At 34.3% G+C, this 64,554-nt stretch overlaps 3 protein-coding genes, 2 long non-coding RNA genes and 1 pseudogene across 7 annotated transcripts; 1 reads left to right on the plus strand and 5 right to left on the minus strand.

Annotated features, from left to right (window-relative positions):
• Positions 1–7,543: 7,543 nt before the first annotated feature.
• On the minus strand, positions 7,544–7,674 carry LOC133880790 (small nucleolar RNA Z247; annotated as a pseudogene).
• Positions 7,675–11,251: 3,577 nt separating this feature from the next.
• LOC133880091 (uncharacterized) lies at positions 11,252–12,638 on the plus strand. The gene is made up of 2 exons (XR_009902186.1): positions 11,252–11,284; positions 12,195–12,638. It is a non-coding gene; the product is annotated as an uncharacterized LOC133880091 (long non-coding RNA).
• Positions 12,639–14,837: 2,199 nt separating this feature from the next.
• Positions 14,838–16,204, minus strand: LOC133879167 (UPF0481 protein At3g47200-like). The gene is made up of 4 exons (XM_062317704.1): positions 16,183–16,204; positions 15,779–16,122; positions 15,105–15,674; positions 14,838–15,002 (listed from the first exon to the last, which is right to left on the minus strand). Exons 1-4 carry the CDS (start codon positions 16,202–16,204, stop codon positions 14,838–14,840), a joined length of 1,101 nt encoding a protein of 366 aa, XP_062173688.1.
• A 4,319-nt stretch (positions 16,205–20,523) lies between these two features.
• LOC133879549 (UPF0481 protein At3g47200-like) lies at positions 20,524–23,364 on the minus strand. Of its 2 annotated transcripts, none has more exons than XM_062318155.1 (3): positions 23,220–23,364; positions 21,801–22,667; positions 20,524–21,209 (listed from the first exon to the last, which is right to left on the minus strand). In XM_062318155.1, the coding sequence occupies exons 2-3, from the start codon at positions 22,639–22,641 to the stop codon at positions 20,653–20,655; spliced, it is 1,398 nt and encodes a 465-aa protein (XP_062174139.1). In that variant the 5' UTR covers positions 22,642–22,667; positions 23,220–23,364; the 3' UTR covers positions 20,524–20,652. The 2 variants fall into 2 exon arrangements, with proteins under 2 accessions (XP_062174139.1, XP_062174140.1); XM_062318156.1 differs by having other exon boundaries at positions 21,801–22,713.
• Positions 23,365–32,069: 8,705 nt separating this feature from the next.
• On the minus strand, positions 32,070–50,094 carry LOC133879477 (uncharacterized). 2 transcript variants are annotated; one of them, XM_062318050.1, is made up of 9 exons: positions 49,671–50,094; positions 49,257–49,553; positions 46,426–46,502; positions 45,752–46,160; positions 45,487–45,636; positions 44,547–44,651; positions 34,031–34,078; positions 33,493–33,929; positions 32,070–32,866 (listed from the first exon to the last, which is right to left on the minus strand). In XM_062318050.1, the coding sequence occupies exons 1-9, from the start codon at positions 49,990–49,992 to the stop codon at positions 32,261–32,263; spliced, it is 2,451 nt and encodes an 816-aa protein (XP_062174034.1). In that variant the 5' UTR covers positions 49,993–50,094; the 3' UTR covers positions 32,070–32,260. The 2 variants fall into 2 exon arrangements, with proteins under 2 accessions (XP_062174034.1, XP_062174035.1); XM_062318051.1 differs by lacking the exon at positions 34,031–34,078.
• Positions 50,095–56,195: 6,101 nt separating this feature from the next.
• LOC133879424 (uncharacterized) lies at positions 56,196–56,816 on the minus strand. The gene is made up of 3 exons (XR_009902078.1): positions 56,689–56,816; positions 56,496–56,561; positions 56,196–56,378 (listed from the first exon to the last, which is right to left on the minus strand). It is a non-coding gene; the product is annotated as an uncharacterized LOC133879424 (long non-coding RNA).
• Positions 56,817–64,554: the final 7,738 nt, after the last annotated feature.

Consider the following 64,554-nt stretch of genomic DNA (forward strand, 5'->3'; position numbering starts at 1 on the left):
AAGCTCTCACCTCATAGGGACAAGTCCCACATGATGATAAGTACATATACGAAAGGATATCTTAGAAGCTGTTGGGACAAGTCCTAGAGTGATGAGAAAGAAGGAATTTGAAAGATTGACAAATTGTGAGTTTTGTGATAAGAAAGAAGGAACTCTTACTACAAGGTGTAGTTTTGTAAGTCTTGTTCAACTCATCTAACCTAGTCAAAACCACTATCATTATGTTGTACAACCCCTCGTAACTATTCCTAAAAAATGAATTCTCACTCTTATGCTCACAGGGTTTCAACTTAAAACAATTAGGTTGGAATGACCAACTTTCTCACAATAATGGCAAATAGGAACAAACTTTGGAAACGCTTGTCTTCTATGCGGAGGGACATACTTATGCTCCGTTTGTTTCGACGTAAAATAGTTTCCATCGTAAAATGGTTTCAGGAAAGTCATTTTTCTGGAAAACATTTTTCGCTGAAAGCATTTTTCAGTGTTTGGCGCGTACAGAAAATCACAAATATTTTTTATATTTTCATTCAATCATTTTAACCAATAAAAATTAATTTTTATTCAAAACATATAAATATTAACATAAAATAATATAAAAATCATCAATGACGAGATTCATTCTGACCACTTTTATCGGATTTCGGCTAATATAGCCAAAATTCGAGATAAAGCCGGAATCCAGAAAGTTTCGTCAGAATCCGGGATGGCTGGATTCCAGCGAAAGTGGCCGGATTCTGGAGGTTTCGCCGGAATCCGGCAAAAACAGCCGGATTCCGGCCATCTTGCCGGATCTGGCCAGAGAGGCCGGATTCTGGCCATCTGGCCGGATCTGGCCAAGGAGGCTGGATCCCGGCAGGTTGGCCGGATCTAGCCAAATCCTTCCGTCCAGTTGGCCGGAATCCGACCAGATTGCTCGCCGGAATCTGGGCTGACCGGATTCCGGCAAAGGTGGCCGGATTCCGTCGCCAGATTCCGGCAACATTAACCAGATGTCGTCGGATTCCGATATCGGCAAGATTTCGATGGTGGTCGGCTGCTTGAACGTGAAGGTCGAATACGTCGTTTAAAAGAGATCGATCGCGTCTGGCGTCTTCGGAAAACGATTTACGCTTTTAAAAAACGCAAATCATTTTCCAAAATTTACTAAGCATTTTTGGTCAAACAGAAATCATTTTCCGATTGACTATAATTTTCGCCCCTACCAAACACCGGAAAAATGTCGAAATCATTTTTCAGAAATCATTTTACGCTGAAACAAACGGAGCATTAGACACACAAGACTCTTCAACTCCTTTTTCTTTCTTAGGAGCATCTTTCTTATTCCAAGGTCTTTGGGATTTCAACTGACAACAATTTGGCCTAATGTGACTAACAATCCCACAATGTTGACATGTAGGAACAAACTTTGCTTTAGTTTGTTTCCCTAAATGATCATTGGGTTTAGGTTTCACACAGATATTCATGCAAGAATTTTTGCCCTTATCCAAATAGACTATATTGACCTTGACTTCTTCCACTTTCATAGGCTTATCAAATAAAGACTTTCTTTCAGAATTAAAAGCATGCAAAATAGAGGCACCCAAATTATCAACAATCATACTAGGCTTGTTAGAAACATGATTTTTGAACATAAAACAAGTTTTTTCATATTATCACTAGAGACTCTATGTTAGAGTTCTTTAAAGTCTTTCAATTCATTCTTAAGTGATTTATTATTTTCAACAAGCACAATATTTTTATATTTTAAAGAGTCAACTAAGGCATGTGATTCAGGCAATTTAATAACCAAAGACTTTTTTTTCATCCTTAACATCTTTAAGCTTTTTAAGAGAGATTTTATAGAATTTCATCAATTTCATACATTCCTTATAGAGCTCATCATAGGCCATTTGAAGGTTATACTCATCATTAGAATCATTCTGAGATGACTGAGAAATATTCATAACAAAAGAAGTTAATGATCTCACTCAGGAATTTAATCCAAATAGAGTAAACCCACTCTAATACCAATTGAAATATAAACCAGACTCCAAACAACATCTACAATGAAGGTTGAATAGGTGTATAACAATATAATGTAGAATTAAAAATTTAATCAACCACAAACAAACAATTACTAAAATATGAAAAACAATAAAGAAATTGACATAGATATATGGTGACAAAGTAGAAACCCTTTGAACTCAAAAAGAAAAACAACTCTGGGTTAACCAACCTAGGAAATCAATCCAATAACGAAGAATCCGTGAATTACAAGATGTTAATATTTATAACGCCTCAGATTTTAAGACATAAAAAATAATGTCTTAAAATAGAATTTAAGACCTAATATTAAGATAAAAGAATAAATAGATATAAATATGAATACTTATAAAAATAAATATTCATTAGTTTTACGAATTTCGATTTAATAAAATGGGAATTAATTATACTCTAAAAAGATTTATGAGACAATAAATTGATAGGTTTAATTAATAGTAAATTAATTGGTGTAATATTATTGATGCAATAATATTAATAATTTTATAGTACAAAATATTATTTGGTATAATATTATTTAGTATAATAATATTGACTATGTAATGATGTTATTAAGAAATTAACATTAATTATGAAACGAACTAGACTTAAAAGGAGTTTAAAATTATAACTTTGTTAAGACAAATTAAATAAAAAGAATGTAATGTAAAATATAGGGATAATTGCACCGTTGATCCCTATAGTATGCCATAATTATTTTTCACTCCCTATGATTTAAAAAGTGCATGAGAGATCCCTGTGATATGCAATAATTACGTTTTACTCCTTGGGTCGATTTTTCGTCCACCATTTTGACGGAATCTGTTAGCCCTACACGTCAGCGCCACGTGTCGCCAATAAGATGGCGACACGTGTCCATCTTCATAAAAAATATAAATTTATTAATTAATTAATTAATTTTTTTTTTAAAAAAAAAAAAAAAAAAAAAAAAAAAAAAAAAAAAACTAGCAGGCAAGGGGTGGCCATGTGCCACCCCCAGAGGCCGCCAGGGGTGGCGCGCGGCCACCCTTAGGCACTGGGGGTGGCCAAGTACCACCCCCAGATGCCGTCGGGGGTGGCGCGCGGCTACCCTTGGCCACTGGGGGTGGCCGCGCGCCATCCCCAATGGCCTGGGGGTGGCGCGCGGCCACCCCCATTGGCTGGGGGTGGCCCAGCCACCCCCTTGCCACCTTTTTCCTTTTTTAGTTTTTTTTTTTTTTTTAATTTTAATTTTAATTTTTTTAAAAAAAATAAGTATTTTTATTTATTTTTTAATAAATTTATATTATTTTATTAAGATTGACATGTCAGCGCCACGTGATGCCAATAAGATGGCGACACGTGGCGCTGACGTAACATTTGACGGAATCTGTTGAAATTTTTAACGGAATTTGACTGTAGGGATCGATTTGTAATTATTGCATATCACATGGACCTCCCATTCACTTTTTAAACCATAGGGAGTGAAAAATAATTATGACATACCACAGGGACCAACGGTGCAATTATCCCAAAAATATATCTATAGATAGAATATTTGTAAATTAACTCAAGTTAAATTAATTGAGATAAAACTTAACCTCAATTAAATTAACTAAGATTAAAAGATTTAACTTTAGTTTATTAAAAATTGAAGACAATGGTGATTGGTTGAAATTGTCTTGATGAGCTTTTACATGAGTCCACTATTTATAGTGGTTAAAATACAAAGCAACAGAATAAAATAAATACATGACAACAATTGGGACACGTTAGAAACAAGGCTGCAACACGTCAATGCAGAGGAGCAGGACACGTTAGCTTCAGCAGGGAATGGCATGCAGATTTGTGGAGCAGGACACGTTTAGCTTCAGCAGGGAATGGCATGCAGATTTGTGAAGAGGTGGAGCAGGACACGTTATAGAGAATTGGACTTCCAGTGATGGCTTCAAGAAATGTGCATACTGCATTTTGCAGAAATTCTGCAGACCCGTGGAGTGTAACGGCTACTAGCCGTTACTTGGTAGTTCTAATACTCCCCCGCAATCGAAACGGACTGGCACAGACAGTGAGATTGGAGCATAGAGAAGTGAATCTAGACGAAACAAGGGGCTTGGTCAAGATGTCAGCAAGCTGGTCTTTGCTAGACAGAAATTTAACAGTGAGAGTTTGGAGAGCCACACGTTCCCGAACAAAATGATAGTCAATTTCAATGTGTTTTGTGCGAGCATGAAGAACAGGATTGGAAGACAAATAGGTAGCACCGATGTTGTCACAAAACAGTATGGGTGGAGAAGAAAGGTAAACTCCAAGTTCATGAAGAAGATATTGAATCCATTGGAGTTCGGCAGAGGCATTGGCAAGTGCTTTGTATTCAGCCTCTGTACTGGAGCGGGAAACAGTAGGTTGTTTTTTTGAAGTCCAAGAGAGAAGATTCGGACCAAGAAATGTGCAATAGCCAGAGGTGGATTTGCGGTCATCAGGGCAGCCCGCCCAATCTGCATCTGAGAAGGCAGCAAGGCAAAAGGAGGGGCAGGGCCGAATGAGGAGACCATGTGAAATAGAGAATTTTAAGTAGCGTAGGATACGCTTGACGGCTGTCCAGTGAGTATCACGAGGGGCATGCATGAACTGAGCACACTTGTTGACGGAGAAGGCAATATCAGGACGGGTAAGAGCAAGGTACTGCAATGCTCCAACTGTGCTTCGGTAGAGAGTGGGATCAGTGAGGGAGACCCCATCAAACTTGCTGAGAGAGGAGGAAGCTGACATAGGGGTGGTGACCGGTTTGGCGGTGGCCATGTTAGTGCGTTGAAGAAGGTCGAGAATGTACCGTTGTTGAGAAAGATGTAAACCAGCGGGAGTGCGGGAGACCTCAACACCCAGAAAGTATGTTAAGTCACCAAGATCCTTGATAGGAAAGTCAGCTGAGAGCAGTTTGATTAAGTGGTTGACAGCATGCAGTGAAGAACCTGTTAAGAGGATATCATCCACATACACTAAGACCAGCAAGTGGACTTTGTCTGATTTGAGAAGAAATAGAGAGCTGTCGGCAAGAGAGGCAGTGAAGCCAAGTTCAAGAAGCTTACTTCGCAACCTGGAGAACCAAGCTCGGGGAGCTTGTTTGAGACCGTAAATGGCCTTCTTTAAGAGACAAACAGCATGGGGATGTTGAGGATGAACAAATCCCGGTGGTTGAGCCATGTGTACAGTTTCAGAAAGAAATCCATGTAAGAAGGCATTACTTATATCAATTTGTTTGATGGGCCAACCATATGAAATGGCAAGAGATAGGACAGCACGAATTGTGATTGGTTTGATAACCGGACTGTATGTTTCTTGGAAATCCAAGCCAGGTTGCTGATGAAAACCTTTGGCAACAAGACGTGCCTTATATCTCTCAATGGTGCCATCCGCTTTACGTTTGATACGAAACACCCACTTGCAGCCAATGATATTCATTGAAGGATGAGGAGGAACTAAGGTCCAGGTGCCATTTTGTATGAGAGCATGAAATTCATCTGCCATAGCAGCTCGCCAAGGCTCAGATTTAGCAGCTTCAGAGAAACATGTGGGTTCATGGTCAGGAGAACTCAAGGAGGCAGTGAGGGCACGAGGGAGAGGATATCTGACCGTGCCATCAGTAGGGATTTTTGGTTTGTGAATATTTAGCCTAGAGCGAGTATTCATAGGGTGAGTGCGAAGGGGAGCTGTAGGAGGAAGAATAGGAGCTGGACTAGGATCCGGTGAGGTGAGAGGGCCAACAGGAGCAGGGGAAGATGGAGGAGGTGCAGAAGGTGGCAGGGAAGTAGACACAAGGGGATAGGACAAGGATGGATTGACACGAAGATTGGAAGGTAGCCAGCTAGAGGAAGGGGAAAAGGCAGAAGGGGGTGGTGGCAAGTTGGGTTGGAAGGGAAAGGAAGTCTCGTTGAAGATAACATGTCGTGCAATATAAAGACGACTAGTGGAAATATCAAGACACTTATAACCAGTGTGAGGCTTGCTGTAGCCGAGAAAAACACATGATTTAGAGCGAAAAGAAAATTTATGGGAGTTATAAGGTCGAAGATAAGGCCAACACTCACATCCAAAGGTTTTGAGAAAGCTATAATCAGGAGGCTTAAGGAACAGAAGCTCAAAAGGAGTTGTGGGACGAGTGGCAGTGAGAGGGAGTCTGTTTATAAGATAACACGCAGTGTCAAATGCATGATCCCAGTATTGAAAAGGAACATGGGAGTGAGAGAGGAGAGTAAGCCCGGTATCAACAATATGCCTAAGTCTCCTTTCAACACTCCCATTTTGGTGATGAGTGTGAGGACAAGTGAGACGATGAGTGATGCCAGAGGAAGAAAGTAATGGTTTTAAGGAGGAGAATTCACCACCACCATCCGTTTGCAGAGCTTTGATGGTGCGGGAGAAATAGTTTTCAACAAGAAGTTTAAATTGATGGAAAGTGCGAGAGACATCCGATTTGCAAGTTAAGGGAAACATCCACATATATTTACTATAATCATCAACAATGCAAAGAAAGTATCTTTTATTATTAGATGATAAGGTGGGGGCAGGACCCCATACATCAAGAAACAAAAGATCCAAGGGATGTCTTGAAGTAGAGGGGGTGGAACCAAAATGCAGGCGATGAAGTTTTCCTTGTTGACAAGCTGAACAGATGTGCTGGAACTTGGATGACAAAAGAGGAAGCTTGTGTCTTGACAAAATGTGACGCACCACAGGAGGAGCAGGGTGACCAAGGCGATGATGCCATTGATCAAGAGAGACACGTTCACCCACAAAAGCGAAAGGAGAGCCAGGATGGATGGAAGAAGTGTGGGAGGGCCAAGGGTAGAGACCCTCCTTACTCGGGCCGTGGAGGAGGAGCTGCCTCGTGCGAAGATCCTTAACACAGAAAAAGGAAGGGTGGAATTCAATAAAGACTTGGTTATCACGAGTAAACTTGTTGACAGATATGAGATTTTTTTGAATTTGAGGTACATGAAGAAGATTATGCAAAGAAAAGTGTTGATTAGGAGTAGGTAAAAGACCAGAACCAGAGTGAAGGATATTCAGACCTTGACCGTTGCCCACACGAATTTGATCGGTGCCACGATACTCATCAGCACACAAATTCAAATTGGAGAAGTCATTGGTGAGGTGATGTGTAGAGGCCGAGTCAGTGTACCAAGTTGAATCAGGTGACACTTGTTGAGTGGTAAGATAGGCAGTGGGAGGTGAAGAGTGACCTTGGTAGGCATGATCAAAGCGATGGTAGCATTTGGCTGCAGTGTGACCAATCTTGAAGCAGAGTTGACATACTGGACGAGTGGAAGTGGAGAAAGGAGAGGGCTGGTTGGAGGGAGAGGAGTAGCCACGGCCAGTGTTGGGGAAGCCACGACCACGTCCACGACCTCTAGAACCGCGACCAGCAATGTGAGAGAAAGGGCGCTGTGTTTTGGAGACAGAGCTGTTCCGTTGAGCAACATTAGCACTGGAGAGTGATAAATCACCTGCAGAATGAGAGTGCTCAAGCCTTTGTTCATGAGTTAAAAGATAACCAAATAATTCATCAAGGGTGATGGGATCAATCCGTGTGGTGATGGATGTGATGAGAGGATCATAATCGGATCCTAAGCCTGCTAGGAGGTAAGATATTAATTCTGAATCTTTCAGAGGTTGATCTATGGCAGCAAGAGTATGAGCAAGAGTTTGAACTCTTTGGAAGTAATCAGCAATGGAGGATGCGCCTTTCTTGAGAGTGGCAAGCTGGTACCGACATTGCATAACACGAGCCTTGGATTGAGAGGAGAAAATTTTTTCCAATGCCGACCAGACCTTACGAGAGGTGTTGAGATTAACTACATGTGTGAGTGTAGTTTCTGACATGGTGGAGAGAATAGCGCTAAGAATTAGTTTATCTTGAAGAACCCAAGCTGTGTAGGCTGGGTTTTGAGTGGCAGCAGAGTTAGTACTGCTGGAAGATGAAAGGAACTGAGGAGGGCATGGAATGGTACCAGTAACATAACCAAGGAGTTCCTGGCCTTCTAAGTAGGGAACCATGAGGGTACGCCATAAAAGATAGTTGTCACGGGTAAGTTTGAGAGTGATTTGATGATTACAGGAGAGAAGAGAATGAGAAGGGGAGGGCGAGGTGGGTGATGGAGATTGAAGGGAGGAAGTTTCAGTAGACATGATAAAAAAAGACGTTAGTCTAGTAGCTCTGATACCATATTAAAAATTGAAGACAATGGTGATTGGTTGAAATTGTCTTGATGAGCTTTTACATGAGTCCACTATTTATAGTGGTTAAAATACAAAGCAACAGAATAAAATAAATACATGACAACAATTGGGACACGTTAGAAACAAGGCTGCAACACGTCAATGCAGAGGAGCAGGACACGTTAGCTTCAGCAGGGAATGGCATGCAGATTTGTGGAGCAGGACACGTTTAGCTTCAGCAGGGAATGGCATGCAGATTTGTGAAGAGGTGGAGCAGGACACGTTATAGAGAATTGGACTTCCAGTGATGGCTTCAAGAAATGTGCATACTGCATTTTGCAGAAATTCTGCAGACCCGTGGAGTGTAACGGCTACTAGCCGTTACTTGGTAGTTCTAATATAGTTAACGGAACTTGAAGCTCAAGTTGCTCAAGTCTATTAATTGACCAAAAAAACACACTCTCTCTCTCTCTGAAAAACTCCCGCACAGAGAGCTCTCCGTTGCTGTAGTTTCTCCGGGGAGGGAGGCCACCGGCTGTTTTGTTCCTCTCAGTCTTAGGACTGTAGAGTTTTTGTTCCCCCCGGTTGTACCGGTGGTGGTTGTTATGCCCCTAGCTCTTTTGGCTATGGTGGCTTTGTTAGTTCTTGTTGTTTTTTTCTTGTTTTCTTTCTGTTTCTGGGCAGGATGACCTTTCTTAAGCGGTCGATGGTGGAGTGAGGCTGGTGGTGTCGTCAATGGCGTGTTTTCTGGCCGGACTTTCCTGGTTTTTCTCTTATTTTCGAAGCCAAATCTACGCATGCTCGTTGACTCCTGGTGGACACGCGCTACCCAGCCGAGGTCTCTGCCGTGTTCCGCCCTGGGTGCTGGAAGCCGCGGTCGTGCAGGTCCTCGGAGCTCGGCGCGTGGCCCTCACGCGCTAGGACGTCTCTGCTTATTATCCGCGTGTGCAGGCAACGCTCCGCACTTTCTGGCCGTGCTTGGCGGCGTCTAGGGTCTCCGGCGTCGGATCTTCGGCCGGGTGCGTCCGGATGCGGCGCGTGTCCCACACGCGCCGTCACTCCGGCGACTCAGCCCCCTCTTCCATTGTCGGCGACTTATTTAGGGTTTTCTGCCTTTGTGTTGTATTTTCCCTTGTTTCTATGTACAGTTTGCCTTTGTGTGGCTCAAGTTTTACTAGAATTTTTTTAGTTAGGGGATTTATTGTAATTCTAGTGAAATTTGTGATTCTACTAGGCAGCTGTTTTTAAGCCAAATCCTTCTGGTTTAGAGTGTGAGGGGTCTGTCCCTCATGTCTCACCATGTATGCCCTTTGGGCTTTGATCTATGAGTAGCACATGCTATTCCGTTAAAAAAAAAAAAAAAAAAAAAAAAAAAAAAAAAAAAAAAAGTCTATTAATTGACCAGCAACCTATCTGTAATAATCGCACCTTCCGTTCTTTCTGTGTTCTAATTCCTCGCAACTCTTCTTTCTGTTCCTTTCTTTTGCGTCCGACTGAGACCCAGTGAGAGGCCCGATCCTTCCTCTCTTCTTTCTTCTTCTTCCCTCTTTTTTTTTTTTTTTTTACTTTCTCTTTTTTTTTTTTTTTTACACTCTTTCTCTTCCCTTTTCCATCCGAGTCTCTGAGTAAGAGATGATCGTGGGGAGAAGGGAGAGCTAGAAAGTGAGGGAGATCGGGAGAGGCAGAGATGAAGCCAGAGGGTGAAAGATCAAGACCAGAGAGGAGATCGGAGAGAGGGAAACAGAGAGTGATCGAGAGGGATAGAACCCGGGTGAGACCCGACGAACCCAGACCCACGTCCGTGGGTCAGCACCGATGGCCGACCGGAAGCCCGATTTCCGGTGGGTCGACGGCGGGCTGATGGCGAGTCGTCGTCCAACAGTTGAGGGGCGATTTTCCGGTGAGAGCAGAGGCGATTTTCTGCCGTTTCAGTGAGGTTTTCCGGCCGGTCAAGGCTAGGCTTTCCAATGCGTGATTCCGGAGAGCTGAGGCGCGATTCCGGTGGGGAATTTCTGTTAAAGTATTTTCAAAATTAATATGTATATAAATATTTATTTTGTGTCTTGGGAATGATTTAAAAGGAAGGTATTTAAAAGCATTAAATGAAGATAGTCCCACATGGGAAAAAGAGAAACTGAAGTTGGCATTTAAAAGGCCCAACACACTTTAAGCATTTAAAGTAATGCTTAGGTGTATACTCTTATGTGTATACTATAGTACGGTGCGAAGCACCGGACGCACACGCGCGCGCGCGCGCGTGGCAGTGGGCTGTAGGGCGCTAGTGGCGCTTTGATGGCGCACTTGGCACTTGGCACTTGGCACGAAGCATCGGAGCTCGGAGCGATCTAATCATGACCTTTCAATTTTGGATGGTCATGATCAATTGATCTAGTGGTTTAATCTAAACCATAGGATGCTTCTTAGGTAGATCCAATGGTCGGATTTACTGGACAATCAAATAAATAAACTGTGAGGTCAAATCACATTTGATCTAATGGTTGAGATTAATTAATAACAATCTAATGGTTATTATTAATCAATCATAGACAGTTATTTGATCTGATGGTCAGATTTAAGTGTCTGTTGGAACAGCAGTTTATGACTGTTATGGATGCAGTTATGGACGGTTAGATTAGCAGTTATTTAAATATTATACAGAAGTAACTGCTGTCCAGTTATCAGAAATATACAGAAATAACTGCTGTACAGTGTTTAATAAAAGAAATAATAAAATTTCTTTTATCTTAAAAATGCTTTTTCTGATACCTTCTGTATTTTAAAATTAAATAGAGTCTCTGTCTGTCTCTTGATATAATAGAAAAATCTGAGAGTGTTCGGGTTTAATTTTTCGTTAGTGCAAAACGAGATTAAACAAACAGAGGTTTCTGGGCTCCATTGTATCCTGGAGAAATATTTGCTGTAACCTTTTTGCATACCTTTCTGGTGGGGGCAAATAATTTCTTAAGGAAAGCGACGTTGTAACGCGCCTTAGGAGCATTTCATTTTTCTGCTTTCGATTATATTTTCTAACAATTTCTAGTAGTTTTCTGAGTAAATCTTAAAGGTAATTTCTTGAGATTCTATTGTGAATTATATATTGATTTAAATTGATCAATGGGTACTATGTAGGTTCAACCGATTGGGTTTCTTGTTGAGTTTATTGATGATTTTGAGCTGTATTGGTCACGGCCGTGTGTTTGTGTGCTCTGTTGTGGGATTGTGGTGTTGGCCGTGTTCCTGCTCGTTGGGTATGTGTATTCCGGCCAGTGGGTGTTTTGTGTGTGGTGTCTACCCAAACATCCCCTGTCCCGATTGTAGATTGCTTGTAGTATATTACGGTTGAGCTGAGTTTTTGGGTGTTGATTTTCCGGATATGGTCTCACTGCTAGGTGAGGGTGGTTTGTAATAATTGGGTTGATTATTGACTGTATTTGGAGTAGTAGTCGGTTGAGAGTGGAAAGGTTGAGTTTTTGAATGTTTGGCCATGTTCCTGTTTTGGGTTGCAAATTATAGGGGTAATTCACGGCTAAGTTGGGTATTTTCTGGTTGTTCGCGAGGGATCCGGTTATGGGATATTTGGTGTAAGGATTTGGTTGTTGATTTGGGCCTTTGGTATTGAGTTGTGCTTCGGTTATTGGTGGTAGATTCATTGTGTTTGGCCGTGTCTGGGTTTTGGGAGTTATGTAATAATTTAAAGAGTGTTAAAATGTTGTGCTTAATCAAATCTAAAGGATTTCTGAGGTTGGCGTGATCCCCGGTTTGGCCATGTATTTCCTGTGTTGATTGGCCTACGTTCTAGAATTGAGTATGGGTTTTGAAAGAAATACTACAAAGGGGTTTTTAAATGAGATTATATTAATTACGCAGTATTAATGACTAAACTAAGAACATGTTAAATATGTTAAGTTTACTTTGACACTATGAATAAGGATAATAATAGTATTATTCTATGTACGTGTATCTAATTGTTGCAGATGATGAACTGAGAGACGGTAAAAAAGACTGTTGTGAGTATTTCTTACTCACTGGAGATGATACGTACGTGATGGTGGTCTTTAATAGTGTTATGATTTCTGTTTCATTTAATGGTATACAAGTTGTTTGTAACATGCTTTGTTTGGAGCTTTGAATACCTCACTGTTGTGAGTATTACTTACTCATTGGGGATGATACGTGTTGGTGGTCTTTGATGACGTTATGGGGAAATGCTAAAGATGAGTCTTTCATCCCCCCCTTGTCACCCCCTTTTCCTTAAAAAAATTGATTTTTATTATAAATGAGTGACAAGGGGGGATGAGGGGTGCATATGTAGAAAGACTCGACGTTATGACATCTGTTTTATTTAATTGTATGCGAGTTGTGTGTAACATGTTTTGTTTGGAACTATGCCTATTTTATTAAGAATATTATTGACATGATTAATGATTATACTAATAAACTGTCATTGCATATTTTACTGTGAGAACATATGACCTATTAACAAAAAAAGACCGAAGGATAACGACTCGAGGCAAAGACCAAGGGGTATATTCTTGAGGCGAAGACTGTTGGTGAAAGTCCCAATGCATCAATCAATCGTATAGAGTAAGGGTTAATGTCCCGAGGCAAAGACCAAGGGAAATAGTCCTGAGGTAGTACTGATTCAGACCATAGGTTTTAATAAGACCTAAGATGGTGGTAGTCCACAGGAACTGATCAGTAATTCAGTAATAATAATAAGACCGAGGCTTAGACCCTATGGCATTAATCAGTAATAAGTCCAACGGTTTAAATTCCGAGGTATAAATGAATATTGAAATTGTGCATACATATAACTGTCATCATATGATTGTATAGTGTACTTTTAAATGATTCAGTATTTCATTATGTTGTTAAGGACCGTTGACTCACTTGATCACAGTATGAGATTATGGTTATTACTACAATCATAGGCAAGCTTTTTCAGGATAGATTAAAAGACGGAACTACTGGGAATATTATGATAATATTATTACAATATAGCTTAAGACTTTTATGATGATATGTAATATTTGTTATGTTGGAGAAAACAATAGTTTAGTATTATTAAGTGCCGCTTGTGGCACATACATTATTGCTTTGTATATTTAATATATCGGATCACGTGGTTTATATTTTATATAATAAAATAATTCCGTCAGCTCTGATGTGTTATTGTTAAAGAAAAATAATATTCCACTACCAATTTATAACTTTGATGATGTTGTAATGTCACGTGAAAATCAAAATTTTCACTTACGTTTTTTTGTAGAAGGCGGCGTTACAATACTCACAAAAGTCACACTTTTGAATTAAAACAAGTGACTCACTTATCTGTTTTTCTCCCAGAACTTTTGGAGAGTTATTCTTCTTGATCTCCTTAACTGGAACTTCGGTTGGCTTCAATTGTTTAAGGTTGATGGTTAACAATAACCAAAACTCTTAAGAGAGATTTAACATTAATAGTCTAGGTCTAAAACCCTTCTTAGTACACTAAATTCTAGAGTAGAATTCTTAATAAATTTGTACCTAGAAGTTTCTTTAAATAGACCGCTGAAGAAAACTTAGTTCGAGTTGGAATAGGATTTTAGAAAAATTTGCCCAGATTTTCAGTTCTATATTGCGGAGCGATTTTGACATAGTAAACATTTGAATTAGGGAAAACGTATTTTAGAGATATTTGTTCCTTTTGTGTTAGCTTTCCAGCACTGCTGATTGCAACGCAATTCGTTAGTACTTTAGCCGAAAGTTATGATTAAAATACGGAGACGTACTTAATTTGAAATTGATAAATTTGATTTTAACTCGACTTAATGAAATTTCAATTTGCTCTTTTTCTTGATTGATTAGGCTTAACCACATCTTCTAGGTATTTCAATTTGAGCTGGATTCAGTCTTGGATAAAATTATTCACCAACTTAACCAGTAGACTAAAACTTACAACCAAATATGTTTTGACGCCGAATTAATTGCCAATACTAAAAACCTAACAAGCACTGTAAAGTTGTTTGATAACACAAAATCCTCTTATATTTTCATTGGTAATGCCTATACTACGTATAACCTCAGTTGTACCTATATATGTACATTATATTTCATGTCCCATACCATGAAATGAACACATACATCTAAAGCAATAAAACAATTATAAAGAACATATAAATCTTATGCAATGCAGTTTCTTATTCTTGTTTTTCTCTCTTAAAGGACTTGCTCCCAACGACTTCTTATAGGATTTACTCCCGTCGCTTACGGCTTAGAAGGGATTTGCTCCTCAGAAGCTTGCTCCCTGCGTTTATTTCAAAAATTCGAATAGATAATAATTTATAAATTTAATTATTTAATTAATAGTCCAATATATAACACAAGAATAATAATATTAAGATATGTCCTAGGATACAGTGCTATATAATAACATTGCATAGAATTCTAATTGCTGAAGTACAGTCTCCATGGATGCTAAAACAATGTGATAGACTTGCAAATGATCAAAATAATTGTTAAAAGCTATCAGGTCTAGGGCATATGACAAGCTAAAAGGGATTACAAAGTTCAGATATAATCCATTAACAGAGCTAAAAGCAAAGCACTCCAACAAACAGCACTAAATCTCGGATATTTCAAATCTTCATGAGAAAAGGCTGAAGGAAGTTTCCAAAACTGAAAACCAGGACCAGAATTCCAGCAACAGTTGCAGTGCCTCTCCAAAAATTGCGGAAATACACACTTGCCAAGGATGCCATGAGATGGTTCCATAAGTTATCAACGTGCTCATTGAGCCGTTGCTAGAGATCATTGTAACAAGAGTTAGGTTCAACAATCATATGGCCAAGTGTGTTGATCAGAGTAGTCATTGCAGCGCTGCTACCGCGCCTGTTTATAATCACCTTTTTTTCAACGAGCAAACACACATTTGCTGTAGTGGTGATAAGATAATCCAATAGCAAAACATAATTACAGATGTATGTGTAAGATGGATAATGAAACTGCTCCAGAGCCATAAGGTTTCGGAAAAAAGCTTTTGTTTGGTCGTCTATCACAAGTATTGGGACTTTCAAGATGCATTGCACACTTTTAAAGCAACCAAAGGATTTCAAGCATGGTAAGCAAGAGAACAGCCATGAAAGATTTAAGCACAGATAGTCTTCCAAGCACTTATGCTTAGCGAAATCTTTGTCAAGTAACGATCTCTTAGAGAAATCTAGGTCAACTGCTTTGAATTCCAATCCTGCCTCATACAGCTTTGTGGCTGTATATCTTAGATGTTTGGTAGGTTTGGGATGAGGTTTTATGTCAATAGGATGGTAAAACAATCTTTGCAAATCAGTGAAATGTTTTACTTTCTTATCCATGGGTATTCGGTGCTTATCCGAGAAGAAGAACTGACACGTAAGCTCAAGAAAGGGAGCAACTTCTTCTGATCCATTGAAGGCAGACTTATAGAACTTTTGGAGAAACTTAAACGGAAGTTGATTCTCCAGTAATATCAAGTCCCGCTTTATGTGAAATTCTAGCCACGCGTTACTTAATATATAATCATGTTTTTATATTTTTCGCATACAAAATTCCTCAAGAAGAGCTCAATGATAAAGATAGTATCCAATAGAATCATTTTCACAAAATCTTGATTTAGCTGAAAGGTCTCTGAATAGCTACGGCTGATTTTATCTTTCTTGCGTTCAATTATGCTAGCAAGATCCTTTTTGCTCTTCCCGACTCTAATACAGAACTTGTTCAAATATATTAGTTTCTGCAATTTCACGCCCCTCAATTCTTCGAGGTCATGATGGAATGGGCCGATTGAAACTAACTTAGGAGTGTAGGCTTCTTCATTTACCTTATGAAGTTTCTTGGGGACCCTGTAGATATAGCTCTCCTGCCACTGATGATCAGATTCCAGTACTTCTGGTAGAATGTTAATGACAAACTCCTTTCATTCAACTTCTTTTCCCTTCGGATATTCACCTGTAGATGCGTGGCAGGCCATATTTTCCTCCCCTCAAGTTCTTTTTCCTAGTGACCAAATAACATAATTAATCACAAGTAGCACTATCAATGGATTCCTAATTCAACATGGGAATACATGCATGCAGATCGACACTAGAACCCAAGTATCTTAAATTTTGACATCAGTTTTCATCGTCTTCAATCCATTAGGGATTTCTTATAAATGGAATAATTGGATCTGAATTTCAATTTAAACATAAAGTTGTAAATTTGGGACAATGCTTACAGTTCAAAGGCTTTTTTTTTTTTTTTTTCTTGGTAAATAATTGATTAGAGAAGGAGAATATTGGATTTTATCTCCCATTAGGTGAAGATACCGCGCGTGCATAATGGCAGTGTAATAAATCATTTTCCATGGACCAGTGTATGAATAAACTGAGATATTAATTATTAAAAGAAACTTTAACACATCTTATAAAAAGTACATAACAAATTAAGTGAAATATATAGACGGTAAAGAACCTGCAAATTTTGCTTGCAAGAGATGCTTGAATTGAGGGTTTCTCTCCCCTAATTTCTCTCTGATAATATGTACTTTCTTCCTCTTGCACCCATGCATATGTATATGAAAAATGCTAAAGAGAAGACTCTCATCCCCCCTTGTCACCCCATTTTCCTTAAAAAAATTGGTTTTTATTAAAAAGTTGTCTCTGATGTGACATCAGAGACAACTTTTTAATAAAAATAAATTTTTTTATTATAAAAGGGTGATAAAGAGGGATGAGGGAAGAATGTGTAGAAGCTCTCTTTCTTTTCTTTTCTTTTCTTTTCTGTAAGCTTGTGAAAAGTCTTACTACTTGTGAGCCCCATATTGCACCTTAAAATATCTTACAAATGAATGATAATGGTCAAGAGGGTTATCAAACTTAAAAACAATATCTATAAAATAAAATAAAAAATAAAAAATAAAAACAATTTCTTGATTTTTTTTTTTTATTATTATTATTATTATTTTCTTAAAAAACTTAAAAGTAGTATTCCTAGATGTTATAGTGGCAGAGTGACAAAATCATGAGTTATGAGATAGCACATGCATCTATGTTAAATAATGTTTAAAGTACTTCTCCGTACCACGTTGTAGCATGTGTTGCCTCTGCAACATCAGGCTAGGCGTTCGAAGTTTGGTTGAGGCCCTGAGGGAGAAGAACCAGGTAAAAACAGCTGACATCGAAAAATGTTTTATTTTATCTTTGTCCACTCATTCGGAAAGATTAGTTTTTTAATGAGTTTTTAAAATACTGATATTTATTAATCGTTTTGCCAAACCTTTATGACTAATTAACTAGTTAAATGGATTGAACATAAACACGACAATCTATTATCTATCTATATTGCTATATAATTTTTCATTTTAGCCGGCCCTACAGAAAAATTCTCAGAAAATAGATCTAACTACTCAATAATTTTTCATTTTAGTCAGGTGTAAGGGGTTATTCCTTACGGTCTGAATAGTTCGGTGTGAACAGTTATATATCTTTCACGGCTTGAATAGTTTAGTGTAATAGGTTATCTCCCACGGTTGGTTTAAATAAATGTTTTTAGGATATTTGGCTACACTTGTCTTAGATCTAGTATGCTCAGAGCATATCTGCTATTTAACTATTTTTGTACATGAGTTAGTGAAAGATGAAAGTCATAGATAGTACTTTAATTTATTGTAAGAATTTTGTTTGTATTTATGAGTCTATGACTTTGTAACCTCATAGCATGTGACTATGATTTTACAGAGTTTTATATTTTCTAACGTAAGAGCTTTATACTCGTGACCTTTAATTAATAAAATATTCAGATCTTTAATTCGTTAAAAAGAAAAAAAGAAAAAAAGAAAAAAAAATGGTTAAATGGATTGAAAAGGGTTCGTCGGTGCATTTATAGGTGCAAATAGTAAGAAATAATCACGCCCAATTATTATTATTTATTAAGTAATGTTAAAAGACATTTATTTCAGTTCTAGCTCTGTACTCTTTCAATATTTAATTTGTCATTAATTATTTCCTTTTTTTCTTTTTTGTTGAACAAGAGAACTCAGTATATACGTAGATACTAAACCAGATCAGTGCAATAAGCAAACATGACTGAAGAATTGAATGTAAGAAAAGTAGAATAAAGTCTGGAGGGGGAGTGTAGATGACCATGTCTTGTAAGTGATTGCAGCGCCCCTTTGTTAGAGCACCGGCAACACACTTTCTAAATTTTATTCATTTCTTTGAATGTATGAAACATTTATTAAAATTTCCTTACAATAGACTCTTTTGATGTTCCTAAACTTATTAAGGGAGTTAAAAGTGTTACCCTAATCGATCTAGAGGGATCATTAATATTTAGTACAACTTCTTCGACGGATCCGTATCCGAAGTTGTAGAGTAGCACTTTTGCAATTCCTTTAGAGCACTAGTAATAGTTTATTTTAGATTTTTTTAAAATTTAGGGAATCAAATTACTTTTTATTTTTCTATTTAAACAAACTCCCAAATAGCTTCTTTTACCCTCTACCTTTATCATTTAAATATTTTTTTTAAATAAATGCTTCTTTTACCCTTTACCTTTATCAAATAAATTCTTTCAAATAATATTTTGATGTCGATATTTTGATAAAATTAAATGACCATTATTAGCGACGACATCAAAATATCGCCGCTAATAATGGTCACTTTTGATCAAAATATTGACATCAAAATATTATTAGCGGCGACATTATTCGCCGCTAATAACTTTTAGCGGCGAATAATGTCGCCGCTAATTAATAGCTTCCCGAAATTTCATGCAAATTCCTGCCATGCAAATTCCTGCCAAGTTATTAGCAACTACTTATTAGCATCGACTCGAATATTGATGCTAATATTAATATTTTTGTGTATTAGCATCTATTTTATTGTGGCTGCTAATAGTTTACAAATGACGGCGACTATTAGTGGTGAGTTGTGTCTTGCCGCTAATAGTGTATTATTAGCGGTGACTTTTGAAAGTGGCCACTAATAATTTGATCATTAGTGTTCACTATGCGCTGGCCGCTAATAATGTGACGGCTAATGATCAAATTTCTTTGTAATGACGGTACTGATTGATTGGTGAGACTTCTTCTTGATAACCAAATGGCGAGAAGAATAAGAATAACACCATGAAAGATGGCAAAGAAGTTGCCATTGAATAGAATTGCTCGCTCATGAGTAATATTGCATGAAAGTTCGGGATTATATATCCCCTTTTCTAGCTTTACCTCCTAAAATCTTCTTTGGTTTAAAGAATCCCCCGTGACAGTAGACACTGTATAGGTGGGAGGGTTGTAATTGTGTTGATCTCCAGAACATCTTTTAGAAAGAATTGTAATTATTGGGTGGTATTATTAAAAAAATTATTTCATTCAATATATATATCCCCCTTCATCCTTCCCATGTTGGTTTTGTGTGTTTTACTTTTGCTTAAAAATAAAAAATAAAAAAATTAGTACAAAGCATTGATCGACGATCCGGTTGTATTGGCCCCCCTCCAGCGAGACAGGCCTTCAATGATTCAGGTCCGTACAGGTGTGCGATCCTAATTGCTCCAACTAAAGTTGCTCCTCTTTTTTAGGTTGAATGGAAGCCACCGATTGTATTGCTCAATAATGCATGTTACTATCAAATGATTCAAATCAAGTTACCCCATAAAGTGGGGTCGTGTTTTTGAGCAAGGCCCTTTCTCCTATTCCAATGCCCTTTCTCCCTTTCGCCCTTTCTCGTTAGTGTCGTGTAGTAAAATAAATACGATTAGTACCACATAGGCCAACAAGTAGAGCAGAGTGTAGGTGCTTTTAAAAGCACGCGGGCCTTAATTCCTACACAACAATATTACAACAACTCCACAACACTCTTTCACATGGAGTGGAGCTCAGTGTGTGGAGTCCACTCCCATGTGAGGGAGTGTTGTACGTACAACTGTTATGGTGTTGTTGTAAATTTATCATTTTCCAAAGCACAATGGATCATCAGCCAGTCAACAATTATTTGGACACTGGATAGACTACTTTTGTGGATCATCGTATTCAGCTTTTGTAGCGTCATTTTTCTGACTTTTCCAAATCGTAGGAAAAGAAAAAAAAAACAAAAAAGTTAACCCTAGAGGCACCTTATCTAATTAGCCGCTGACCCAGATGACAAAGTTCCCCAATAATTAGTTGCTTTCACTTTTTGGATTAAATAAGATATATATGCATGTGCAAGGAAAACGACAAACTTAAGGTTGTTTTGGCTTATGAAAGATGAAAATCTTACGTTGTTATTAATTTTTAAACACCATATTAGAACCATACAAGATGTCAGATTACAGACGATAAACCCTTCTTATTTGTGAACAGTGATACAAACTACTTTACTAGCTAGCTGCAAATTAAATACAGCTAGACTGTCCATAGATGCCTGAGGAAGACAACTCAAAGCAAAGCAAAAAACTTCAATTAGGTCCAGGGTGAGGCATTTTCACGAAATGCCTGAGGAAGATATTCCAGAAAGTTAAAAGCAGGAAGATAATCCCAACAACCGTTGCAGTGCCTCTCCAAATGTCGCGAAAATATGTTGTTGTCAAGGTTGCCATGTTTCGATTCCAGAAGTCTTCGTAGTGCCCATTAAGCTTTTGGCTTAGTTTATAGTAGCAGGAACCTTCTGTTAAAATTTGATGGCCAAGCTTGTTAACCAGCCTCGCCACTGCTTCATCGCTGCCAACCTGGTTCACGATAACCTTTTTCTCAACAAGAAGATCCACATCTTTTTCAGTGTTGATAAGAGAATCCAACAGCAGAATGTAATTGCAAATGTATGCCTCTGTTGGATAATGACACTGCTCCAAGGCCATGATGTTTCGGAAAACACAGTTAGTTTCGTGATCTACTATGAAGGCAGGGAGTTCCAAGAAGGGTTGCATATGCTCCAAGAAGAATAAGCATTTGAAGCATGGTAGGCAGTTCAACAGCCATGAGCAATTCAGGTACGGACAGGTGTCCAAGCACCAACCTGTGAAAATATAAATTAAATTACTTTTTATTAATTAGCTTAAACTTTTTAAATAAGTTGTGATTTAACATGGCAACAGAGAATTAAAACATTCTCCGATCGAGCTTTGCCTCCATCGATTCACCTCCCATTTTAAAAAAGTAGGAGAAATTTTACTTAATTCCACTTGAACTTTCACCATATTTGCAATTACCATACTAAACTTTATAAAGTACTCTGAATTTAGTGTATTCATCTTTCAATTCTTTTCAATTTCACAATTCTGTTAGTATTTATCGTTAAATCCTGATGGAGAGGGTGTTAAAACTCCTAAAATACCTATATATTTTTTTTAAAGGAAAAACAAGAAAAAAAAATATCAAGCATTTAGGCTATATATATATATTGAAAATTTTGACAAAATTTAACAAAAAATCCTAAACGATGGTGAAATTAAAAATAATTGAAAGATATATATACTAAATTGAGAGTTTTTTAAGTTTAAAGGGGTAATTGCAAAAATGGCAACAATTCCAAATGATGGAGTAAAGTTTTCCCAAAAAAAAAATATTTCACTTGTACAACTTCACTAAGGAAGAGTAACAATAGTACCCTTTTGGAATTGAATGTCAAGTAGGTGTCTTTCTGTAACTTGTTTGAATTTCACTCCTGCCTCGTCAAGCTTTGTGGCACTGCAAAGTCGATCAATGGCCTTCTTTTCTGTTTCCTCCAGGTATGATGGATAGAAAAAATACCTCAGCAAATCTGTCAAATGTTTAATTTTTTTCCCCCTAGAAATGTCAGAATTTTTTGGCTGCCGATCATATTTAGAAAAGTACTTGCGGCAAAGATTAAGAAAGGGAGGATCCTGCTTGCGATTGTTGTTGCAACTGGAAGAGCCATGGCAGGCGAACTTATATAAATCCTTAAGAACGAAATAAGGAAGCTGATTCTCGAGTAGAAGCAAGTCATGCTGTATACCTTCCCTCAGCCACGGTTTCCTTAATATATAATCCTGTTCACGTTCTTCCTTTTCAGAATTCCTCAAGAAGAGCTCAATTATAAAGATGCCATCCCATAGAATCATTTTTAGAAACTCTATACTTTTGAGTTTTGAGGTCTCCGCATAGGAATGACGGATTTTTTCTTCTTTCTCTGCAACGATGCTGGCAAGAACGTCCTGGCTCTTCCCAGTCCTTTTACAGAAGTCCCTCAAATATCTCATTTTCTGCATTTCCATGCCCTGGTATTCTTGCCTCCCGTGATGAAAGGGGCCTATTGAGATAAACTTAGGAGTATAGGCTTCTTTGTTTACCTTGCGAAGTTTCTTAGGAATCCTGTAGATGCAGCACTCGTCCCACTCGGCCGGCTCAAGATCTGCTGGGATGTCAACCACCAATTCTTTGCATTTAAGACCATTTTCCTGAACATGACTTGCAGCTTCGTAGGGCATCTTCTTTCTCCGTCAAGAGAGTCAAGCTGAGAGAAAAATGATAAAACGTTAGGGCTTCGATCATCTTGTATACTGAAATATATAAACAAAGTATGAGTGATTTACAAATAAAATAAAATTAAATAAAGAAGACAATAAACCCTAATATAAAAAATATTTTCTAAATATATATTCTAAAACAGACTAGAATCAAAATCTTTTCTTTTCTTTTCTTTTCTTTTTTTTTTCATGCACAAAGCAATTTCAATAGGATGCACAATTCTCCATAAATCTCTTTGTGGAGAGCTCACTGCTGATGCTCTGATAGTAACATACCTGAGTAATCTATTATTATTAAAAAAAAAAAAAACATAGAAATTATGTAATTAGTCTTCTAGTGCTTATTAAAGGTAATCTTTTTCACCTTTATTTGGGTATAAACCCACCACCACAACACAAGATTTCCAACAACTAGCTAGCTAGCAATTATAAACAGATCGAAGATTATATATACACAGTTTATATAGCAATCCAAGTATATGATTTCAAAATATGTGTAGGATTGAGGAGAGAAGATATGAAATGAGAGAATAAAGAACCTGCAAAAGCTGCCGGCCTGTAAGAAGAAAGTTCTAGCTTGACTGTTTAGTGCTTGAGAACAGTACCAGAGCTGTTCCTCCTTTTAAATCCCACACTCTTCTGCTGTCTTTCACTCTTTTTATCACTGATAATAATATCTGCTGTCCACCTCCCTCACTCATTTATTGAGCTGGTAAGGTCTCTGTCTCTGTCTCTCTCTCCCGCTATATTATAAAAAAAAATTAAACACATCAATGTAACATCATGCTTTTCCAAAAGTAAAGAAGGCCACCCCCTTTAAATATCCCTTCAAAAGTAATGATTTTTTGTTTTTTAGCAAAACGAGGTAGGGGAGGAGATCAATGGTAGGGTAAAAATTAAAGGCGTTATTATAAGTTAGACCCAAAATGATTAATATCGATAAGGTTAATGATTTTTATATCGAGAGTTGATCTCTCACTCTAATATATGTTTGAAGATTTTTTTAAAACACTCAACCACCGTCATTATTGAACACTTTTTCCGATAAATTGGACAATAGTACCGTGAAAATTATATAGAGTGTGTTTGGTAAGTGATTGTGAATTGGAATATTTATTTGAATAGTAGTAAGAAATGATTGATGTGATATAAAATTTGAGAATGTTTTATAAGAAAGTAAAAAAGTTTTGTTTTGTAGTGAATTTTTTTGGTTGAATAATAATAAAAAATTATTGATGTGATGTAAAAAGTATAAAAAAGTAAGAATGTTTTTGATTTGATATTTTTGGGAGAAGTAAAATAAAAATGAAAATTGTTTGGATGAGTTATCAAACATGTTCATATATTCTCTCAAATTCGACTAAGCCGTAAAAATAAGACAAACTGTTAGTCTAATAGATGACCAAATACTTTGAATTTCTGTTGAACAGTGTTTCTGATAAATTGACATGAGAAGTAGACGTTTTTGCCTTTTGTGTAAAAGATTGCTGCAGAATTTAACAATTGCGGAAAAATTAACAAGATAATCACCACACTAAGCACGAAAGTCAAATTTCTCTGTTTTACATACGCTAAATTCCTTCAAGTTTTATGGATGTTTTAATCAGAATCGGATATTTTTGTCTCTTACGCTTATCTTTCAGCGCCTGTTTAATTCGTCACAAAATTCTTTAAAATAACTCATGATTACATGAGAAGTGACAAATATAATCACTCAAAAAAGAAAGAGAACTTACACCTAATTAGATAGTACTCTACCTTCTCTCTATCTCTCTCTTTTATATTTTTTACTTTTTTTTTAAATGAAAAATATATTTTATCCCCTAACTATCACCTTAATCTTCCACACTTCTACGAAATAAAATTCACTTGCAACTTGATCTTATAAATTTTCAAAATATTTTGAGTTATCTTTTTTTTTTTTTTTAAATTGAACACACTCAATTTTAAAAATTCAAATATGAAAACAAATAGAAAAGGTATACATAATTCCCTCAAACTACTATTTTATTGTCAATGTTCTCCCCAAACTATCAATTGTGTCAATGCCCCATAAATTACCAAAAAATGTCAATGTCCCTCAAATGACAAAAATACTCTTTATAAAATTATTAAAATAAAATAAAAACTCAAAAAAATATTAAAAAATATATAAAATAACAAAAATTTATACCAAAAAAATAATAAAAAACTTAAAAACTGTTTTTTCTTTTTTCGTTTGTTTATTTTTTATTTTTAAATAATTTTCAGTTTTTCTTTTCGTTTTTTTTATAAAAAAAAAAAAAAAACAATTGTTCCTTTTCCTTTTTTTTGTTAATTTTTTTTTTAAAAAAAAAAAACTGGTTTTTCTTTTTTCTTTTTGGTTTGTTTTTTTAAATATATATATATTAATAATTTTCAATTATTTTTTCGTTTCCTTTTTTTAAAAAAAAAAAAAATCGTTCTTTTTCGCTTTTTATTTAATTTTTTTTTTTTTTGAAAAAAAATAAATTTTTTAGTTTTTTATTTTCCTTTTCCTTTTTTTTGTTTTAGTTTTTTTTTTTTCAATTTATAAGGACATTTTTGTCTTATTTAAAAAAAAATTAGGGTCATTTTTGTCTTTTTGTAGGTATTAGGGGGGACATTGACATTTTTTGGTAATTTGAGGGGGTACATTGACATAATTAGTTGTTTAGAGGTACATTGACAATTGAGTGGTAGTTTAAGGGGGATATATGTACTTTTTCCAAAACAAATTGACAAAAGGAAAAAGTTAGCCGGTCAAAAAGGATAAGGGGAGTGATTCCTTTGTAACTCCTCCCACACAACTTTCACACAGCTCACACACATTGAGTAGGGGACTCATGCATGTAAGTCTCACATATGGGTCTCATCCAATGTTCCTAGAAATTGTATAAAAGTTGTGTGAGAATTGTAAAAAAATCATTATTCAAAAGTTATTATCCAATGCCCTTTGAACGGAGATGGACCAAGCGGAGGTGTGCGCTTGGCGGCCTGTGTGGGGGATAGTGGAGGAAGCTCCAACCTTTCTCCTAGTAGGGTGGGGGTTTTTTTGGTACAAATTAAATGAATTTTAATTAATTTATTTATTTTTATAATGTTTGAAGCTAAATCAAATATTATATTTCACCTGCCTGATAGGTCTTTGAAAACGAACACATCACTGCCCATGACCAATCTTAATTAAATCATAAATGACGTGTCTTTGTTTATAACCATTAACGTGTACTCACCGTACGTCTCTTGGTTGTTGAGCATCAATCATGACGGCAACTGTCAAGTGGCAAGGTACGGCACCGTTTGATAAACAATTTAATTTTTCTTTCCTATTTTTACTTATTTAAAAAAAAAAAAAATCTAACCTTTATTTTACTTTTTATATCACATTAACTATTTTTTATTAATATTTTAAAAAAAAAAACAATAAACAAAACTTTTTAACTTTTCCATACAAAAAGTTACAAATTAATTTCTATTTTAAATCATATTAATAACATTTTATTACTATTAAAAAAAAAAAAAAAAAAAACACAGATTCCTAAAAAATGTTTACCAACCCGTTATTGTTTGATTGCAGAAAAATAAATGGAGCCACCCTTCATTTAAAGTGATTGAATGAGGAAACACGTGGTGTATTGAATGTAATTATGTAAAACGGGCAGATGACCTTTTTTTTTTTTTTTTCTTAAGGAAAGTTGAAACTTTCATTGGGCAGATGACTTTTGGGTTTAAATGAATGTAGTTTAGACAAGTCATGAATATAGTTTGGATTAAAGAGACTAAAAGATTTTTTTTGTAAAATGTTTTTTCTTATTTTTTGGGTAATTGGTACGTCCGAAAATTATAGTCAAATGAAAAATATTTTCGGTTGACCAAAAAATCTTCTTTAATTTTTGTAAAATAGTTTTTGTTTTTTATATAACCATAGTTAAACCATTTTTCATCGGAGTTCGTCGGAAGCTGCTAGACAATCGTCGAAGTTTGCCAGACCACTAGTGGAACCTGTCGGACCTCCACCAGATCACTGCCATAGTTTTCCAAACCTCTGTCGAAAGTTTTCGAAAATTGTCAGCCGTTTTTTGCTTCACTTATTTTTCGTACTAGCCAAGAGTCGAAAAATATTTTCCAGTAAAAATTATTTTTTTAAAAATTATTTTTTCAACAAAAAATATTTTATGTCAAAACAAACATAGGCTTAATTGTATCCTTAACATTGTATTGTTAAGAGTAATAAGCACTAGTTTCATGAAGTTTAAAATTTTCCCAAAAAAAAAAACCAAATGATTGAATGACAAAGGACAACGGGGAAGAGAAGAGGGAGAGGAAATTACTATACGATGAGATAATTGTGTAATACCCTAAATATTCGACAAGATTTCAAGGAAATAGAAATTTCCTATAAATCGATTTGTAGGAAATTTTTTACAACCCAAATATAAAAATGACACGTGTCTTTAAATATGTAAGAAACACATATTTTTAATAACATGTACTTCTCACATATTTTTTTAATAGTTTTAATAATAATAAAAAATATATATTTCTCACATATTTGAAGGACATGTGTTATTTTTATTTGTGAGTTGTAAAAATCTGTTTACAAATCGATTTATAAAAAATTTCTATCCATTTCAAGATAGGTTATTATTTCTTAAATTAAAACATCAACTAATTATAACCATTCCCTTCTCTAGCTCTAAGATTCACATAAAAGTTCATACACCATTTATTGATTGGATAACGAAGTCAATTTGGAGGCAATATGTAGACAACACATGCATGTTGCTTTTGAAAAGCAAGAAAGAGAGAAAGATTCCATGCGTTCTCAATTCATTGACACATGAATGAAACAAAGGTGAATTCATTATTGGAAAACTTTAATACATTCAAAAGGTACACACTTACCAAAAAGATTAGCACAGTGCAGTCAAGCGCCGCCACTGAGTCTTCTCCGGTAGGTCCATTGTTAGTCTTCACCATTGTTCTCCGTTCCTTCGCCACCATTTCTGGCCAGTTTCCTCCGTTGTCGCCAAAAAAAAAAAAAAATGTATCAGGATGTTCCAGGATTTTTTAAATTGAGTTTGATTGGAGATGTTATAATATATGATAAATATAATATATAATATATATTTTTTTTTATATATTTCATATAAGGTCAAAATCAAAATATTTTCTATTTAAGTGCTCATCGTAATCAAATCCTTGTAGAAATTAATTTGATTAGCTTATATACTTGTATTTATTTACTACTCCATAAAATATAGATCTTTGTATTATAAAAAATTAAGTAAATGAGAGTAGAATGTAGCTTTAAAAACCATTTAGAATGGCAATATACTCATTGATTTTGTATTGGTCGAAGTGGACACGAACACAATAATACACTCATTAATATTTGTTGGAGTCTATTGGAGTACTCTTTTGTCTCGATCAGACAATACATATCTACACATACGTTTAAAACTTCTCCATTTTCTTAACAGTGAAGATGGCCATTATATCTTCTTATCCTTGTTGGAATGGTGTTTTACTAAATCTAAGAAAATTGATCATAGACCCCAACTTACCTAACCATTTAAATAATAATAATAAAAAAACAATTGACCAACGACCCTTATGTCGTGAATGACGTATCCGGGATGATCTCATTGCGATGACGTCATCTATGATAATTGACAATAATTAAACCTGGTACTTCAGGCTTGATGGAAATTGCTAGCTGGATGATTCAATTTCGTGATGGAAATTGCTAGCTGGCAAATTTTTAAAATGTTAATTAAAGAAAGAAATGGATAAGATTTGTTCAGAGATTTGAATGTCTGTCTAAATTATTAACAGATATGATATATCGTGACTTAAAGACACAATTTATCATAGCTTTTGTTTGTGACGTTGTAATTTTTTTTTAATTTTTTTTTTTTAAAAAAAACCTTAATGCTAAATAATTAGGAGATCATCTTGATACATAAATAATGTGATTAAGTGTTGTGTCTTATAGTGACAAAAGATCATATCTCAATTATAAATGGCCGCTTCAAAAATTATTAGCCAACTGGCGGCATCTCCAAACCACTCCGTCATAATAAATTTACTTTTAATTTTTATAAGATTTATGGTACCGTTTGCCCAATATTTCCAACTTTCAAAAAGAAAAAAAAAATCAATATCTTCTAAAAATTATATTATCAAACAATTTTATTTTTTTTTTCATTATCCTTTAAAAAAATAATCAAATCTCATTTCATATCTATATCACATCATTCACATATTATTTTTATTCAAATAAAAAACTCACAATAAAACTGTTTTACCAAACACACATTGTATTTCATGAAATTCTAGCATTCGTTTTTCAAAAGATTTAAGCCATTCATTCAAAATAAATGCATCAATCTAATTATCTTGCCATATAATTCTTAAACAAAAAAGTAAAAAAAAAAAAAAAAAGGGTAAAAAGAGAGAGAAGTAAATCAATTAAATTGGTAGTAGGATCACACATGAGTTGAAAGTGATCAGCCATGCTAAGAGCACTCTCAGCTGGTTTTCTATGATCTTTTTTATAATTTTTTTCTAAATTTTGCAAAATTGTTTCCCATCCAATTATGACATAATTAAATTTTCTACAAATCAATTTGTAGGAAATTTCATATAACTCACATATAAAATTAACATATGTCCATTAGCATATATATGTTGCATCCTTTAGCAAATTGATCTATTTGATTAAGGTTATGCTATCACATTAGTTTGCCAAGTTCAGGTCAATACATTATAACTCAGTACACACCAATTTATCAAAATTGATAAGAGCAAATTAGGTACATCTTAAAAAAAGCGACATTATAACGCAATTTAAGCACATTAAATACAACCCATCTTGGTATGTGTTATATCTCGAGGTCTAATAAATAAATAACTACTGGCTGCCAGATCTTTAAGTACAATTTATATCTCAGCGATTGATCAGTGCTGCATAATCTCATCCGTTGGATCTGTTGGTTTGGTGTTTATATAAGCTCTAAGTCCTAATTCGAATGTGCTCTTTCCCAACTACTTGGAGGTCCACTTAGTTATGTAGATTTATGATCTACACAATTTTCATTGTCCAGTTCTGCATTACGATTTTTTTTTTTTTTTTTTTTAAAAAAAAAAAACAGAAAAAGAAAAAGAAAAATTAGTTTGTGATGACGTCATCAATGATAACTAACTAATAATTAAACCTGGTACTACAGGCTTGATGGAAATTCCTAGCTGGATGATTGAATTTCGTGATGAAAATTGCTAGCTGGCAAATTTTTTAAATGTTAATTAAATGTGTTCTTTTGAATGAAAGACCTTGATTAAAGAAATGGATAAGATTTGTTGAGAGATTTGAATGTCTGTCTAAATTATTGACAGGTATGATATGTTGTCACTTCAAAATATAATTTATAATAATTTTTGTTCGTCACGTTGTAATTTTTATTTTTATTCTTTTTTTTTTTTAAAAAAAAAAATTCTATAGTTAGGAAATAGACAATGTTGTCAATAATTGTGTTTTTGAAATGGCAAAAAATTATATCTCAATCATTAATGGCTACTTCAGAAATTGCTAGCCAACTGGCAGCATCTCCAAACCACTCTGTCATCTCAAAGGGCTAGTTTGTAAATGTCATAATAAATTTACTTTTATTTTTTGTAAGATTTATGGTACCGTCGCTCCATATTTTCACCTCTCAAAAAAAAAAAAAATTCAATTTCTTTTAAAAATTATTATCAAATATTTTTTTTTTTCACTTTCCTTTAAAAAAAAAAATCAAATCTCATTTCATATCTATATTATATCAATCATTTCTTATTTTTATTCAAATAAAAAACTCACAACAGAACTCTTTTACCAAACACACATTGTATTTTTTGAAATTCCAGCATCCCCTTTTCTAAAGATTTAAGCGGTTCATTCAAAATGAATGCATCAATCTAATATCTTGCCATATAATTCTTTAAACAAAAAAGTACAAAAAAAATGTGAATTAATTAAATTAGTAGTAGGATCACACATGAGTTCAAAGTGTTTAGCCATGCTAAGAGCACTCTTCTGGTTTTCTATGATCTTTTTTATAATTTTTTTTTCTAAATTTTATAGAATTGTTCCCTATCCAATTATGACAGAAATTTTCTACAAATCGATTTGGAAAAAATTTCATATAACCCACATATAAGATTTACATGTGTCTCTTGACATGTGAGAAACACATGTTGTTTTAATGCATGTTAGAAGTACATGCTTTTTTAATAGCATTAATAAAATAAACATGTGCTTCTCACATGTTTAATGGACATATGTCAATCTTATATGTGGGTTGTATGAAATTTCCTACAAATTGGTTTGTAAGAAATTTATGTCCATCCAAATATACTTCACAATAACTTCCTATTAGAAATAAAATTGTCATGCACAACGGAATAAAACAATACCTTATCTGCAGTGCGATCAAATATTGTTCCAAGTGACTCTCTAATAAACCTCTTCTTCTCGGCAGTGGAATACACTACCAAAAAGTAATGGAAAAATCCACAGTCTAGAAGCACAGGAAAAACTGAGAGTTATCTTTTTCTCAATTTCTTATCTCAACCCATTTAATAGGATACTCTCACCCTATTGATGAGTAGAGAGCAGTTTGGAGCAATTACTCCCTAGAAAAAATAACTGAAAAGAATAACACCTGTTAGATATAACTGACAAACATCTGGCTTGAATACTGATTAGGGGTGTGCCCATGTGGATGCCCATTTATATATATTCAACATCTCCCACTCACACACAATGGGCACGACCCAGTTATATATCTCTCAAAGTATTTTTCATTATTCATAGTTGCAAATAGACCGTGCGACCACCGAGAATACTTGCATAAAAGGGTTGGAACACTATACCAAATATTTACGAAAAAATACCATCATAGCAACATCCCGAAACGAAAAAAATGTCTCATTATGCCCTAGACTCATCCGAATACATTCGATCAAACACCTCTAACCCTCTCAAGTTCAAAAAACTCAGAACAATGTTTGACCTACCCATAATTACTGTAATGCACTCACAATTATGTTGCAATCACTACATTGCACCTTAACTTGTCGACAGTGAATACACTTAGTGATGTATTACCCAATAGTCTTTCCTTCGCCCTCATGTCACTCAACTTTGATCCAATCGCTTTCTCAACTATGTCCCTTTAGACTGCATCAATCATAGTCATAGACAACATACTAGAGTAGCAGACATCAAGACCTCCGTCTAATGACATAGTCAAAAGGTCAACAAAGGCATAATGAAACATCTTTTTCTTTTGAAGGTAATGTCTCAGGAATAGGCCGGTCGACACATTTTTCAGGAAATATATATATTGAATTAAGAAGTATTATCCTTTGTCAAAGTATCCAAAGAAAGCTAGCAAATTAAAAAATATAAAAGCATAAAAACATGAAATGCATTAGCAACATGAGCCAACTGAAAATTCTTCAGTCATCCGTCCAAAAAAATAAGAAAAGAAAAAATTCTCCAAAAGTGATTGGTATATCACAATATATGTAGGGGTTAGAACCAACGTTTCTTTTTCCTATCGAAGACACCTGGTCCGTAAGTTGAAATGGACATGTCCACAAGAAGTGGGAACTGCATCCATACGAACAGGGTGACAGGAACACTAGCCAAACAAATGGCAGGAATGACAAGCCATGTATCCCCACGCAAAATAATTAAAAGAGCAGCAGAAAAGGCTATCATCATGGTTGCAATGGAGAAGAAGAGTGTGGAAAGGCCTATTATCATCTTTGTTGGCAAGGATTTAAGGAAATCGTCTTCCGCGTAACGTGACGTGAGGACTCCCAAAAACATCAACACTGAAGTTGACGAAGAAAAGAGTGATAGGGAATCAGATATTATGAAGAGCATAAACACCTTTTTCTTTAAGAACATTGGGAGGCCTGTTTGGTCGTTACCGCCTGGAACGGTAATGGCTGCAGCAAACATAATGGTAAGAATGAGAGCGCCTACCACTGTACAAGAAGTTGCGGTGTCCTTCATCCATTGCTCTCCCTCTTTCATCAGGTCCTTGTGGTTCTTCGTAAACAATTCTGGTGGGCATATACCATCATCGTTAAAAGCTTCTTTAGTATTGGGATGGACAATGCTCTCCACCTCCTGCATTTGTTAAAATATATTTATAGAGAAATGCTACCATTAATATATAAATAAAATTACATGATCACATTCAACAACAATATCATAAACAGTGAATATTTATCCTTATATGGAGAAAATTGAATATTAATGTTAGTCTATCCAAATTCGTGAAGAAATTCCACAATAAATTAAAGTGTAGGCCAAATATTTGGTGTAGGTAGTTTATTTATAGTGTTTTAATAAGACAAAGGTTTTATTCCTCTATGGGGAAATAAATAAGCGACTATTTTAATTGACGGTCTTTGACCTAACCTATAAATAAACACTTTTTGTATTCCATCAATATGTGCATTCATCCCACATATTTCAATTGAATATTCTATGTGTTGGGTCTCACCTATTAAAAGAGAAAGTGAAAGTTTGAGTCCACACATAAAGGGAATTGTTAAAGTATTTAAATTATTAAATTTACCGGCCGGACAAGCGATCAAACAACATGTATCTTGGCCTCTTTCCAAAGTAAATTGTTCTCTAGCTCCTAACTTTTTCTCTCAATCTCCGCGAGTCCTAGAATCTCTAGAATTTGTAAAATATAGCCGGTAGTGAAAATGTATGAAAGAAATATAAAGTGAGGAGGGAGGTACCTTATACCATTGTAGTTCACTTTGCATTTGCAAAGCTGCACCGGCAACGCGATTAGCCAGAGTCGAAGGTGCTGGCATCCCGGCCATATGTAATATGTTATTTTTTTGGTTGTCATGCTTATACGTTAGAACATTCTTCACATCAAGCCCATATATAAGGCTAAATATTTTAGGTTGACGATGTAAGACAGCAGCAGAAAATATAGTTGAAACACGTTCGCCGTCATAGCTCCACACAAGATCTGGACTTTCTTTGACTATTTCGAAAACAAATTCAAAAATCCCCCTCTTTATAGCATAGAAGATGGCATCATAAACGTTAACGGAACCTTTCTTCCTTTGTTCAGTATTTGAAATTGCTACCTCCTTGCACATGATACGTAGAAGTTCATCGGCTTGGACATGGATCGACTTCATTTCATATAAATCCTTGATTCCTTTGTCAATAATCAAAGCAATATTGCCAATTTAACTAGATGAAACTATAAATATATAAAAAAAAATAAAAAATAAATCAGAAAATTAATAGATATATTACCAAATAGGTTAAGGAGACTTAGAATTAGTTGGCGCAGAAGAGATAGCACTGCAAAATAAAAATGAAATTTGCTCAGTCATGCACATTAGAAAATCACTATTTACACAAAATGGACAGTATATTTATTATTCAAAATAAAACCGACCTATGTGTAAGTGTTCAAAATTATATTTAAATATGAGTTTATGGATTGGATGTGGTAGATAATATCTAATTAATTAACCACAATTTTTTCATGCAAATGAAGCATAGGAAGATTTTAAATCTATCACATAGTTGACAAAATGGTGGTTAATGAAAATTATTTAGAAGTGTAATATAAACAAAGCATTATGTATATACTACATTTATCTTTATGCAAATCCAATGTATATATGTGGAAAATACATTTACCCCCTTCGAACTGAGACTTCATTAACACTTCCTCCAAACTACCATTTACAATACTCGACCCTACCTATTACCATTTTCTTGTAATTGGCACCAGCCGCTAACGTATGATTAAAATAGTGCTACACATGATTGACATGTGTAAATTCTTATTTTGAAATACCCAAAACATTTATATCTCATATACTTAAGGGATATATGACATTTTTATAGAAATTGAGTCGGAGGAAATTCCTCCAACCCAGTTTCAAAGAAATTTTTATCCAAAATTTAATTGAACAATGATTTCTTTAATGTAATTAATTGCCAACAATATTTGTTTGTATTAATTTTTGTTTTAGTATTTTAACAAATGATAAGTATACGGATAATATCATTACATGAATTGAGATTCCTTACAATTCTAGAGAATTATCGTGCAATTATTTAAATTCAGGTCGTTCATTATTTTGAACAACCTTAATAAATTATAGAATCAAGATATAATTTAAAATGATACAAATTTCAGGTAGAACAATCACACTTAAATACCGGCTTGCAAGGAAATTGTGCCTAGCTAAAAGCTTATATATACATGATTAAGATTGCACTCAAGCCATGCATGACACTTAGGATTATAAGATACTACAATATACGCTTCCATTTCCGATTTGTGCGTCCCCACTCTATGCCATATGTCACCCCTCCATGACTTAAACTCGTGATGTGGTGTCTGGCTTTGGTACCAAATGATACAAACCTCAAGTGTAACTCACCCTTGAAAATAGACTTGCAAAGGGAGAGTGCCCAATAGCTTATATACACATGGTTAACATTACATTTAAGGTATATGGGACACTTATGATCATAATATAAATGATACAAACCTCATTTATAACTCACCCTTAAAAACCGATTGGCAAGGGTGTTGGGAATAATACTACTCCAAGTCAAATTGGGGTAGTAGTCCCAATTCGAATCCAATACAGACTCTTTAAAGAATCTGGTCAACAATCCGACTTCCAGTTGAATTGGGATAGGACTTTCAAACCAAATCAAACTCCAAGCACTCCTATGTTAAATGGAAGTAGAAAACCGAATTCAGGTTTGAATCCCACCTCTTTGCCTATAAATAGACCCATACCCTAGACATAAAATATAGATTGAATATTTTATAAATAGAGCATACTTTTCCACCAGAGATTGATTTAGGTATTAGAGTGAGATCCCCGAAAGGGTCTCTTGATTTTGGTAGCTTTGTAGTGTTTTCGGGAACGTGAAGAACATTGAAGAATGTGCTGTTCACACCATACCATAAATTGTTATAACAGTTTGGCACCGTCTGTGGGAATCTATTATTCTTTTCTCATAAATTTTTTTAAAAAATAAAAAATAAAAAAACATATATCTGTTATGGTAGTGAGCACACGTTCAGGCGGCTAAGTTAACTGGCCGAGAAGAAAGCAGTCGGAGCCAGTCATTCAGCCTGATCCGCCCCCAGAAGATCAGAACAATCCATTGCCTCCACTGTTCCCTCCCCCAGGAGATGGAGATCAAGATCGTGAAATAATGTTGGAAGCCCTAACATGGCAGAATGCAAAGTTACTGCTCAGAATTCCGGGACAATGCCATCTTGAGGTAAACCGGCATGAGCATGAAGAAGAAGAGCACAACAACCATGCCAAGAAGACAAATTTCAGGGAGGATAATCATCAGGAACACAGGAATGGAAGGGTCAATCGTCATGAGAAATGACGAGAAAATGCAGGAGATCTGAGTAGAATTATTGCTGAGTTGGAGAGAAGGTGCACGCATATGGAGATGGAAAGGAAGGAGCAACTCCGTAGTAGTGGACACGCTCTTGTTGGGTACGGGCTCACCCTTAACTAGACGGGTAGCAAACTACCGGCTACCTAAGAAGTTCAAGGTCCCTCTGATCCTAGGTTATGCTGGAGACAGAGTTCCTCATGATCACTTGGAGAATTTCCAAGCTCATCTAGATATTCATGGGACACCCGATGAAGTAGCGTGCCGAGCCTTCCCTCTTACTGTCTTTGGGAATGCTCGAAACTGGTTCAAGAAGCTGCCTCGAATTCTGTTGATAAGTTCAAGGAGTTGTGCAAGATATTCTTTACGGAGTTTCTAGCTTTGCGGACATAGAAGAAGCCCTCGGGATACTTGTTAACATTGCATCACCGCAGTAATGAAACTCTTAAGGTGTTTATGGTCTGGTTCAATCGAGAAAAGATGGGGAAGAGCAGAGGTCGACAAAGAAGTTCAAGGTCTATGACTTTACGCCTGTCAACGCCGGGATATCAGAAGTCCTCATGGTGATCAAAAGAGATCTGGAGTTTCGCCGACTACCGAAGATACTAGGTAATTCTCCTTACAAGAATGAAGGCAAATATTGTGATTTCTTTGAACAAGCAGGTCATTACACCAAGGGGTGCATAGCCCTAAGGTTGCTAATCAAGAAGCTCATCAAGAATCGCAAGCTGGTTTGGTTTTTAGGAGAGTAAAGGAATCAGCTAGCAACGATAGGGATAACAGGCCCCAGAATTGTCGAGACCATCAACCTCAAGATTACTATAATGTCCAAGATATGAATTTAGGGTTTAAAACATAAATTAAATAATTAAGTGAATAATTAGGTAAAATGAGGAAAAAGAACACTTCGAAAACGTTTAAAGTTGGTTTTCTAGGTTTGGTGTCCGAACGAACCATTTCTGTGTCCGGACAGGTAAGTTAGTAGAGTCTTGTTTGTTGTTGTGTCCTGACGGGTTAGACAGAAGGTTCAGATTTCAGCTCGTGTCCGGACGGCCTTGGCAGAAAGTTACTTTTTTTAAAGCGTGTCCGGATAGGCCTATGTAGAAATTGGCTAAGCGAGTTTTTTAGCTCATTTTCTCCTCTCTTCTCTCAATTTTCAGAAAAACCTTTATTCTCTCTCCTAAGGTTTGACTATAAACCCTAGATTTCGATAGATTGAAGCTTTCAAACTCAAATCCGACAACGGAAATGTGATCCTTGTTGCAAGATCTACATTTTCAACAATAGTTTTGAGGTAAATCTGAAAATCCTAACTTCTCTTAAATTTGTGTAGATTTTTGAGAGTTTGAGCTTGATCTCTCAATTTCTATTAGGTATTGTATATTTTGAAATGTTCTAAGCCATCTTCAAGCATTGGGTTTCATTTTGGTGAGAAATCAAGGTAAGACCCCAAACCATAGTTTTTGTCTAAGTGTTTTGAATTGGTAAATTGTGTGTCTAACCCTAAGATAATGTTATTGGTTAGTGTTATTAGTTAATGGGTTGTCAATTGGAGCCTTTGAAATTTTATAGGTTTTCTATGGGTTATGTTCTTGAGCAAATCAAGAATCTAAGTAGGATTTAGAGTTAGAAAATATTGTGGATTAGTTATAATGTGTCATGCAATGTGTAATGCAACGGTGCATTGCAAGGTTTTCATTGAGAATCCTTCTTTAAGCTAATTACCAAGCAGTCAAGTGAGTATTCAACTCACTGAGAAAAAAATATTACGTTTCATGAAGTTTTATGATCTATAAAATGTTATGTTAATCCAAAACCCGAGCCAATGGTAATTTAGGATGATATATGTATGTGGATGTTTTCAATACCTTCAATTATATTGAGACGATGCTTTGACGATTTATGAGCTTTATGTTATGATTATGGAAATGTGATTTGAGTTACGTTTTTAAGAGATTTCAATGAGATAATATTTCATGTTACATTGAGAGTGATGTGAAAAGTATGAAATATTTAGAATTGGATAAGTGTGTGAAAGCATAAACACATATGATGTAAGTCACTAAAGCACAAGCATGTACATGGAACAAAACACTAAACTAAAAACCCTTGGGATGCATACCCCTGGGCACCATGAAACGAAATAACGTTGGTCTGCGTACCCTCGACACCAGAATGAGATGAAAACAGATGATGAGCATACATAACACGATGATGATGTGTGACATATTTTACAATGACTTTCATGGCTAGATGTATCAATATGCCTATGAATTTGAATGGAACGGAACATATGTATACAATTACAGATAGATTGCATAGAATGTTTTTTATGAAATTTTATGCTAGACGTATCAATATGCCTATGAGTTTGAATAGAACAGAACATATATAAGTTACGGCTATAGTGCATATGATGTTTTATAAGGCACTATGCTTAATTGTGCTTAGATATGAGTATTTCCTAAAGCTTTGGAAATGCTCATATCTCTGCATAGCTGGGTTATAATAACACTCACTTTCTACTTAAATGTACTTGTATGCTTGTATTTTCCGAAGGCTTGGAAAACTTGTATACAAGTATGGCTTAACCACTTGATATATGTATAATGTGTGTGTAAAGCAGTAAAGTTTCTCTTGGTACAAAGCGCATGTGTTTTTCATATTAGCTACGAAATATTTTAAAAGAAAGATTCTCACAAATAGTAGCTATTATAGTAGACGTAACGTTGAAAAGAAAAGAGTTGGCTCATTGTGAAAACTTAGTGAGTTTTATACTGCTGAGTTTGTGGACTCATAATTCCACCTATGCAGACATGGCTACCACCATGACTCGTTTACATGTTGAAGCTTTGGCTGCAGGTGTAATGCCAGCATAAAAGAATTGCGAATATAAATAATTAATGAAAACGTAATAATTAAATTTAAGTATTATTTATTATGGTAATATTTGGATTAATTATTTTAATCAAGGAAAGTGTTAGTTAATTAGTTTAAGGTTAGTGGCTAGTAGTTAGAGCTAGTAATAGATAATATTTTGAAGTGATTTAGAAAATAATACTAGAAGTTTAAATTAAAAAAATAATAATAATAAATAAACATTTGATTTTGTCAACAAAAGTGTCTATGAGAAAAAGAAAAGAAAATGGTGTAGGAAACATTTAGGAGACAAGGCTAAGGCTTAGCTTTGTAGACATAAGAGTTTGAAAGAAAAGAAGAAAAAGAGAGGTTTGCATGGGTTTCTATTGAAAATGGAGGTCTTGACTTTGTAGCTCTCTCCATTGAAGAAGAGTGACATATTTTGATAAATAAATAAAAAATAAAAATCATTTATAGGTAGGATACTTTCGTAGCATTCATAACTACATCAAATACGCTCTATTATAAGTCTACTTTCAAAGCTATCTTTTAGCTTTAATGTGTAGCTTTCAAAGCTACATAAACTTTTACTTTATGTACAAAAAAATTTAAAAATGTTAGCAGGAAAGCTTTAACAAAGAAGACGGGCGTGCCTTGTATTTATTACAGATAAACTTTCTGTCAGTAGAAAAAATGAAAGATAAAGCACGCGCCTCTCTTCATTTAATTCATCTCCGCGTTTTGTCTATAAAATGTACCTCCTTCGTCAATGTTCAGATAAAATCAAAATACACATGCTAGCTTCAAACAAGATGTGAAATAAAAGGTAGGCTACATTAAATGCTTGGAAAATGAACCAAAGAAGACCAATCGTGAGTGAAGCAAATCCCAACAAAATCATTTAATAGTTTTTAAGCCTTTGGCTATAAGAGTACACCGATGCATCTTCCTGTATTGGCTATTATTTATTTAGTTTCTGAGTATTCTTTTTGAAGACATAAAACAAAAGTATTTCTTTTCTTTTATTTTTCGTCCAAATAAAGGAAAGTAAGAGAAAGGAATGGGAAGGTGTAGTTATTCTTTCAGCAAAGGAGAGTACGTAGTAAATATACAAGGGATCATTTCAGGAGATTAAGCCAAAGTGGTAAATATAAAACTTACTGACCCTACACTTGATGCATAAATTGTACAATATTTTTAGTGTGATTATGAGCCTGTATGTAACGACCCAGAGAAAAGTGATAGCCACATCTGCGCTATCACCCGAAAAAGACTAGTCAATTTGGAGCTTTCTTATAATCCCTTATAAAGCCAAGTTTCACCTTGTAACTAGGCAATGTGGGACTTAGCACTCATGAGTATCTTTATAAACCACTCACTCTATGTGAGCTATTTATCTATTCCCAATATGGGACCGAGGCATTACACTGTATATTTTAGAATATGATTATGATAAATTATGTTGATATGATATATTTCATATGTTTAAAGGAAATGAATTTTTAAAGGAAAATGAGTTTCAAAGGAAAATGAGATATGATTATATGTGATATGTGAAAAGTTTGTAAAAGATGGGAACCTAGGGATTAAGTGAGGTTATACACTTAGCACCTCGAAACTATAAAAGGGATTAATTGGTAGCAACCCAGCGGTTAAAACCAAGCAGTTAAGTGGTGTTATACACTTAGCACATCGAAGCTATAAGAGAGATAAATTGGTAGTAACCCAGCGGTTAAGTGTGGGGAGGTATACACTTAGCAAACTCCAGAGGCCAAGTGAGAGTGTACACTTAACATATGGGAAGATGAAATGAAAAATGAATATTTAAATGTGTGACATGTGATAAATGAACTTGTTAATGCATTTATTATGTGAATCAAGCATGTGGTATGATATATATTGTTTTACGTTTTTATTTATCGTTTCTCATTAACTTGATATAAATTGTTTTAATATTCCATGGTATGAGATAAGGGTTTGATAGGTATTAAATGCAAAGAAAAACATTTTAGGTGTTTATTAAGTATGTATTAACAAAACTTTAGGCTTGATTTACAAAACAATTACGAAATTTTAGGAAGTAAATACTTTTGTGAAATCCTTACAAAGATTACCATTTAGTAAATTAAAGATAGAGATTTTCAAAGGAAAAAGAGGGATTCACATCACACATGTATGGTCAGAATATTTTATACTTACTGAATGGTGGACTCACACATTTCCCCTGTAAAATTTTGGTAATTTTACAGATACGACTGAGGAGAAGATAAATGATGACCCTTATACTTGTCTAGAATTTTGTTCATGAAGCTTGTAAGAGGCCTCTCACCTTTTGAGGGACTGACTCATGTTGAGTCAATACTTAAAATTATGTGTGTAAATGTTGTTGTGGCATCTTTGATTTTATCTCAAGACAATAGTAGTTTCATGTTGTTGTAATAATATTATGTTCTATTTATAAAATGTTCTTTCAAATAGAAGCTCTGGTATCATATGATGAAGAGTGAGATGTGATCCCTTTTAAAAAGAAAAAAAAAAATTATACATGTTTTCTTCCGCTGCTAGTGTATGTAATGGTAGTAGTGCCATGTGGAATTATGATAATCTGCTTTGTGACTTATATAAAAGTCAGGGCGTTATAGCAAGTATCGCTGATGTCGATGAGGACCTAGTGACTTTGTATTTGGGGTATTACGACTGAAGCATTTCGCGACGGTTGTATTTGTCGGACTTTGGATAGTCCACCTTTAGTATAGACTTGTAACACCTCTTTTGCATAGCCATTCTTTGATGTAAATAATATTTTGATTAAGCCTTAAATAGATAGACAGATGTATGACTCTGATGTTGTAATTAAACTTTTTAGATAATAAATTTAGTTTTTATTGCATTGTGTTTATCTATGATATATTATGCATATGTTATGAGATGTATCAGGTTGATGTTGGCTTAATGACTAATTGTCACGTCACTATGCTGATTCCGTTTTGTATATAAAAAGAAAAAAGAAAAAAGGGATCATCACAATTACAACCCACGAGATCATCCTCAACAAAATGATAGTGATCGGGAGAATGATCCCCAGGAGGAAATAAAGAGAAGAGAGGACCGAAGAAGCAGGAGTCCACGACGTAGAGAACCAAGTTACCAGGAGGTTATAGCCGAGATAAGTTAATAATGGCCATCGGAAGTCACGAGCGAGGCACTTATTTCTTTTCCGCATCTATGTTTTCTATGAACTATGTTATTATTTTTCAGTAATTCAGACTTATTATAATAAATATAGTATGAATATTTTGAATAAAAGAATAAAGCTGACTTAAGCATCGAAGTGTTCTCGGTCTAGAGACAGGAAACCTGTTGATGCCGCTTCTTTTAGAGGAAAGAGGCAAGTAGAAAATCCTAGAAAAAATAAGGTAAATCCATGGAGACAATACTGCAGAGAAAACAAGGATGAGAGAAAACCCTAAGACAAATTCAGGGAGACAACCCTATAGTGAAAACAAAGTAGAAAGACAACCCTAAGGCAAATCCAAGGAGACAACCATGTAGAGAAAACAAGGCATGGAGACAATCCTATCAAAAACAAGGAAGTGAGACAACCTTATTAAAAACAATGAGATATGGAAACAACCATGCAGAGAAAACAAGGCAGGGAGACAAGCCTGTTAAAGACAAGGAACGGAGACAACCCTATCAAAATCAAGGAAGGGAGACAACCCTCAGTTTTCAGGTTACAGATTTACAGGTACAAGAGAGCTACCTCGGAGCTAAAGAGACAGAGATAAAACCCTCGATTTTCAAGTTTAACCTAGGCTATGGGAGGTACATATATTATGTTGTGCGTTAACAAGTTTGATTGCAGAAATCACAAAGGCATCACACAATTCCAGAAGATATTACAGGAAAAAGCTCTTTAATTCATTACCGGGAGAAGATTACAAATTTCACTAAGGAGTACCACCCTCGGCAACTTCAAACTGAGACATTCGAAAGTAGGAAGCTAAAGATTATTCAAGCCTCGGAACAAGCCAAGGCTCAAATTTTCCGAGACATAAAATTCACATTATCCAAGCATGTATCAGATAAGGGAATTGGGGGGTAACTATTAGGAATAATCCTAATCCAAGTCGAATTAGGGTAGTAGTTTCAATCCGGGTCCAATAAGGACTCCTTAAAGAATCTGATCAACAGTCCAACTCCCAGTTAAATAGAGATAGGACTCCCCAAACCAAATCAAACTTCAAGCACTCCTAGGTTAAATGGGAGCAAAAAACCTAATTCAGGTTTGAATCCACATCTTTGCCTATAAATAGACTCATACCCCTGATATGAAATATTGACTGAATATTTTATACATAGAGCATACTTTTCTCTCAGAGACTGACTTAGGTATCAGAGTGAGATCCCCATAAAGGTCTCTTAATTTTGGTTGTTTTGTAGTGTTCTTGAAAATGTGAATAACATCGAAGAACATGCCATTCACACCGTACCGAAAACTGTTCTAACAAAGGAGGGGTGTACTTAAGAGTTTATATACACGGTTAAAATTGCACTTAACATATGTAGGACACTTATATAGGATCGTAATATACCACCACGCTTCTAAATTCGTCGTCCACGACGGCCCACTCTATCTCATAGGTTGCCCCCTTCTTCAAACCCGTGACGTAAAACCTGACTTTAATACCAAATGATACAAACCCTTGGTAATTAAAACTCATCCTTGAAAAGCGGCTTGCAAAGAGAGAGTGTCCAAAATCTTATATATATACATGATTAAGATTGCATGTAACTGATGTGAGACACTTAAGATCGTAACATGGTCTCATATTCTTTTTAAAGTACAAAGATATTTTTTTAGCTCTTTCTATGATCACGACATGTGTTCTAATTGTTTATTATCTGCCTTCAAAAAGTTTCCACATTATTACACAGTATAAATATTTTTAAAAGTCCTTTACTAGAGAAATTTTTGGATCAAAATGGGAATATTACACGAACTTTAAAATTTTTCAAGAAAGATTAGTTTTGGTCTGTTTACTTTACCTATAAATAAAAAAAATATATATATATATATAAATTATAAATAAATAAAAATATATAAAAGTAATCTACTAAACTTATCAATTGTAACTGTCCTACAATTGTAGGAAACTTCCAGATTTTGAAGTACCTATTTCCCTACTTTTGATTTTCCTTCTTGTTAATTTTTATTTTTATTTTTGAAGTACCTTCTTGCATGTTAAATTGCATGTGTCATGTTTGATGTTTAGGTTAAGGAAATATTGTGCAGATAGAGGATCAAAGTACTTTCGGCATTTATATCGTCAACACAGAAAGAAAAATAGTTATTAGATTACTGTTTACTCTGATGAAAGCTGGAATTATCATGGTTTTAATTATCATTTACAGTAACTATGACAGGAGAAAAAAACGTGAAGTTGTGCAAAATATATATGATTCTTATAATTACAAGCCAAAGCGTAATGAATTAAAGAAAGTTTAAGCAACAACATACCTGATCCGATCATTCTCACTATATCTCTTTGGCGTTTAGTTTCCACGTTCTGATTAATGTTCAAACGAATTTCCTTGATGGCACGTGCGTGTTGAATGTGCATACCTTATTTCAACCAAAAAGGCCAATGAATCTCAATTGTAAGAAGTCGGGTATTACAGTTCATATGTGTTCTCACATAAGCAATACTTTAACTTCTTTATAGCAACACAAAAGATCAAATAAATAAATTTGGCTTTGTCCTGAAGTATATAATCATTTCAGCAGTCTACAGGTATCACAATTAGTACCAGATATTCAATTCAATTCAATTCAATTCCTCTTATACAATTTTAATTTTTATCGGGAACAAAATGAAAAATCAGTCATTCGGATCTTTGATGGTTTGGCAATTAAGTAGATCCATGGGTTTCAAAAAGTGACTTTGCACTCCTTATGGTAATCATATTTAAGTGGCAAATATTTCCCTACACTGAAATTCCATTAGAAATTGAATTGGAAACTATCAATATGCTGCATCATCATCATTTGTGGTTCGGTCAACTCCTTTGACCGAACTGACCGACCTCGGGCTGGGTGAACCATTCCATTTGGCAGACCTAAGTAGTCAAACCACTCCAAGGCTATTGCAGTGGTTCAGTCACTCCCTTTAGCCAATGTGCTATTCCCGGTTTTCATTTTTGTTTAATCTTTTTTCCTTTTCTTTTTATATATATATATTTTATCATAAGAGACACATGCCTTTTTTCGACTGGTTACGATGCGGCTCATTGACAGTTTGGTCAAATTTCAAACAAAAATACCATAAAGGAAGTTATTTATTACTTATAATTACTATAGGGTGTGCAGATTACAAAGTCATTTTTAAAAACTTATGCAGCTATTTGTCAAAAAGTGCTTTCATTCAAGAAAAGCGAAGAGAAAAGAGATTGGCACTAACCGGAGTAGATCCATCGTTTCCAAAACACGAGCCGATTTCCACTCGGGAATGCAAAAGGCACAGAAGCCAATGCGTACAAAGGGCTGTGATCGTCTTTGTCCATAGCAAGAGCCAATCGTGGACAACGCTCGATTAAATCCAAAGCAATATCTGTTGCATGTGTTGCACCAGAAGTCCCACCAAAAACAATGATTAACATGCAGGGGAACACAGACATAAAAAAAAAAATCATTTCTTGACGGATAAGTAGACGAAGAGTTCTTACCTAAAGTTCCGGTATATATAGCCTGGCAAGAAAGTGTAGCGCCGTCTATGCCTTTTTCTGGCATGAGATCTTCCTCCGGAGTAAGAGAATAGAGATGGCGAGCCAACTTTATATGGCCATAATAAATAGCCATAACAACTGGAAGATCATCTGCCGAATTTTTAATGCTGGCCAAGTTCACGTTCTTTCTAAGCATGCACACTGCCATTCGGTAGTTTCCCTTATAAATTGTATCAGCAAGAGCTGTGTCGCCATAACCATTTTTTACTGCCAATTCTCCTTCCGACATTTTAACGACTAACTTCTCCACTATATTCTCATGCCCAGCACCAACAGCAACGTGAAGAGCCGTTTGGCCCAAATTTGTGATTTTCACACCCGCTGCACCCGGATGCCGCTTAAGAAATACCTTGTTAGAATATAAAATAAATTATTAAATTCATTTATTCCTATCTGCTAAACTTTTTGAAAAAGGGATATCAGTTTAGCTTGAGTTCAAATCTTGGTTTAGTTATTTACTTTATTTTAATTAAATATTTTGCGCGTTGAGTCTCGTCAATTAAAATTTAGTTTGAACCCAAACATGAAAATGAGTGTTAAAGTATTAATTATATGACTAAATTTAAATATTCGTATAAATTTAAAATTTTGAGACAAATGATGATTTAAGGTACCTCTACAGCGTTCCAATTGCCACTTCGCACAGCCTTGTTTAGGACCTCATGGTCAACATTTTGGTTAACGTTGCTGCCTGCAAAGTAGAATGAAATGATGATCAAATGATGCCATTCTGACAATAACATAGGGCCGACTCAATCATAAGGCAAGTTAGGCGGTCGCTTAAGGTCTTCAAAGACAGGTTTGTTCCGAAAAAATAAAATAAAAAAAGTCTAATCATAATCTGAAATAGTTTTTTTTTTCAGTGGAATAAGGCTGAGAAGATAAATTTGTTTGAAAAAAGAAAAAAGAAAAAAAGCCTAATCATAAGTTGAAACGGTTTTTTTCCAATGAAGTAAGGCCTCAAAGATAAGTTTTTTTTTTTTTTTTTTTTAAAAAAAAAAAAAAAAAAAAAAAAAAAAAAAAGCCCAATCATAAACTGAAATGATTTTGAAAAAATAAAAGAAGCATGATCTCTTTTTTGAAGACTTTTCTTTTTTAAAAAAAAAAAAAATTCTTTGAAGAGTCTTTAACTTCAATAGAAAAATAAATAGCTAGTTAGAGATCCAAGAATACAACAATTAATACCAACAAAAAAAAAAGTATAAATTCTCTCTTATTAAGAGATTCAATTAAAAGGATATGGACTACAAGGAAGCCAATGAAAAAAGTGGAGCCCACGAAAAAAGACTTATTGAAATACAAGTCATACCTCTACAAAAACAATCATCATTAAAAGTGGGGCCCACAAAAAAAGACCTCATTTAAAATTTTTAGCTTAAGCCCCAAAATATATGGAACCGGTTCTACAATAACATGCCAACTATATATATATATATATATGGACGTTCTTTTCTGTCAACTTTAAATTTCAGAATTAGTGCAACAAGAAGCATATATGACACGACGAGGCAAGTGAGATATAAAATATTATGATGATAATGATGAAAGTATACTTTAATCAGAGAATTACTACCATATTTTTATTTACAACTTTAAACTTTAAAAAGAAGTATCATGGTTCTTTAAATAACTACCGCATGTCAAATTAAATATTTTTATATTTTTCTTCTAAAATGCCTTTCAAATTATTAAAAAATAAATAAAAAGTAATCGTTTAAAAATAAATAAATAAATAAATAAAGGGAGTTAATATTAAAAGGGCTAACCCTTTTTGGTGTTGTCAGCTTTTTCCTGTTTTGTTTTTTTAAATAGTAGTTTTTTATTAATTTTAAGGGTATTTTGAAAAAAAAAATTATAAAAGTGTCTAATTTGACATGCAATAGTAGTATAAGGGGCCCTTATGTAACTTTTTAAAATTTTGAGGTGCAGATAAAAAAAAATAGCAATAATTGAGGGGCTAAAATATATATTCCACAAATATAATACCGGACAAAAAGTTTTGCAAAAACTCTTTTACTAATTAATTGAAAGCCAATAACATATATCTATATATATATATGCATGCACACACCATCAGTCCATTATCACTAAAGTGCCCCAGATTTTGTATATATTTATTAAATCTTATTAATTGACTTGAACCGAAAAAATCATGAGCCAACTAATTTTTTGTTAAATAATTATTTATTACCAGACCATAAGAAACAATTGAACTAATGATTTTTCTAAAAAAATTATTAAGGCCTCGTTTGGTTGTGGAATAGACCTCTGAATGAAATGACAATTTCATAGAAATAATCATTCTTTTGTTTAGTAATGATCTATTTCATCTCTTACGAAAATGAATACATATTCCACTCAAAAAAACAATTACCACTACAAAAAAATCGGCATTACCGCCGCTAAAGCTCAAAAAATGCCAGCAAAGATTTCTTGGCCTTTTTTTTCGCTAGAGATCGGGGCATCACAAAAAGTCAATGGCAATGTTACGATTAAACATCACTAATTAGAAAAAGCAACATTTGCTACAAAAATGTTGCTAATTATGCAAAGAATGTAAGCCAATGATAGAATTCAAGATGTAACAACACAGTACCAGGATAGAAACTTTAGTTGTCTACTAAGTAGACTAATGAAAATGAATGATGATTAATTGTTCATGTAACGATTCATTTCAAATGACACAATATTGTTTGTTTTTAACTCTCTCAAACCAGACTTCCTAGGAGGTTACACATCCTAATACTACTATTGCATAAGCACGCTTAACTGCAGAATTCTGATAGGTTCATGGTCATCACGGCTTTAAAACGTGTTGTGTAAAGAAGAGTGCGTTTATACATATAAATACATTCTCATTCCCATACCCAGGAGATGTGGAACGTCACAGTTCCAATAGCAATATATTAATGGTAAAAATTGATAAAGTAAACCAGATTATGAGCTTAACAACAAATTCATTCATGCTATCCAATGTATTAATGTATATATAATGTCACACACCACTAATTGAATGGTTTTCAACAAACCAGATAATGAGCTGAATTACAATTAGTAAATTAATGCTAAAAAGATTTAGCTAGTGATTTTAGCACGTGTAATTATAAGTAATCTTCATGGTGAACCCCATAGCTAGTGTTAATTATGATTAAAGCAATTATCATTAAATTACATGACCATTAACAAGATAAATATTTTTTACACATGCTCGATCACTATATATTTTTCACTTGTAGTTTTAAATAATATTTTGGATTGGGAGCCAGCTACTACATTTTGCCTAAACTTTTGAATTTCTTTTTTTAATATATATGTATTCTCCTGATGATAGCATGCATACTTTAATCTTACATTAAAAATGTTTGAGCATGTGCATTGGAAAGAGAGAGAGAGAGTCTTACATTAAAAATGTTTGAGCATGTGCATTGGAAAGAGAGAGAGAGACCTGAGTTAGAAGTTTGAGGCACGTTATAGTACTTTCCTGCCAAAGTATCCCAAGCATTTTTTGCGGTACTAATCCATTTAATACTAGAAAATGTGTCTGTTCCGCATGAAATCTGGATGACATGTAAGGCCATGAAGTTCTTCTTGCTCCAAGCCCTAAAAGCAGCTTCATCATCTTCTCGCCTGGGAGCTTCAGTCGTTGCTTCAATTATGTCCCAAAGATCATGAGCCATCAAATAGTTTTTCACTTGAACACTCCATTCCACGTAATTATCTTTCTCCAGAACTTGAAGAACAGCTGTACGTATTCAAAGCCTTCTTTGTTTGAGCATATATGCATGCATGTGTATTTTGGAGAGAAAGATACATATATATATATATAGAGAGAGAGAGAGAGAGAGAGAGAGAGAGAGACCTGAGCTAGTCTTTTTAGGGACGTTGTACTTTACTGCCAAAGTATTCCATGCAACATTAGCTGAACTAATCTCCCTGATCTCAAATAATGTGTCCGGCCGGCATGATTTCTGGATCACATTTAAAGCCATGGAATTCTTCTCGCTCCAAGCCATGAAAGTAGCTTCATCATCTTCTTGCTTAGGAGGTTCAGTGGTTGCTTCAACTGTGTCCCAAAGATCTTGAGCCATCAAATAGGTTTGTACTCGAATACTCCATTCCACATAATTATCTTTGTCAAGAACTTCAAGAACAGCTTCACTCAACGCATCCTTTACTTCCATGTTTAATCTGTCAATATATATATCCAAATAGTGGTAGGATTAACATAAAAACAAAAAGAAACTAAAAGGAAGATTGGTAGAAGAATTTGAAGAAAGGATTGGAGAGCGTAACCACAGTACTCATTCCTAAGAGCTACATTTCCTTTATAAAGTGCAACTTTCCCATTAGTGTTAATAGATTAACAGCAACTTGCTTGTTACTACTATATCAAAATATACATTAATTAAGCGCAACTTGGTTATTACTATTTGCAATATATTAAGGGATAATTGCACCGGAGGTCCCTGTGGTATACCATAATTATTTTTCACTCCCTATGGTTTAAAAAGTTCACTGGAGGTCCTCGTGATATGCAATAATTACAAATCGATCCCTGGCGTCAAATTCTGTTAAAATTTTTAACAGATTCCGTCAAATGCCACGTCAGCGCCACGTGTCGCCAATAAGATGGCGACACGTGTCTATCGTAATAAAAAATATAAATTTATTAAAAAATAAAAAAAAATACTTATTTTTTTATAAAAAAAATTCAAAAAAAAAAACAAAAAAAAAAAGAAGCTGAAGGGGTGGCCCAGCCACCCCTTTGGGGGTGGCCTGGCCGCCCCCAGCCACTGGGGGTGGCCGCGCGCCACCCCCAGTGGCTGCAGGGGGTGGCGCGCGGCCACCCCCAGTGGCCGGGGGTGGCCATCGGGCCACCCTTAGTAGATCTAGGGGTGGCCCGAAGGCCACCCCCTGGGCCTTGGGGGTGGCCGCGTGCCACCCCCGGCCACTGGGGGTGGCCGCGCGCCACCCCCTGCAGCCACTGGGGGTGGCGCGCGGCCACCCCCAGTGGCTGGGGGCGGCCAGGCCACCCCCAAAGGGGTGGCTGGGCCACCCCTTCAGCTTCTTTTTTTTTTTGTTTTTTTTTTTGAATTTTTTTTATAAAAAAATAAGTATTTTTTTTTATTTTTTAATAAATTTATATTTTTTATTACGATAGACACGTGTCGCCATCTTATTGGCGACACGTGGCGCTGACGTGGCATTTGACGGAATCTGTTAAAAATTTTAACAGAATTTGACGCCAGGGATCGATTTGTAATTATTGCATATCACGAGGACCTCCAGTGAACTTTTTAAACCATAGGGAGTGAAAAATAATTATGGTATACCACAGGGACCTCCGGTGCAATTATCCCATATATTAATACAACTCTTGCGAATTAGTGTTTAGTAGATTAAGAGCAACTTGCTTAATTAATTGTACTATTTCAGAGATATTTTTTTTCGCATTATTTTAAAACTATCAAAATTTTGATATTGACTAGTAAAGTACTAGTAGTAGAAGTACTGGATGAATTTGAAGAGTATTTATTTTTCTTTTTTCTTTTTTGACGTCGATCAGTATGCTCGTGCTAGATTTAATTTTTATTTATTTGTTTAATTGTTTACTGAAATTTTCAAGATTGTAAATCTAGTATTGACCCTTAAAAGAAGGGTCTTCTTCACAACATGTCATGGATTTGCCCAATGTCTCTTTAATCGAGTGGCTATAATAAGTGATTAGAGCGCTTTCAATGAACTCGAAGTTCATATTTGGTGTTTTTCTATATTTTTAACAAAAACTATAAAAATGGCCATATAAGAGCCAAAAAAACTGAATGTTATAATTTTTTAATATTATCTTTTGCATTGAATGCTTCAAAAGGGTTGGCTTACCTTGAATTTAATGCATTGAATGCTTTAGATAATTAACTTTATCAATAAAATATAGTATTTATTTAAAGTAGAGAAACAGTTAGAGCACTAGTAGCAGTTACCCTATAATAATTCACTTTCTTATATATAGGGAAAATTTCAGAAAAAACCACAAAATAGCTCCTATAGCAAATGCCCTAAATATACATTAGGGCCTTGGGAAGCTACAGTGATTCCCTATGTATTGGGTAGCACTGTAGCTACCCAATGGATTATTATAATCCTAAAAATTCATTATCTCTCCTCTCACGTCTCTCAATACACGCAGATCGCAATCCCTATATCCTCCTCCTCTTCTTCTTCGTTCAAGCACCGTCGCCTCACCTCCTCACACTAATTCTCTTTTTTCACACAGAAATTTCATTCTCTCTTTGTCTCCATCGATCTCTCTCTGGGTTACCTCATTCTCGCCTCGATCTCTCTCCACGTCATCTCCCGCGAACCCAGAGGAGCCGATTGTCGGTGGGTTGCCACCGGTGAACCCAGGTGAGGCGATTTTCGGCGAAGTAGAGGGTGATTTCCGGTGGATCTTCAGTTGATCGACCGGTGGATGGTACTGGATTTAATAATTGTGAGGACTGGGCTGGTTTTTGTTTTGCTTCTGCTTTGTTTGTGGGTTTTGGGAATTTGTTGGCATTCTTCTGCAAGTGGAACCAGATTTGTTGGTTTTCTTCCAGGATTAGCCGGAGAAGACGAGAGCAAGAGAGTCTAGAGAGAGAAGATGAGTGGGAGAAGAAAAGAAATTGATAAAAAAAAAATAAAAGTAAGAAAGAGAAAAAATAATAAAATAAGAGTAAAAAATAATATTTAATTGGTATATGGAAAATTAAGGGAATCTATTGTGAGGTGTTTTTTATTTGGAAAACAAAAAATGGTTTTGTTCCCTAAATATAGGAAAAATGGTTGGGAAGCTGCTGTTAGTGCTCTTAGAGAGCCTGTTATTTAATAGCTTTAAAAAATAACTAACTAAATCAATAATAAAAAAAAATAGAGTTAAATTTAAAAAAATTTAAAAAAGCTCTTTGTAAATGCCCTGTGAAAGCTTGCAAGAGATCTAGCACTCGGCTTGAAAATAAATATTGGTTTTCATTGCAATAACTAAGTGAAAAAGGTTTTTAAACATGAAAGGTCAAGTCTTCGTTGAAAAATAATGATTTTTCTTTTGGGGTTGAATTAATAATATTATAATATTTAATTTTTTTATTAAATTACTATATATATAATCAACATAATATACTTAGTAAGAAAAAAGGAAACAAAAAAAGGTAAATATCATGAATAGGACTGGACATATTTAATTATGTCCTCTACCGTAGTAGCTCTTCCAGAACATCTAGAAAATTCTTACTCTCAATCTCGTTTACCAGAACTCTGATAGATTTTGTAATTTTGTATCAAATATGATGCTAATAACATTTTTAGAATAGTTTTCTAAATAGACAGAAATATTTAACAAATTATTTTTGTATGAAATTCTTACAAACTAGCATTTAAAAGTAACATGTATCCTTTAAGCATGTCTTTTAGAAAAAGTATCTTTATAACCATAGTGTAAAGATACTTCCCATATTGTAAATCACAGTTATCAAATACCATCCAAGACTATCAAACATCAAAGCATAATCAGATTTCAAGGATAGTACTCCCTGCAACGTAAACCACAGTTAGCAAACATAAATTGTATTATCTTTTCCTTAGCATTTTCTTATTATCATCTCACCTAGCTATACACATATATAAGCATTTCGCATTCGGTTCTGCGAAACACCTACATCTCATGTACATCTGAGTAAGAAAACAGATCATAACCATTTGATGTAACGTATGAATCTTATGCAACGCAATGCATTCATTTATTCATTTCTTCCTCATGCATGTCTCACTTAAGGGCCCCGTGCTCCTCTACATTTACGGCTGATGGGGTCCATGGTCCTCGTGATTAACTTTCTCACTTTAATTTCAACACTAGGGCCCGTACTCCACCAGTATGGAGTCCATAGTCTCGATATTATTAAGTTAACAACATTATGGCCTGTAGTACATAATGATGGGACTTTCATTAGCTTAGGACTTTCATTGAACCCCATTATACCCATTGTTATTACTTGTTTGTTAATTACTTTTACTTATTCGTTTTCTTATTCGGTATTATCATATTATGATTAAGACTTATTTAATTAATTCTATTAATTCCACACTTTGCCCCCCAAGACTAAGATCTATTTAGTTAATTCTATAACACTTTAAAACCTTTCGACCATAATTAAAATCTAAGGAACTCCCTTAATTTCAGCTAACTTAAACGTAAGATTATCATGGCAAATTAACATAAACATTAATTAATATTATCCTCCAACTTCCACAAAATTAAGTCACCTAAACCAAGCCATAATCAATCACAAAACAGAGCTCAACCAAAACCCCAAACAACAAATCACAACTTACCTCGTATTTTTTCTCAAATCAAGTCCATTAGCCTTTGATACGAAAGCCACATAACACAAGGATCGGATCACAATTACAAATTACAATCTTCCCAAATAAACCCAATAAACATTCGGCCATTATAATAATTCCAACCTCTTAACACAAATATCACTTCTCCATACAAAAATCAATGAACCTAAACTCAAAACCTTCACAAAACTAAATTCAAGGAACTCATAATTAAATCGCAAGCTTAAGATAGCAAAAACATAAACATCCCTAATCATTTATTCACTCAAAAACACAAATTATTACAAAACACGTCCAAAACAAAAACCCCAATTTCGAGTGACACAAGAGAGACTTTTAGAATTACTATCATTGAACATGTGAAAAGCGAGTAATTCTAGAAGTTACTTTTTTATCGCTTTTGTGTCGACCATTCAAGAATGATGTGGCTTTTAAAATCACTATTTAATCAGAATTTAATAGTGATCAATTACAAGCTCAATAGTAATTTTAAAAGCCACATCATTTTTTGAGGGACATATGAATGACAAAAGAGTGATTCCTAGCATTACTTGTTCCAGGGCCATATGTCATTTTTATAGACTGAGTTGAAGGAACTTCCACTAATCCAAATTGAAAGAAAATTTTATATCCAAATATACTCGACAATATCTTATCTTATATTTCCTTATAATATTAATATGTTATTTTTTTACAAAGTCCAAGTTCCCTGCTTACCCTTACTTCTTTTAGAAAACTCTAACACATCTGCAATGAAAAACAAATAGAGGAAAGATGAGAGAGGAGAAAAAATATTTGTGTTAAAATAATAGACATGGAAGCTAAAGTGCTACCAAATGCATTGGGTAACAATATTGTAGCTTACCCTTATTTAGGGAGGGTATAAAATATCTGCTGCATGTGCCTTTTTTGAATTTTTTTTCTATATTTGAAAATGAGACATACGGATTATGGTCATCTTAAATTATTGACAAAATTTGAGAGAATATAGACATGTGCTTATGAGAAACTACTTGTTAAACCCACCTGACCAAATAGAAATTGCGTTGGCCGACCAATTATCTATCTGGTTGAGTGGATGAAACTATAAATAAAATAAAAAAATTCTGAAAATTGATAGAGATATTAATTGAGTGGATGCAGTGTACCAAATACAATTAGTTTTTTTTTTTTTTTTTTTGAAAATAGATTTAGAATTAGTTGGCACAGAAGAGATAGCACTGCAAAATAAAAATGAAATTTGCTCAGTCATACACATTAGAAAATCACTATTTACACAAAATGAACAATATATTTATTATTCAAAATAAAACCAACCTATATATGTGAAAGAGTGTTCAAAATTATATTTATTTTTTGTAACAAATTAAAAATATGAGTTTATCACTACAAAAAATTTGATCATTAGCGGCCAACAAATTTGGCCACTAATGATGTTATTTTGGCCGCTATTAATAAATAGCAGCCAAATTTGGCCGCTAATAGTCCGACGCAAAAGACTATTAGCGGCCACTTTTTTTGGTCGCCGCTAATAATTGTTTTATAGCGGCCACCAAGTTCGCCGCTAAAAGTAATTTTATCCGCCGCTAATAATTGTTAAATGAGTCTAAAATCGCCGCTAATACTAGACTATTAGCGGCGACACGTATGTGGCCGCTAATAGTTAAAATAGTCGGGTATTATTAGCGGCCACATGAGTGGCCGCTAATAGTCTAGTATTAGCGGCCACACATGTGGCCGCTAATAATACCCGACTGATTTAACTATTAGCGGCCACATTTGTGGCCGCTAATACTATTAAAAAATTGAAAAATAAATAAATATATATATATATATATACAAAAAAAAAAAAAAAAAAAATAGATCCATTTAACTTCACTGCATTAATTAAATCTCTATATACAATTAATACTACTAAAAATGAAAAAAAAATATATATATATATATATATAAATACAAATAAAACTAAATACAAATACATCATTAAAAAAAAAAATGTTTAACCCCCAACGCACCCCCTCTCCTCATCTCTCCTACTAGCTCAAATCCGACAATTTTTTCAGATCCGGCCATTTTTTCAGTGCCCCTCACCAAGCAAAATATATTTCAAAAAAAAAAAACGGAGGAGATGAAGTATAAGAAATTAAAAATGACCCATCGGGATCTCACAACTGATAAAACTCCTGGACATCTGCAAATTCAACCCCAAAGATATGAATTAACAAAATTTGCAAAAAAACAAAAAGAACATAAAAGAAATGGAAACCCACAAAGACAAAGAAGAAGAAAGGGGAGAAGAGTAAGGTACCTTTTCCTTCTTGTTTCTCTTTAAAATTGAAGTAGATTTCAATAATTGCAATAAATAAACCAAAATCTGAAACAAAGACAAGAGAGACAGAGCTGAGATATGTCACAAAATTTGCAAAAAAAAAAAAAACAGAAAAGAAAAGAAATAGAAACCACAAAGACGAAGAAGAAGAAAATGGAGAAGAGTAAGGTACCTTTTTCTTCTTGTTTCTCTTTAAAATTGTAGCAGATTTTAATAAATCAAATATCTGAAACAAAGACCAGAGAGAGAGAGAGAGGAGAGACGAGAGTTCTGAGAAATGAATCAAATGAAGTTGAGAGAGAGAGAGAGTAAAGAGAGTACAGGATATTTAGAAAGAAACAAAAAAAACATTGAAAAAATAAAAAAATAAAAAATAAATAAAAAATTTAACTTTTGGGGGTGAGGCGCGCGCGGGACACGAAAATTTTCGTGTCCCGCGTGCACCCCTGCACCCCCTCCCCCCCTTCACCCAAAAGGCTCAATCATGAGCTTTTTGATTTTTTAATTCTTTTTTTTTTTTTTTGAAATCAACACTTCATAATTTTTTTAAAGAAAAATTATTTTTCGTTTTTTTAATTTAATAAAAAACAGGTTTTTCTTTTTTATTTTTCGTTTGTTTTCTTTTTTCTAAAAAAAATTGTGTTCATAATTATAATGTATTTTTTCGGTTTTTTTTTTAAATAAATTATTTTTTGTTTTCTATTTTTTTTTCATTTTTCTTTAATTTTTTTAATTCCTTTTTTTTAAATAACTTTTTTTTTTTGAAAAATTGGTTTTTTATTTTTAATTTTAAGTAAATTTTGAGTTTAAAAAAAATCGTTCTTTTTCTTCTTTTTTTTTTTAATTTTAATTTTGTTAATTTGTTTTTAAAAAAGTTATTTTTATTTTTATTTTTTTTCAAATTTATAGACATTTTTGTCTTATTAAAAAAAAAATCCATTTTTGCCTTATATAGTATGTTAAACTAACATATTAGATCATCCGATCAATCATGGTAGATCATCCGATCAAGATAGATCAATAGGATCGATAGATCATTCGATAGATCATGGTAGATCATCTAATCAATCATGATAGATCAATAGGATCGATAGATCATCCGATCGATCATGGTAGATCATCCAATCGATCATGATAGATCAATAGGATCGATAGATCATCCGATCGATCATGGTAGATCATCCAATCGATCATGATAGATCAATAGGATCGATAAATCATTCGATCGATCATGATAGATCATCCGATCAATCATGGTAGATCATCCCATCGATCATGATAAATCAATAGGATCGATAGATCATCCGATCAATCATAGTAGATCATCCAATCGATCATAATACTTCAATAGGATCAATCGGATGAACCATGATTGATCGGATGATCTATCGATCCTATTGATCTATCATGATCTATCGATCCTATTGATTTATCATGATTGATCGGATGATCTATCGATCCTATTGATCTATCATGATCGATTTGATGATCTACCATGATTGATTGGATGATCTATCGATCCAATTGATCTATCATGATCGATCGGATGATCTATCGATCATATTGATCTATCATGATCGATTGGATGATCTACCATGATCCATAAGATAATCTATCGATCCTATTGATATATTATAATCAATTGGATAATCTACCATGATTGATCGGATGATCTATTGATCTTATTGATCTATCATGATCAATCGGATGATCTACCATGATTGATCGGATAATCTATCGATCATATTGATCTATCATGATTGATCGGATGATTTACCATTATTGATCGGATGATCTATCGATCCTATTGATCTATCATGATCAATCGGATGATCTACCATGATTGATCGGATGATCTATCGATCCTATTGATCTACACGATCGATCGGATGATCTATTGATCTTATTGATCTATCATGATCAGTCGGATGATAGATCGATCGATAGGATGGATAAATCATCCGATCGATCGTGATCGATCATTAGGATTAATAGATCATTCGATCAATCGTGATTGTATCGATCAATAGTATCGATAGATCATCCCATCGAAAGTGATAGATCAATAGGATCGATAGATTATCCGATCGATCGTGATCGATCCATAGGATCGATAAATCATCCGATTGATTGTGATCGATCCATAGGATCGATAGATCATCCGATCGATCGTGATCGAACAATATGATTGATAGATCATTCGATCCATCGTGATAGTATCGATCATATCCGATCGATCGTGATAGATCAATAGGATTGATAGATTATCCGATCGATCGTGATCGATCCATAGGATCGATAAATCATCCGATTGATTGTGATCGATCCATAGGATCGATAGATCATCCGATCGATCGTGATCGAACAATATGATTGATAGATCATTCGATCCATCGTGATAGTATCGATCATATCCGATCGATCGTGATAGATCAATAGGATCGATAGATTATCCGATCGATCGTGATCGATCCATAGGATCGATAAATCATCCGATTGATTGTGATCGATCCATAGGATCGATAGATCATCCGATTGATCGTGATCGAACAATATGATTGATAGATCATTCGATCCATCGTGATAGTATCGATCATATCCGATCGATCGTGATAGATCAATAGGATCGATAGATAATCTGATCGATCGATAGGATTGTTAGACCATTCGATCAATCGTTATAGTATCGATCATATCCGATCGATCGTGATCGATCAATATGATCGTTAGATCATCCGATCGATCGTTATAGTATTGATCCTATCTGATCGATCGTGATCGATCAATAGGATCGATCCCATCGATCATGATCGATCCATAGGATCGATAGATCATCCAATCGATCATAATAGATCCATAGGATCGATAGATCATCCAATCGATCATGATAGATCCATAGGATCGATAGATCATCCAATCGATCATGATAGATCCATAGGATTGATTGATCATCCGATCGATTAATAGGATCGATAGATTATCCGATCAATCATGGTAGATCATCCGATCGATCATGATAGATCAATAAGATCGATAGATCATCCGATCAATCATGGTAAATCATCCGCTTGATCTTGATAGATCCATAAGATCGATAGATCATCCGATCGATTATGATAGATCATCCAATCGATCGTGATTTATCGATAGGACCGATAGATCATCCGATCGATCCTGATCAATAAATATGACCAATAAATCATCTGATCGATCGTGATCGATTAATATGATTGATAGATTATTCGATCGATCTTGATAGACCAATAGGATCGATAGATCATTTGATCGATCGTGATAGAGGTCGACTGATCAGACTTCACACAATGAAGGTTTGATCGATTAATAGTTCTAGAAAACAATTTTTTTTTTTTTTTAAAAAAAAGAAACGAAAAAATAAAAAGAAAAACTAGCTTTCTATTAATCTCTTTTTTTTTTTTAAGAAAAAAAAAAAAGGAAAAAGAACGATTTTTTTTTTGTTGATAGAAAAACCAAAAATTAACTTTACTTTTTATTATTTTTAAAAAATTAAAGAAAAAAAAAATTAAGAATGAAAAATATATATTTAAAATAAAAACAAACAAAAAAAATGAAAATTTTGAAAACATTAAAAAAAATAAAAAAAAAATAAAAGGAAAAAAGTTAGCACATATTATTTTGAAAACATAACAAAAATGGTAAATATTATGTGGCCGCTAATAATCAACTATTAGCGGCCACAAATAAAGTGGCCGCTAATAATTGATTATTAGCGGCCAAAAAAGCGGCCGCTAATAGTTTTGGAAAACAATTTTTTTTTTTTTAAAAAAAAAAACAAACGAAAAAATAAAAAGAAAAACTTGCTTTCTATTAATCTTTTTTTTTTCTAAGAAAAAAAAAAGGAAAAAGAACGATTTTTTTTTTTTGTTGATAGAAAAACCAAAAATTAACTTTACTTTTTATTATTTTAAAAAAATTAAAGAAAAAAAAAATAAGAATGAAAAAGATATATTTAAAATAAAAACAAACAAAAAAAATGAAAATTTTGAAAACATTAAAAAAAATAAAAAAAAATAAAAGGAAAAAAGTTAGCACATATTATTTTGAAAACATAACAAAAATGGTAAATATTATTAGCGGCCACATAAGTGGCCGCTAATAATCAACTATTAGCGGCCACAAATAAAGTGGCCGCTAATAATTGATTATTAGCGGCCAAAAAAGCGGCCGCTAATAATTGATTATTAGCGGCCAAAAAAGCGGCCGCTAATAGTTTTGGAAAACAATTTTTTTTTTTTTTAAAAAAAAACAAACGAAAAAATAAAAAGAAAAACTTGCTTTCTATTAATCTTTTTTTTTTTCTAAGAAAAAAAAAAGGAAAAAGAACGATTTTTTTTTTTTTGTTGATAGAAAAACCAAAAATTAACTTTACTTTTTATTATTTTAAAAAAATTAAAGAAAAAAAAATTAAGAATGAAAAATATATATTTAAAATAAAAACAAACAAAAAAAATGAAAATTTTGAAAACATTAAAAAAATAAAAAAACGAAAAAAGTTAGCACATATTATTTTGAAAACATAAAAAAAGGCTAAATATTATTAGCGGCCACATAAGTGGCCGCTAATAATCAACTATTAGCGGCCACTTTTTTGGCCGCTAATAATCAATTATTAGCGGCCACTTTATTTGTGGCCGCTAATAATATTTAGCCTTTTTTTATGTTTTCAAAATAATATGTGCTAACTTTTTTCGTTTTTTTTTTTTAATGTTTTCAAAATTTTCATTTTTGTTTGTTTGTTTTTATTTTAAATATATCTTTTTCATTCTTAATTTTTTTTTTCTTTAATTTTTTTAAAATAATAAAAAGTAAAGTTAATTTTTGGTTTTTCTATCAACAAAAAAAAAAAAAATCGTTCTTTTTCCTTTTTTTTTCTTAGAAAAAAAAAAGATTAATAGAAAGCAAGTTTTTCTTTTTATTTTTTCGTTCGTTTGTTTTTTTTTTTTTTTTAAAAAAAAAAAATTGTTTTCCAAAACTATTAGCGGCCACTTTATTTGTGGCCGCTAATAGTTGATTATTAGCGGCCACTTATGTGGCCGCTAATAGTTTTATCGCCGCTAATAGTTTCCCGGAATTTTCCACACCTCCCCGCCAAGTTATTAGCGGCCATTTTTAGCTGCCACAATTAGGTGGCCGCTAATAGTTTACAAATAACGGCGACTATTAGCGGCCAATTGTTTTTGGCCGCTAATAGTGTATTATTAGCGGCCACTTTTAAAAGTGGCCGCTAATAACATGATCATTAGCGGCCACTATGCGTTGGCCGCTAATAATGTGGCCGCTAATGATCAAATTTCTTGTAGTGTATGGATTGGATGTGGTAGATAATATCTAATTAACCACAAATTTTGCATGCAAATTAAGCATAGGAAGATTTTAGATCTATCAGCATATTTGACAAAATGGTGGTTAATGAAAATTATTAAGAAGTGTAATATAAACTACATTTAACTTTATGCAAATCCAGTGTGTAATAAATTTTTAAGATTTAACATTTTATTGCTAGTAATAAATTTGTCTACATATATTTTTTAGATTTAATTGTATTTTTTTAATTTTTCTATGTTTAAAGCTTTTCATAAGTCATAACTAATCATATTTCTGGCATACATTTATAATTAAAAAATATTATAAATAAAAAGGTGACATGAAAGAATAATATAATAGAACTTGATTTATCAAATACGTTTCACTTTATAATAAAATCATGTAACAATTTTAACCTGCATAAGACTTTTTTTTTAATAATTAGTAACTAATTTATATAGACAAAATAATAAACCCGCATCCTTTCATAATTTCATATGCCTAATATAAGTTTATTAATATAAGGTTTGGTTGAAAAAAATAATAATACTATTTTATAAGTAAAGTAATTTCTTTACCTTATTGTTTAAAGAAAGCAAAAAAAAAAAAAGTTACTTTTTCGCATGGGAAAATGACCGAAAAAGAAAAAGTAAAAACAAAGAAAAGATGTGGCTGTTTCACAGCCACACCTCACCTTCATCTCTAGTCAAAGATGTGGACCGTGTCACAGCCACACCTTTTCATCTTATCTCTGACGTTTGATATACCCATTTAATGTATCAAAAAAAGAGAGCCATCTTTGTACAGGAAAACGAAGGAAGGCTTTAATCTTTAGAGCCAGAGTGGAGTGGAGAAGAGATTGCCGGCTGTGTGCGAGAGATTGACGAATGGAGCGTAGGAGAGAGGCCGGAGGTTAGAGTTGGCTGGTGGTCAAGCGGGCGAGCTTGTAGCAGTGTCCTGCGCCTCCTAGGCTCCTACTTCTTGGCTGCCGGAGGAAACTGCAGCACATTTTAGAGAGTGATTTTGGTAATTTGCTGTGAGAGATTGTGTTTTGTAAATTTTTTATTTTCAAAACAAAGAAAAAGTATTATTTGCTTCTTCTGTTGATTTTCTGTGCGAGAGTTATAGAGTCTCAAATGGAGAGATTGCTCTTTTTTTTTTTTTTTTAACAAACTTTTTGTGTTCCTAGGCATCTGACGGTTGGTTTTTCTACGTGAGGGTTCTTTAATCTGTCAAAGGAAAAGATAAATCACTGTATTTATTTTTCTTTGGCAAAATCTTGTGTTCCTGGGCCTTACGGTTCACTTATCCATGGGATTTAGGGTTAATGCATTTTTTCTTTTTCCTCTTTCTTTATCAAAATCGTTGTGCACTATAATTGGGGTTTTTTTTTTTTTTTGTAAACAAATCTGTCTTAATTTTTTCATATGTATAGAGCAATACTATTTTTGGGGGCTTTTTGCGACCGCCTAAAGTCGCCTATCGGAAGAGTCGCCCTGCCATAATTATTTTTGGGGGCTTTTGGCTTTGTCCTTAAGTATATAATATATCATTTCAGCATTCTAGAAATGATATATGGGTGAAAATGTTGGCCCCGAATAGATTAGTCCGGCCAGAGAGAGCTGTGCCGTGCCATGGAGGAAACAGGAGAGAGAGAAAAGAGGAACGAGCTAGGGGAGAAAGAGAATTATTATTATTATTTTTTTTTAAAAAAAAGGGGTAATTGTACAATTGGTTTTTGTGGTATGCCATAATTATTTTTCATTTCCTATGGTTTAAAAAGTTAATGGGAGGTTTTTGTGATTAGCAATAATTACAAATTGATTCATGAAGTCAAATTTCGTTAAAATCTTTAACAGATTCTATCAAAAGTCACGACAGCGCCACATGTTGTCAATAAGATGGCGACATGTATCAATCTTAATAAAAAATATAAATTTATTAAAATAAATAAATATACTTATTTTTTTTTTTAAAAAAAAAAAGGAAAGAAAATGGGTGGTTGCGCGGCACCCCAATGGTCGGGGGTGGCCTCACACCACCCCAGAGGTGGTAGTGGCCACCCCCATGCCATTGGGGATGGTTGCGCGCCACCCCCAGCCAATGGGGGTGGCCATAGGGTCACCCATTTGCTTTCTTTTTTTTTTTTTAAAAAAAAAGTAAGTATATTTATTTATTTTTTAATAAATTTATATTTTTTTTATTAAGAAGGATACGTATCGCCAATAAGTTGGCAACACGTGACGCTGACTTTTTTTTTACGGAATCTGTTAAAAATTTTAACGGAATTTGACTCCAATGATCGATTTGTAATTATTGTTAACCACAAGGACTTCTCATGAATTTTTTAAACTATAAGAAGTGAAAAATAATTATGACATACCACATGGACCAATAATGCAATTAAAAAAAAATGCACTGCAGGTAAAAAAACGTAAATACATTTAACAAATTAATTTATTTTTATCTGAAAGAACCTTCTGCAACTCAAACGGACACTGTAATTTTTTTTTTGAAAAAAAAAAACAAAAACAAAAAAAAGGGTGCAACCTCATCTCAAAAGGAAGCAAGAAAGATGCCCACCATTCCTCATTGGCCACCGTCCAGCGAGACAGGCCTTCAATAATTCAGGTACAGGCCGGTGTGCGATCCTAATTGCTCCAACTAAAGTTGCTCCTCTATTTTAGGTTGAACG

Source organism: Alnus glutinosa, chromosome 10 (assembly GCF_958979055.1).
Source record: "Alnus glutinosa chromosome 10, dhAlnGlut1.1, whole genome shotgun sequence".
NCBI classification, from domain to species: domain Eukaryota; kingdom Viridiplantae; phylum Streptophyta; class Magnoliopsida; order Fagales; family Betulaceae; genus Alnus; species Alnus glutinosa.

What these genes read in the sequence shown, in the direction of transcription:
- LOC133879477 (XM_062318050.1), bottom strand. Translation starts at nt 49,992, where the DNA reads ATGGAAGTAAAGGATGCGTTGAGTGAAGCTGTTCTTGAAGTTCTTGAC. An exon ending in GAAACGATGGATCTACTCCG is followed by an intron (nt 44,652 to 45,486) that starts GTTAGTGCCAAT and finishes GGTTGAAATAAG; the next exon opens with GTATGCACATTCAACACGCA. An exon ending in AGTGAGAATGATCGGATCAG is followed by an intron (nt 34,079 to 44,546) that starts GTATGTTGTTGC and finishes TTTATTTTGCAG; the next exon opens with TGCTATCTCTTCTGCGCCAA.
- LOC133879549 (XM_062318155.1), bottom strand. Translation starts at nt 22,641, where the DNA reads ATGCCCTACGAAGCTGCAAGTCATGTTCAGGAAAATGGTCTTAAATGC. An exon ending in TGACATTCAATTCCAAAAGG is followed by an intron (nt 21,210 to 21,800) that starts GTACTATTGTTA and finishes ATATTTTCACAG; the next exon opens with GTTGGTGCTTGGACACCTGT.
- LOC133879167 (XM_062317704.1), bottom strand. Translation starts at nt 16,204, where the DNA reads ATGGCCTGCCACGCATCTACAG. An exon ending in GGCCTGCCACGCATCTACAG is followed by an intron (nt 16,123 to 16,182) that starts GTGAATATCCGA and finishes ACATTCTACCAG; the next exon opens with AAGTACTGGAATCTGATCAT. An exon ending in AGCTCTTCTTGAGGAATTTT is followed by an intron (nt 15,675 to 15,778) that starts GTATGCGAAAAA and finishes CTTCCGTTTAAG; the next exon opens with TTTCTCCAAAAGTTCTATAA.